Here is a 72,089-nt window from a genome sequence, read left to right on the forward strand (position 1 = left end):
ATTCAGGTCATTTTGAATTTTGATTCTGTCCTCTGGCGTATTAGCTATTCTTCCTAATTTGGTGTCATTTGCAAATTTGATAAGTATGCCCCCAATTCTGTCATCCAAGTAATTGATAAAGATGTTGAATAGCACTGGGCCCAGGACAGAGCCCTGTGGGACCCCACTGATCACTTCTCTCCAGGATGAAAAGGAGCCATTGTTGAGCACCCTTTGGCTTTGGCCGGTCAACCAATTACAAATCCATGTAACAGTTACCTTGTCTAACCCACATTTTACAAGCTTGTTTGCAAGAATGTCATGGGGAACCTTGTCAAAGGCCTTACTGAAATCAAGATATACTATATCCAGATCATTCCCTTAATCTACCAAGTTGATAATTTTATCCAAAAAAAAAAAAGATATTAGATTTGCCTGACATGACTTGTTTCTCTGAAACCAATGTTGACTTTTTGTGATTATGGAATTGCCTTCTAGATGTTCACAGACTCTGTTTAATGATCTGCTCCAGAATCTTTTCTGGTATTGATGTCAGACTAACTGGACAATAATTGTTGGGATCCAACGTTTGCCCTCCTCCAGTCTGCTGGGACTTCTCCTGTTCTCCGGGTTCTCTCAAAGATTATTGCCAATGGCTCTGATGGTACATTTTCCAGTTCCTTTAATACTCTTGAATGTAGTTCATCAGGTCCTGGAGACTTAGATTCATTTAGATTAACCAGATATTCCTGTACTGTCTCTTCAGTTATTCTCTGCTGAAATTCCCCTATTCTGTCCTCTGTTCCATTTTCCTCATTTGAGGACCCTTTGCCTTTTCAGAGAACATTGAGGCAAAGAAGGTGTTGAATAATTCTGCCTTTTCTCTGTCTCCTGTTAGCATTTTGCCATCTTCTCCATGCAGTGGCCCTACCATTTACTTATTCTTCCTTTTGCTGCGGACATATCCAAAAAAAGCCATTTTTATTGTTCTTAACCTCTCTAGCCTCCTTAGTATTAATTAAAAATTTGTTTGTTTAAATAAAATAAGGAACATGTGCCTTTAATTTAAAGTAACTTGGGTGTTCACTGTGCTAGTCTAATTGAAACAGAATGCATTGGAAGACCTTTAATCCTTGAATTTGCTATGAAATCTCATTCATTTCATACACTGAAATCATGCCCCTAGTCCCAAAACACTTCATCTGTCAAATACCATATTAAAAATTATTATATCTTGCACTAACTGAAGGCCAAACTAAATAGCATGTTTCACATGTAGTCAACCCAACAAAATATCTGGTTTAGAAAAGATGGAGATTGGTACTATGGCATGGAGCAGGGATAGATGATTTTATTCTTTTGTCCCTTCCATGGTTCATGTCAGTATTGCCTTCCCACACACTCTTCATTCTCAAAAGAAAGAAATCTCCCTTGGTACTGCCAATAGGGAAAATAGTAGCATGCTGAGAGAAGGGAGGTTCTGATCAAAACTGCAGACTATGTGATGCAGATCACATTTATCTTTGTTCTAAATGTCTCTGAACAGTGCAAAAGATCCAGTACATAATATGGATCTCTTTGGAATTTTTGTGCACAAAAACTAAAAGTAATAGTGAAATTTAAACTTCACATTTCACAGTTTGAAATTTCCATCTATGTTTGTGGAAATGTTTGTCACACGTCATTTGCTGCATCCTTCTCTGCTCAAAAACTTCTGTTGAAAAGTAGCATTCAGCTAGCATGAAGTCACAGCTAGCAAGTAAACATGGCTAAACCACTTAAGCAAGAAGGATATTGCAGGAATAGAAATCAAGCTAACAAGAGTGGATGGATCCAAACTTGTGAGAAAAGAGCAACTAATTTGCTAATGAAGAGGGAATCAACTACATTTATTATTATTATTATTATTATTATTATTATTAACCTTTATTTATGAAGTGCTGTAAATTTACACAGCGCTGTACATACAATCTTTTTAGTTAGACGATTCCCTGCCCTCGGGCTTACAATCTAAAAAGACAAGACACAGAAGGAGAAGGGAGTGGTGGAGGGAAAGGGTAAGAGGTCCAGCAGTTCCTCTCTACCTCCAAGGCTTGGACCAAGGTAGATGGACTGGAGGGAGGGCTTGGCTTCATAATGGATGGTTAACATGCCAAACACCTTCTTCTCATAAGGTTGCTCAAGGAGTATAAGGTCTCTTTAAGCAGGAGTTTGAGTCTTGCAGGTTTGAATGTATTATGTCATGATCACTTTTTCCAACGTTGTGTTTTGCCACACACATGGCCACTGGATGGGAATAATGGGTGTTGTTGGCATATACATCAGGGGAACAGTAGGGGAGGGAAGGCTGACCTATTGAGTGGCAGGTTTCTATCAAAAATACTGGGGTGATATGCATATGCTCCACAGGAATTATTGAATTATTATTGAATATTATCCTTGAAGTGTCATCTGGTCTTAACATTAATTAATTAATTGAATTTATATCCCACCTTTCTCCTGAGGTGAGTTTCAAGGCAGCTTTCAATAATTTCAAGATTAAGCTAAAACATTAATTTACAAAAGTAAAAAAAATAAACAATATTATTTTTAAAAACATAATTACAAGTCAAAACCATTTAAAATAAATTTAAAACATAATTTTCAATAAAGGATTTTAAAATATAGCACATCAGTTTACACGTACACGCTACTGTTCCCTAACTAAAATTCAAAGGTCTGCCTGCATAAAAATGTCTTTCCCTATCTGTGGAAAGAGAGCAGGGAAGGGGCCAGCTGGGCCTCCTGTTGAAGAGAGTTCCAGTGCCTAAGAGTAATCCTAGGCCCTTCCCAAATCAACCTGCAAAGATGCTGGATTGAGAGAAAGCCCTCCCATGAAGATCTTAAAACTTGAACTGGCTTATATAAAGAGATATGTTTTTCAAGTTAGTCTGAACCCAACCTGTGTATTGCTTTAAAGGTCAAAATCAGCACTTTGAATTCTTCCCAGAAATGGACTGATAGCCAAGAGAGTTGTTTGAACAAGGGGGGTGCTCTCACATGATATCTGTAGCCAGTCCTAGTCAACAACTTGGCTGTATCAGTAAGGCTGCACTGGTGTTTCTGAATAGCTTTCAAAAGCAACCCCACATAGAGCACGTTACAGTAGTCGAAATGGAGTATAACCAAGGCATGTGTCATAGCCAAATAGATCTGACATCTCAAGGAATGGTCACAGCTGGCACAAATGCTCTCCTGGCCACAGTCTAGACATCAGCATCCAGGCTCAGATCCAAGTCCAGGACCACACCCAACTTGTGAGCCTGAGATTTTGGGGTGAGCCCCATCCAGCACAAACTGAACCCCTATTCCCGGATCTGCCTTCCAACTGATCAGTAGCATCTCTGTCTTTTCTGGATTAAGTTTCAGTTTGTTCACCTTCATCTAGTCCATAACTAACAGCAGGCACAGCTTCCTTGGAATTGGATGGAAAAGAGATAGGAGTATACTGATGACACTGAACCCCAAAACACCAGATGACCTCTCTCTCCACCCCCAAAGTGCCTCCCCCAAAGGGGAGCATGACTATTAGACTGCTCAAAACTAAGATGGCCAATTACTCTTTGCCAAAACATAACTCTTTTCCCTTTCCTCTAAAAAGAATCAAACTTTCATGGAATTTGCATGTACTCATTTATATGTGCAGATGCAAACTTAGAAATTATTATAAAAAACAGAAGAATGATTTAATTAGATTTAAACATCATAATGAAGACTGTGATGATCATAACCTGTGTCCTAGCACTCTTTGCCCTCCAGATGCAAATTATTAATGGACAGCTGCAAGCTGTTCTCTCTTCTGGTGTCATTTCATCTTTAAACTAGACTCAGACTACACAGTCCTTCAAAGACAAAAAATCTTAAAGTAAGGACTATCTCCAGTCAAGTGGAAAATGGGCCACCACATAGCAATGTGGACTCTCTGCAGAGCCTGTCAGTAACTAGCTGAAAGATGTCCTTGGTTAACAATTTTGCTTTTCCTTCATAGATGTTTTAATATTTCTAACAGTAGGCAATATTTAACAACGTGTTCACAGGGTCTTGAGAAGATCCAAAAGGAAAGCAAACTTTGGAGGAGCTTCATGCACAGAGTAAGAGTTCTTCAACTTCTTAAAGAAAAGGAAACTACACAGAACATATAAGGAACTTATAAAGTACGTTCCATGACACCACCACAAGCAGCCGGTTGAAGAAGGGGAGGAGTGGAAGCTGATCTCATATGACTCTGCACTTATCTGTTGTGTTTAAAAGGCTTTTAGCTTTCTTTCTTTTTTAACCACCAATATGCAAAATAAGTAGAGACTGAAATCAATGTGTCGATATTATAGAATCATAGAATCATAGAATCATAGAATCGTAGAGTTGGAAGAGACCACTAGGGCCATCCAGTCCAACCCCCTGCCATGCAGGAAATCCAAATCAAAGCATCCCTGACAGATGGCCATCCAGCTTCTGTTTAAAGACCTCCAAGGAAGGAGACTCTATCACCTTCCGAGGAAGTGCATTCCACTGCCGAACAGCCCTTACTGTCAGGAAGTTCCTCCTAATGTTCAGGTGGAATCTCTTTTCCTGTAGCTTGCATCCATTGTTCCGGGTCCTGTTCTCTGGAGCAGCAGAAAACAAGCTTGCTCCCTCCTCAATATGACATCCTTTCAAATATTTAAACATATTTGAAAGGCTATCATATCACCTCTTAACCTTCTTTTCTCCAGGCTAAACATCCCCAGCTCCCTGAGTCGTTCCTCATAGGGCATGGTTTCCAGACCCTTCACCATTTTTGTCGCCCTCCTTTGGAAACGCTCCAGTTTCTCAATGTCCTTTCTGAATTGTGGCGCCCAGAACTGGACACAATATTCTAGGTGGGGCCTGACCAAAGCAGAATACAGTGGCACTATTACTTCTCTTGATCTAGACACTATACTTCTATTGATGCAGCCTAAAATAGCATTGGCCTTTTTTAGCTGCCGCATCACACTGTTCACTCATGTTCAACTTGTGGTCTACTTGGACTCCCAGATCCCTTTCACACGTAGTTTCATTCAGCCAGGTGTCACCCATCCTATATCTGTGCATTTTATTTTTCCGCCCTAAGTGCAATACCTTACATTTCTCTGTGTTGAATTTCATTTTGTTAGCTTTGGCCCAGCTTTCTAGTCTATTCAGGTCATTTTGAATCTTGATCCTGTCCTCTGGGGTATTAGCTATTCCCCCTAATTTGGTGTCATCTGCAAATTTGATAAGTATGCTCCCAATTCTGTCATCCAGGTCATTGATAAAGATGTTGAATAGCACTGGGCCCAGGACAGAGCCCTGTGGGACCCCACTGGTCACTTCTCTCCAGGATGAAAAGGAGCCATTGTTGAGCACCCTTTGGGTTCGGCCGGTCAACCAATTACAGATCCATTTAACAGTTCCTTTGTCTAGCCCACATTTTACAAGCTTGTTTGCAAGAATGTCATAGGAAACCTTGTCAAAGGCCTTACTGAAATCAAGATATACTATATCCACAGCATTCCCTTCATCTACCAAGCTGGTAATTTTATCAAAGAAAGAGATTAGATTTGTCTGGCATGACTTGTTTCTCTGAAACCCATGTTGACTTTTTGTGATTATGGCATTGCCTTCTAGATGTTCACAGACTCTCTGTTTAATGATCTGCTCCAGAATCTTTCCTAGAACTGATGTCAGACTAACTGGACGATAATTGTTGGGATCCTCTTTTTTCCCCTTTTTGAAGATGGGGACAACGTTTGCCCTTCGCCAGTCTGCTGGGATCTCTCCTGTTCTCCAGGAGTTTTCAAATATGATTGCCAATGGCTCCGATATTACTTTTGCCAGTTCTTTTAATACCCTTGGATGGAGTTCATCTGGTCCCGGAGACTTAAATTCATTTAGATTAACAAGGTGTTCCTCTACTATCTCTTTACTTATTCTGTGCTGAAATTCCCCTATTCTGTCCTCTGCTCCATTATCCTCAGGTTGAGCACCCTTTGCCTTTTCTGAGAAGACTGAGGCAAAGAAGGTGTTGAGTAATTCTGCCTTTTCTCTATCTCCTGTTAGCATTTTGCCATCTTCTCCACGCAGTGGCCCTACCGTTTCCTTCTTCTTCCTCTTGCTGCGGACATATCCAAAAAAGCCCTTTTTATTGTTCTTAACCTCTCTAGCAAACCTAGTTCATTCTGCGCTTTAGCTTTTCTGACTTTACCCCTACACATGCCTGCTATTTCTTTGAATTCCTTTTTCGTGATTTCCCCCTTTTTCCATTTCTTATACATGTTCCGTTTCAAACTTAGCTTGGTTGAAAGTTCCTTAGTCATCCATCCTGGTTTCTTGAGACACCTCCCATTTTTCTTTCTCACTGGAACTGTTTGAAATTGTGCCTTCAGTATCTCCCTTTTGAGAAAGTCCCATCCGTCCTGAACTCCTTTATCTTTTAGTATTTCTGACCATGGAATCGCCCTCAATACTTCTCTAAGTTTACTGAAATCCGCTCTCCTAAAGTCTAGGATGCGTGACTGACTCTGCCTGGCTTCTCCTTTCCACTGTATTACAAACTCCAGGAGAACATGGTCACTTCCACCTAAGGATCCCACCACTTGCACCCCTTTAACCAAGTCATCCTTGTTGGTTAGGATCAGATCTAAAATAGCTGACCCCCTTGTTGCCTCTTCCACCTTTTGGACCATGAAATTGTCTTCCAGGCAAGTGAGGAATTTGCTAGACCTTGAGGATTTTGCTGAGTTTGACTTCCAGCAAATATCAGGATAGTTGAAATCTCCCATCACTACTACATCTCTCTTTTCTGACTGTGTGGTCATCTGTTCTAGAAAGATATCATCCAATTCCTCAGTCTGACTTGGGGGTCTGTAGTAGACTCCCACCGTAACACCCTTGTTGTTTCCCTCCCCTTTGATTCTTATCCAGATGCTCTCCACCTGGCTTCCATGATTGATGTCCAGGATCTCTTCACTGGTGTAAATATCTCTGACATATAGTGCTATTCCTCCTCCTTTCCTGTTTGGCCTATTTCTCTTAATAAGGTTATACCCCTCTATTTCCACATTCCAACCATGAGACTCATCCCACCAGGTTTCAGTGATGCCTATTATATCATATTTGCTTTGTTGTACTAGGAGTTCGAGTTCATCCTGCTTATTTCCCATGCTCTGTGCATTAGTGTAGAGACATCGCAGACCATGGTTCCCTTTTACTTGCTGCCTGTGCAAGTTTTTTTGCCTCCCACTGTTGGGTCCTTGCACTGTTTGCCTTGTTTCCTCTATGTCCGGCCAGAGAGAGGAGAAGGAGAGGAGCTGCTTGGCAGCCATTTTGAGACCGTGTGCTTGAGACCGTGTGCTCGTTGCTGAAGGGGCGGAGCTTCTGTGAGTCACATTAAATACATTAATGGGGCGGGGAAGGCTTTCCACTAAAAAACTTAATCCAGAACATAACGTATCTTTTCTCCCCAAATCAGGTAGCCAAGGGGGGGGGGGGGGTTCTTGGGATCTGGACCCCCCTTTCCATTAGAAAAATGAATGGTGTGTGCTGCTGCACCGCCGCATCCAAGCCCCATTATAATGGTGGCACTTAGTCTGGACCCCCCCTTCCTAAAATCCTAGCTATGTCCCTGCCCAAATGAAATTCTATATACCGTCGGCCCTCCATATCCACTGATTTTTTTTATCCACAGATTGAAGCATCCACGGCTTGAAAATGTTTAAACTATGTATCAATTCCAATAAGCAAACCTTGATTTTGCCATTTTATATAAGAGACATCATTTCACTGCTCCATTGTATTTAATGGGACTTGAGCATCCACGGATTTGGGTACCAACTGCAGGTCCTGGAACCCACCCCCAGTGGATACCAACGGCCCACTGTAATTTTGAGCCCATTTTCCTGGAAACAACATTGGTGCTATCTTCCTTCACTGTATCCCCTGCCATCCTCAACAGATTTTCACACTGTGGGGGACAGTGACTGCTGTGTCAACAAGGAACACAAAGTGTGACAGGCATCAACAAATAGGACAGATGGAGGAAAGAGCAGGAAGAGGACATCCATGGTACAACATGCAGGCTTGGGAAGGAAGAAGGAGATATGATGGTGGATGGACAGATGAGGAAAGATGTGAGAGGAAGAGGAGGAAGGAAGGAGAGAGGTTATAGATGGAGAGATTACAAGATGAGAGAAGGGGGAGGATTTGAGAAGACAGAGAAAGGAGAAGGGACAGAAGAATGAGTCTATACTATGAGTGTATGCTTAGTGTTGTGAGTACTATCAGTACTCACAACACTAACCATAGGAATGTTCTAGATTATGGTTCCCATTAGTTTAAGATAGCATGCCTTGTGATGATGGGATCATGGGATCCCTTCTACAGCGGAAATTATTCCATAGACAGATCATAGTCCAGCAAAGCCACACTGTTTCTTTACCCACACACTGAAGAGGAAATGAGACTCCTTCCACACTTTGGTAAAATATATTTTATTTCTCCAAAGAAATAGTATGAATCAGAATTTCATCTTCCTAGAAAGCTCTGTGTAAAATTAATTTGTGTTGTACATACCACAAAATATTCAATTTACAGTTTTTGCTTGCCATTTGTTTTCCTTTACAAGTATACTATTCTAAGATGTAATATGTTACAGCAAACACACACACACAAAAAATATTGCTAATACCTGGACATACTGCACTGCTGAATGGAACTCAGCCATAAATTAATGTTATGTGAAAAAAAAGTCTAACCACACTTCTGAGTTATGATTGTGTACATTCTTAGAACTCCAACAAAAATGGTGATGATGTAGTTCAGGCTCATGTCAGCAGTTCAAGTGCCAGACAGTACAGTGGCCATTATGGCTGTAACAATTTTAGGTAAGGCTTTTTTTAAAAAAAAATTAATTGGTTTCATAAGGTTTCCCTTATATGGGCCACGCAAGCAGGATTAGCAGTTTACTTAAAATATTTAACAGTGGGTTAACAGCATACTATTACTTTTACTTCATAAAAACAATTCAGATGGCCTGTAGATACAGTGCCTACTTTGTAAATGTGATTTGTGCAGTTCAGGAAGGCATCTGGATACAATTCTATTCAAAGGAGAAATACACAAGTCCAAGCACAGAGTTCTGAAGTCCAACAGCAAACAGATTTTTAAAAGGGTTTTACAAAGGAAAAGGTTGGGGGGGGATTCATAGGGAAAAAATCAGAAATAGCAAATCAATAGAGATTTTTTAAGGAAATTATGTTGCATGGCACCAGAAAAAAACATGTTCATTGAATAAGTAAAGCAGAGACAAAAGAGTGTCCAAGGATACAGTGAGAAAGAAAAGAGGCTTAATATTAAATGTTGCATATTGCTCTGTAGGAAAATGTATGGGTCAAACTGCTCATATCATAGGTTGTTACTTTCCAAAAAAAGTAGTCGCCCGTCCTAACCTGTGGATCTGAGATCCGCGACCTGGAATATTTGCGGAGGGGTGACCTCCACTATTTTCAGTGGCACGCACACATGGGCCCGTGCACATGGGGGTGTGCCCCATTCAAGCCTATGGGGCTTGAATATGCATGAGCCTCGGTTTTCACTGGGGGAGGGGGGCCTGGAATGAATCCCCTGCAAAAATGGAGGGCCAACTGTAATAGGATATTCACAGGCCCCAAGACTGTCAAACTGGAGGGTGCATTGTTAATAGGAAAGCCTGCAAACATGAACACTCTTTGCTCCCCGTCCAAAACCTCACATGAACACACACAAACACACAAACAAACCTTTAGCTGTCAAGCCCTGGGAGGGGCTACTGCTACTGTTTGTTGCTTATCAGTGTGGAGGGCAGAGGCCATTCACAGGAGAAAGAAGCAGCTGGTCTGGGTTCAAAGGATAAGGAAAAGCAGGGTACCCTCCCTCTATGAATGCACCTTGTTTCTTTCTCCTACTGAGCTGAGACCAGCTATTGCATCTTTGACTGAACTGCCTTCCTCCTCCTTCCCTGCCCCATCAGTAAGCAGCAGCTTCTCCCAGGATTTGACAACTGCCAGTGCAGAAGGAGAGGGGTGCAGTGGCTCAGGGGTTAAGACACTGACTCTGACCATTGCAGGGTCAGCAGTTCGAGGCCCAAGCACCATGTGATAGAGTGAACTCCCATCACTACTTCCAGCTTCTGCCAACCTAGCAGTTCAAAAACCTGTAAAAGCGCAAGCAGCTCAATAGGTACTACTTGGGTGGGAAGGTAACAGTGTTTGATGCGTCATGCTGGCCACATGACCACAGAATCATCTTTGACAGTGCTAGCTTCCTTGTCTGGGTAATGGAGATGAGCATCTCCTCCTACAGTTGGACACAACTTAACAATCACACCAGAGGAGAAAACTTTACCTTTTAGTGCAGAAAAACTACCTGGGTGGAGCATTAGATTCTGCCTTCTTGATGTAGGATCTCAGTCACGCTTTCTCAAAGAGCACACTAAATACATTTGCCTCTCAGGATAAAGCTGGCAATCATACTTAAACACAGTATGGAAAATTAGGTAGAAGAGGAAGAAGAAGAGGAGGAGGAAGAGGAGGAAGAGGAGGAAGAGGAAGAGGAAGAAGAAGAAGAAGAACCACCTGGGTGGAGCATTAGACACTGCCTTCTTGATATAGGATCTCAGTCACAATTTCTCACAGAGCACACCCAGTGCAATTGCCTCTCAGGATAAATTTGGCAATCATACCCAAATATAGCATGGAAAATTATGTAAAAAAAAGAAGAGGAAGAGGAAGAGATATGTCAAATAACCAGCCTAGACAACTTCAAAAAAGCTGTCAAGATGGATCTCTTCCGGCAGGCCTTCCCAGAATAGTTCGATCTAATTTCTGTACTCTCCCTACTTTATGTAACCACTGAATCTGGGTGGAGCATTAGACTCTGCCTTCTCAATGTCAGTCACAGTTTCTTACAGAGCACACCCAGTGCAATTGCCTCTCAGGATAAAGCTGGAAATCATGCCGAAAGAGAGCCTGAAAAATTATGTTGAAGAAGAATGGATACAACAATATACTTAAAGAAAGAAATGAGCTGTTGTAGGACAATGGGGATGAGGGATCTTGAATTGAGAGCTTCATCCAACCAACCAATTATAATTGGCTTCAGTATTTATATAGTTATTCTTCTTTAAAATAACTTTCCAAGCCCTAGACAGGCAACTCAATGTATGTCTATGTTGGAAATACCGCTTTATGAGAATTTGCTGTGAATGTCTAGGGCATGCCCATAGACATGCCTGAGAAATTTCACTACAAAATGATGTGATGTAGTTCTGCTGCTGCACATTCAGCAGTGACCAGACCCAATCAACCATCTCAATCTCATGAAATGGCTACTACACTGGCAGCAATCCAGCATGGCAATTTGTGAAATTCTTTGGTGAGTTTCACACAGGCAGCACAGCTTCACCTCCACTGCCCATCCCAGTGGGTTTCATGAAAGTAGGCCTCTGTGTGTGTGTGTGTGTGTAGACACACACCATTTTATACCATGTGCCAAGCAAAAACCTCTCAGCTCAGCACCAAACGCTAATCCCATTTGCTTTTGACTTAAATGCAAAAATACTCATTGTGAACTTTATGTGTGGAAGAGGCACCATCTAGGCCAACTATGGCAATGTGCCACATACATTGGCTTCTATCATCTAATAGCACACTGACTGTAGGGCTAGTGATCGCTGGAGTCAAAGGCAGCAGAGTGAATCACCCTGCAAGTTCAGACAGCATGGTTTTCATCTAAGAGAACAGTTTGATAATCAAGCTAAAAAAAAAAACAAACCCTAAAAACAAGAGTGTAATATGACTTGTTCCAGTTAGACATTTCACTTTTTTTTTTCAACAGTAAAGAGTTAAAGCTGGACAAAATCAAAATATGCATAGTTCTCAGCCCAGGGAATCTGCATTAAAAAGAAAAGTGATACTACAGACATCCAGACAGTGCAAGTTTTTCACCTTGTAGCTTCTACAACAGGACTGGGCAATAGGTGGGCTTCCCAATATTCTTGAACAGCAAATCCCATTATTCCTCATCCAGAGCTTGGGAAATTACTTTTCAAAATAATTTATTCTTGTTACCTGTTAAGAGTGCTTAAAAAGTAATGGGTTACTATTACAGCATTTTTTTTCAAATGACAAGATCTTGCCTTTGTATATTCCATAATACGTTTCTTTTGTTGTTCTTTTGCTTGTGATTTCTATTATTTCATTCATTGATTTATGGCCATATTAAATAATACACAAGTATTCTACTTGTTGCAATACATAAGAAACAACATCCCATGTTGTTTGTTGTGTCTCTTGTTATTTCTAAAATCCCTGTCACGTTTTAAGAAAATAAAAAACTGATAAGAGAATAGTATGGGGAAATTCCTGTCAAAATACCTCTAAAAATGTCCTTCAATAGTAACTTTTTAAACTCTAAAATTTTACTCATTGCACCAGCAGAGGAACTTTGTTTCCATACATTATGTTAATTTTTAAAATACAATTGTCTTATGCCCTCCCCCAAAGTAACTCATTATCAATAACTATGCTGGTTGTAACAGTATATGGAGAGCTCTTGTAGCACTTTTGAGACTAAATGAAAGAAACAAGTTGGCAGCATGAGCTTTTGTAGATTTGTCTACTTCCTCAGAAGCATTTGGGAAAGTATACTTAAGTCTACGAAAGCTCATGCTGCCAACTTCTTTTTTTCAGTTAGTCTCAGAGGTGCTACAGGAGCTCTCTACATACTCATTCTACAGACTAACACAGCTATATCTATGCTAGTTGTAACTTATTCCTTCCAGCTCTGCCTTACTGTTGGCTGTGCTGGCTATGGCTGATGGGAGCTGCAGTCCAAGAACATCTGTGATCCACACTTGCCCTATAAGGAGCAAGAGAATGCTCTATACACCAAGACCATTGAACCTGGGAAACAGGTAGCAGCAGCAACATGGCTGGAGAATAGCAAATTCTCTCCCTGTACCACAGCCACATAAAAAGACAGCTACTGCAGCTAGACTCCAAGCCTGAATTGTGAAAGAGGACTGACTTACGAAGAGACAGAAGATGCTACCTGAAGGGCCTTGCACAAAAGTATTTCAGCACGTCTAGTACCCGTATCAGAGAGGAAGAAAAAAAGATTGTGCTTTTCTCAATTCTCCCTCATCCACCTCCCTTTCTCTCCACTTTTCTATCCTAAATGTCTCCTGGGATGATAGCTGGAAGCACTTTCCAGTTCAAAGTGAACCAGGCAACCAAAGAAGCTACAGCATAGCAAGAATCAACACTGTGGAATGTTTAAAACAAAACAAAATAAAACACAGCTATGGGCTATAGTGTGGTTAGGCAGCTTAGTGAATTAATTGCTTATGAATTAAAAATAAATTATTATAAAATAGATTTCTGTACATTTTACATATAGACCTATCTACAGATATAGGAGGAAGCAAGCTGAAATGACAGGATTAACTCTGGCACATGCTTCTATATTAGCCATCAATCCCAGCCAAAGTCGTGCCCAGTCATCTGGTAGAACTTCATGTTGAAGGGCCTGTAGAACTCCCTCAGCCGCTGCACCACCTTCTGGTCGATGCTGGGGTGGGTCCGCCCTTTTGTTTTGCCCAGACAGTGAGGCTTGCTGCTGCCTTCTGCCTTTTTCAGGCAAGGGAAACCCTTGGTCTTGTTGAAGTAGAAGTGTTTGTCCGTGATGATTCTCTTGAGGCCCAGAAAGTCCTGGACACGGCCCAACTCACCAGCTGGGTCACTGATCAGTCTCTCCCCACTGACAAAGAGGATTTGCCCAATGGGGAAATACAGGAGCCAGTTTTCCAGATGTTTGGCGTAAATGCCAATCTGGATGGCACTCCAAGAGGTATCAATAAGGCCTGTAGTCCTGTTTTTGAAAGTCAGGCTCTCAAAGGTGGGGATATCAGGCTTCTTGGACAGCGTCTGCGTGTAGTCAGAAATGGCTCTGGTGACCGGATCTCTCACCACCACAATGAGTTTGGTGTCCTTCGACATGGCAGAAATACGGGCAGGTGCTTCCTTCGTGACAAAGTAGCTGGGCGTTTTCTCCATGGTGATCTGCCCATCAAGAGTTCTTGGCATCAACTCTCTGTGAAAAAAGAGAAGGAACAGGAAGACTGGTTAGGAAACAGAAGTGAATTTATTATAATTGTCATTTGCCATTCTTGGTACTGCCTATGCCAGACAATCTGCTCAGCCAAGGAGAAACACAGCATCATTTCCAAACTAATTTATTTCATTTAGATCCCACCTTTCTCCCAATAGCGTGTCTAAGGCAGTTCACAACCTGAAACAAAATAGAGCTGAAATCCAATGATGTAAACTACAAATAACAGTTTTACATATTATCCTATTTTAAAATATCAGGAATTTAAAACAATTTTAAAGCACTAAATGTAACAATGTTTTTTTTTTTTAAAAATAAATAGCGTGATGGAGTCTCCTTTCTTGGAGATCTTTAAACAGAGGCTGGATGGCCATCTGTCAGGAATGCCTTGATTGTGAGTTCCTGCATGGCAGGGGGTTGGACTGAATGACCCTTGTGGTATCTTCCAACTCTATGATTCTATGAATTACATAATTAACTACTATATGATAGTCCTTACATTAAACATTCTTTTGATATTTTTTTTTAAAAAGAGTTATCATGCCAAAAGTCCTGTGTGTTAATGGTAAGATTTGATCCGCTGTCAAGTCTGGAACTTGGTTATGAATGTATTCTATATTTTTATAAAGTTCTCTTTTTCTCCCCTTGCCACTGAACTTTTATTGTAATATTATAACAATAATAGAAATGTAGTCCGTGGGCACATACCAATGGAAACAACAACCAGTCAATAGTCAAGAGCCTGTATAAATAAAGAGGTCATTCCTTGAGCAAGAAAGAGAAGGAGTTCCACAACCTGGAACAAGCCACCAAGATGGCCTTCTTTCAGACAGCACAGTCTTAAGCCATATGGGGCTTTATAGGTCATAACCAGAACCAGCAATGGACCCAGTAGCCAGTGGAGCTATTGCAACAAGCAGGTTACATGTGCATAGTGAACAAAGATGGCACAACACACATATCATTTTGTAACAATATGAACGAAACATGGTAGTGTAACTTGCTAGATTGAGACAGTTGGCTGTCTAATAATTTATGGAAGACCAAATAGGAGCAAGAAAGGCAAACAGTAGTCAGATGTGTTGGTGAGGGTAAAGGGTGGGCAGGCCTAGTTTGTTGTTTCCAATGAAAGTTATTGCGCCAAGCAGGAAATTTGACCTCAGAGAGCAAAAAACTCTTCTGTCTGTATCAGGAAACTGGTTTTCAAATTTCCTACAAAGGCACAGCATTCTCTGTGCAGAATTCTATTTTTCATGTAGAAATGTATTTTCTGTCCAGAATAATCAGGTGTATTTTTGTGTGTGTTCAAAGTAAATCCTGGACTATTTCTATTCTTCATGGCCCAGAACAGAAGTGTTCAACTAGAAATGGAGTTCTGTTCTTAGAACCATCTCAAGCCACAAGAAGCCATCAAAGAGTTTGTCAATATTTCTTTTGTAAGATGCCTTGCATAGGTAAAGCAATGTGCCTAATCTGCAGATGGATTGGCCTGCTTTGCCCATTAACCATTTAAGACATTATTACATCAGCGTTCTAGCTCAAAGGAGCTCTAATGCTCCCTCTAAAGTCCTTTAGCCTCCTCCCTGAAAAAAAAAACCACCTCGAAAGCAGGAAGCTGTAACAGTCATTTAACAACAAGGGTGCACTGAGAAACATCACCTTGCAGACTTCTAATGTGAAAAACAGTTCAAAGACAGATACATTTACAGAGTCAGTTGACAGGTGGCCACATGGTAATCCAATAGCTGAAAGCCTAATGCCTTTTGTGGCAGCTTTTTGTCTGCACAGAGGGATTCTCCACTAATCTGTTGACACTTCTCAATAAAGAAAATTGAGAGAGGGGTTCTTGTTAATGTGGCAGTTGTGGGGAGAGACAAGTAGAAGAAGAAAAGGGAGGTACAGAAGTGTTTTACAGGCTGTTGCTATGTCAAACTTAACAACAACAAACTGGCCAACACCGTTTGAGCTGTGCTCATGAGCTTCTAAAGGCAGGGCCCAGAAGCTAGAATGACAGAAACACCAGATAACAGAGGTAACCTGAGCTTTCTTACAGAAGATCCAAGGTACACAACAGAGACAGGAACAATGCCACCTACAGGCCACAGGTGGTATTTAGGGAGTCCATGAAAGAGTAAAGATATACAGGTGGCCCTCCACACTTGTGGCTTTGCCTTTTGTGGATTTGATTATTCACGGATTTGATTAATATGGTAATATAGTTTCCCTCAGCATGACTCTATTGTCAACTTCTGCCAAAATTCACACTGGAGGACCCAGAGATTCCTAGAGACAATACGTCTTTGGGTATTTGTAGGCCCTCCAGCACAATTTCATTGTCTGGCAGATCTTGACCATAGAATTGCCCTGGAGGACCTAGAGATTCCTTGACAGGTGTTCCCTCAGGTTAAAAAAAGTAAGTTTTTTTATTTGCAGTTTTCCCACTTTTATGGGGGTGTTGTGCCCCTAACCCCAGTGAATGTGGAGGGTCCACCGTATAACTGAGTGTGAAAGTTAGAATCATCCAAGCCACTGTATTCCCCATCTGAGCTTTGCAGAAGGTCCCTTTTTTAAGCAGAATGAAATTTGAAAGGGGTAAAGCAAGAGAAGAGGGGGAAGGATCAGACCTTCAGAGGGGAAATATTGACTGAAATTACTAAAAGTACAATAAAAATGGCCAGGTGTGAAATTGCATTTCTTACTGCTATCATGCTGAGCAGCTTGAGGGGAAAAACAACAATTCTCAATTTTTATATCTGCTCTATTACTGCAGAAGTAGTTTACTGCACTCTTTTCTGTTGCTCAATAAAGCAATCCAGAATCCTAGAAACTTGAAAGTATTACCTTGCTGCTGAGCTACACATCTCAACAGATCAGTGGAACAGACATTAATTGAATGCCAGAGGTGTCACCGATGGGACCAATTGGCCTTTGAAAGAGTTTGGGTGGGAAACAGAAGGGATCCTCAAAATAGTGAATGCCAGAAAACAAAAGCCACATTTTAGCTTATATGTGGTTCTCTTTCCCTTATCATCTGACATTGCAAGCCACCAACAATAAAGAGGTAAGCACATCTGATCTGAGAATATGAAGAGAATCCATAGTTTGAGAGAGCCAAATGACACTATAATAAGAACCTGATTAGCCAGAGAGTTATCTTTAAAAACATTTAGTACATTTTAATACTCTGGTTCTTCAATACAATCTGATTTCTATAAACGTACAATAAATGTCTGGGAGAATCCTCTTGCTCTGGTCCACCAATCTATGTTTACCCTCATAGTTTTTAAAGCTGTAGGAAATTTTGACTCCATTTAACAGGGCAGAAAACAGCTTTATGGAATAGCATCTACCACTACTCAGTGGCTCATCACTTGTCCCTGGCCTTTAATCTTCTTGTTATGCCATGAGACATTCATGTACATCCTCAAGTCTCAAATAACAGTGCTAGAAGATAACAGGTTGTTATTTGTAGAGAAGGTAGCATTCATTTGTCAGATTTGCATTGGTGCGTGAAGCCTTTAGATAAGTGGAAGCTTATTCACAGAAGGGAGGTAGTCCTTGGAGAGAGGTATCAGCTGCTATACTTCTGAGTGCTGAGGCCATTTCCCATTTCATGGGGCACTGTTGGTATCACAATATGTATGCCATGGTAAATATACCAAGTGTCAACTGGAGTCACACAGCCTTGTATTGCCTGGGCATGTGATGGACATATTCTATTTATATCCCACCTTCCTTTAGGAACTGAGATGAATCCATGGGACACCAGGCTGTCTCTCTTCCTGCCACTGGCCAAATCCAGAACAATTTTTAAAAAAACCCCAAAAAACTAAGCTTCTTTGTTTTTAAATTGAATTTGCTGGCTTCTTTGTGCTTTAACTTCCCTTTTATTAAAAAATTGGGGGTTTTTTAACAGTTGGTCTTTTAAAATCCTATTTAAACTATATTGTAAGCCACGTGGATCCTGTTTTGGAAGAAAGGCATGATAATTTGTTAGTGAATCAATTCATTCTGAAAGATTGCTATGCCATGTGCCTCTGGACATGTGCACTGGAAGCCCAGGGTCCTGATAACACAGCACTTCTCATAGTGATTTCCTGGTAACACATAACACAGTGATGTCCAACAGTGTCACCGGAGAGAACGTTGGCACTTTGAGAAACTACTCTGGAGGTATTTTGTACAAAAACTAAATGGTAAACATTCTTGATAACTGAATAATATAGTGACAATAAATAATGCAGAGGGGGGAATGCAATAGGATGTCAACTGCTGGCATGTCCCACTTGTGGGATTCCTAAGGACATTTTGGCCAGCCAGGTGGGAACAGAATGTTAGACCAGGTAGCCACTTGGCCTGATCCAGCAGGGTTCCTATTTTTAAGTTTTCCTTTCAACAAGGCATTTTGTGCTCCACAAAATGTCCTCCCACCAGCAGAAGTATCTCCCGCCGAAGGGGGAACTACTTAGCCACAGCACTGCTTGATTTTATGAGCACCTCCATTTCCTTGGGAGACAGTGTGTGTCTCACTCCCTCTGCTTTGCCATGGCCCTTCTTTAAATCTCTGTGGGGTTCCACTAAAGCAGCCCCCCTTAAAGGAAACAAAGGGGAAAAGGGTGGTGGGAAGGAATGGAAAATAAGCAGCCAGTGACTGGGTAGTGGTTAGATTAAAAGCTCACTGATGTTTATGGAGCAGTTGCATTAGACATTCTCTCATCATTATCAGGGATTCATTTCACATGGCTGGGCCAGAGGGGTAATGGAGTAATCTGTAGCCATTTCCTGCATAGGGTGAGTGTGTGTATGTGTGTTGCTCACATGAAGGAAAGAGAAGGCAAAAGGTTTCTTGGAAATAAGATGACTCAGAACAAGTAGAGCCAATTTGTAGGTTGGGGGTGGAAAAAATCTTGAGTGTCTAACTACGTTTCACACAAAAGGACCTTTTAAAAAGGGCTTATTTTTTCTGTTCTTCATTAATTACTTAATCCGTCCTGTTCCACCATCTCCCAAGACTTTCTGCATATGCCTGATGAACAACTGTAGCCATATTCTAGGTTGGAAACCTGGGAATCTTCACCACCAATCCATATTCTTTCTACTTGACAACATAGAAGTCCACTGGGCCTGAAACAAAGCTTACAGCAGCCTAAGTGACCTCTTTAATCTTTGCAGTTGGCAGAGGGATGGGATGAGGATTCTGGCTCCATCTGACCAAATGGGTTGAGCATTCATTAATCCCTGAAGTTGCATTATTCATCAGTTTCTCTCCATTTAAGAGTTCAAAAAAAAGAAAGAAAGAAAAAACACAGACATCAGCAACTTTTATACTTTGCGTGTACAGGCTATTAAGGAAGTAACCCACAAGTCATTTAAATGAGGAATCTAAATGAAAGCAAATCTGTCCCCATGCTAATGGCCTATGTGAAACCCCTGGTTGCACTGGACTCTGTGGTTCCAACAGTGATGTTTGGGGTGTGCATGACCTCTTGGAATCATGCTCCATTTATGCACACAGATGAGAGCCATTTCTCTCCCTGCAGGGTCAGCCACCTGTGATTGGCACCTGTGATACAGGAGAATGGCAGCACAACTGAAACTTCTCTCCCAGTCTACTGATCCTGTTGTAATTGCACCCGTTCATATAGTACTCCCCAGCCCCCATCCTGCCTCTGCATGGATTGCCAGCACAGACAAGGGCTTTTCGGCAGCAATCATGGGTGAGTGAATACATTTAAATTCAATAAGAGCGCCTTCAAAGAAGTTAAGACTAACACAGAAGCTTTTCAAGTGGCCAAGGAGGAATGTAAAATTAGAAGCAGCTCCAAAAAGCAGAAGAAGTCTGGACATCATGATTAATTAGACCTCATTTCCATGTAGCCAAATTAGTTTAATCGCTCCTGTTATGAATTTAACTCTCTGACAAGTCAAAAAGAACAGGCTTAACAGGCACTAGACTGAGAATGGCAGTTTAAAGCTGGACAAAAAGACAGGCCTCCTTAAGAGAAGGGAGAAAAAAAAAGACATCCTTCGAGGAACCCAAAATAAATCCCTATAGAAGGATTTCTCCACAGGCAAGCATAGCGGATGGGTGTTGCAACTAACCTTCCAAAGCATGCATCATGGTTTTAGGAGATATCTTTCCTGTATAGAATGAGCTTATGTATATGTGCGAGTGATCTTTCAACATAAAGATGATTTCTGGACTGGTAATTCTGAACTTCTTTGTTAGAGAACATAGTCCAGCCTCCTGGAAATGATAAACGTATTGTTACTTCCCCACTGCCATGATATAAAAATACTTATAAAACTCCAATGCTCAATGGAGTATTTTTACATTATAAGGGGAGCTGGGATATCCCAGAGGAACTCTTAGCATCTTAAAAGATTATAATTCCTCAGACCATGGGAGATAGTATGCATCTGAGATGTTCAGGCTGCCAATTTAGAGAGTCAACAACTGCAAAACAGATATGCCTTTAGAGGTATGCACCCTCTTTCCCACTTTGTGAGAACAAACTTTTTTTCTAATGAGAGGCTGACTAACAATTCTTTGGACTCTACTCATTTTTAACAAATCTTCATCCCCTGTAGAAGCCAGGATACCACCAATATACTCAAATATCCAAAGGATTAGAAACAATCTAATCTTTGTCTGTCCAGCACAATCCCAACTGATCAAAGCTACCACAGAAGAGAGATACAAATTTTAAGTTATTCTTAAATGCTGCCCCCTTTGCAGGTCTCATCATGGAAGCAAAAATGATAGGAGTTGCGTTTATCTCCTATTTGGAAGAATTCCACTTCACCAAATGTTCTCTCATCTTAAGTAATTAAGCCTCCACTCTTCAACACCAGCTCTTCAACACCACTGCCAAAATGTTGCCCCAGGGCATCAAGATAACTACTGTACTGTAGAAGTCTTGAGAGCCAGGAAAACCAACATGAGCAAAGTGCTGCTGTGGTGAAACCTTGAGAAACATGTGGGCGACCAAGCAGAGGGAAGGCAGCCATGACTGACCCTCAATAGCTGCTCATTCTTTCAGGCAGGGAATAAACCTTTTCTGAAGGGTTGCAAGAGAAACTGCTTCCAAATCACTGTAGTTTAACTACACAGAAAACTTAAGTAGATCACTATATTGGCTTTTAGATACAGCTCAATAAAGCCACTGTTCTTAATGGAATGACCAACTCCTGGCAGAAACTGAGGTGGACCATAGGACTTAGATAAGCAAAAGGTAACCACAACTATTGCTTTTGCCATTTCTTTGTCAGAGTCAAACTGGGGCAATTAATGTAATGGACAACTTACAACTTATCAAATGATACTGTGTGTTATTTCCATGAGCCAGACAACAGTGTGTGAGGTACAGAGCATAAATTACAGTATGGAAGAAATCAAGACTTGGAAATGCTCATAAGCCCAGCACACCATACATGGCCTGAACACCTCTGTCAACAGACACAGAAGTGTCTGCTTGCTCCACCAGAAGGTTTGGAAGTCAATAGCTTAAAGCAGGGGTAGGCAACCCTTTTGAGCCAGGGGCCGGGTTGCTGTCCCTCAGACAACTGGGGGTCCGAAGCCAAAAAACAAATAATTAAATAATTTTTAAATAATTAAATAAATAAATAAACCGGGACAAATGTAGGACAAAATTTTCAAATGGAGGGCACTTTTTAAAATAAAAAAAGGAGGACACGCAAAAAAAAATTGCTGATTTTTTTTAAAATGTTAAGATAAATGCATGTTTCTGAGGCTTCTATAGACAATTGCCCCACCATGCCACTTGCGTGAGACGCCAAAGGCCCCGGTGGCAATCGGCGGCAGGACCGGGCTGGGGCCGGTCCCAAGGCCTCGCCAGGCCACATCCGGCCCGCAGGCTGCAGGTTGCCTACCCCTGGCTTAAAGGATATACACCTCACTTTGGCAAATCCCATGCACTCATGGTCCTCATACATGGACAGGATTTAGTGTTTCGTATTTCTACATGAAGAAGCTGTGAACTTGCCCAGTTTGTACTGTGGGAAGGGAGCAAACAAACAAGGTATGTGTGGAAAAGCAAATTTCCCATGAGTGGCCTGAACAAAAAAGGCTGGACACAGGAGTTCTTGTTGGAAAGATTGACTTTTCTTTCCTTCTCCAGCAGGAGATTCCCTTTTTCTGGGGCCATGTGGTTCAACTCCTGTGGGCTGCATTCATGCCTGGAGCATACAGGAGTCAGCCCACCTTGGCAACGTTTTCACCCGCACTTCATCACCACTTCACCAGCTCTTCACAATCAATCTCTGTACCCCTTTGCCAAGAATCATCCCAGCCCTTTTCTCAGCCTTGGGATGATAAGAGAGGTAGCTGCTGAACTGTACAAAAGCCTCACTGCTGCAGAGAGGCCACTTGCAACATTGTGTGAGGTTAAAAGGCCAGAACAGGACTGGCTACCTGGTGGCATCCATGTGACAGGCCTGCTAGCAGCTTTTTGTCTATGGCCTGCTCACATGGGAAGCACTAACACTGCTCCGGTGGCAAAGCAGACAAAGGGAAAGTAAGCTTTCAATGTGCAAGAAACTGTTCTATTTATCCAACAGCGTCTTGGTCCACTGGACCAAACACTCAGTGAGCAGCCATGTAAAAGTCTTTTCATTGACTTCCCCCTGTGTAAGAGGCTGGCCACCTTGGGGAAACTGAAAAAGGTCAAACAGGGTAACTTAGAAAAGAGGAGGGCTTCTTGACATGGACATCTACTCTTTAAGGAATATCGAGAGGCTTTATTTTGTTTTATTTGTTTTGTTTGACAAGCCTGGCCTTCAGGAAGACTGCATTTGCAGTATCAGCAGAACTGAAATTTCCATTCCACAGTTTCTCCAAAAGATTGAGTGCTCAACTTCCAGAACATTCTTAAGCAGTTACCCATCTGACCTGGCATATCCTCTCTGCTCTGCTAATTGTAGTAAATTCCAATTTATTTTTTCTGCTCTTCATCAAGACTACCCTCTTATCAGCACCATTTCTAATGAGCAGATATTAAAAGAGTTGATGAAGAAATTATTTTCAACTTGAAATTGCCTTCAGCCTGCTTATGTAAATCTCAAATGAAAAGTTAGGCTTCTCCATGAACTCTCTGCCTATATGAAATACTGGTTACAACACTTCTTCTCCCAGGATACGAATAGTAGTAGTAGTAGTAGTAATAGGTCCTTTGGTAGTAGTAGACCCAAGGTGACTTTCTGTTCATTTCTGGCCAGTGCTGGAAAAATTACTTTGCAGACTACAAAGCTAACATGGCTTTTCATAAATCTGTTGTCAGCCTGCAGACCAGAACAGGAACACAATCTAGCTTGACAATTGTGACTAGGAATACCTAGAATATATGAACTAGATTAGCTTAATAGTTTAGGAGACTGAGGTGTTTCATATGACACAAGTATAGTGCTAGGATTCCATTTTAATTGCCCCAGAAACATCCTATGGGCTCCTGGAATATGTAGTTTGTAGAGCTGTTTGAGAATTTAAAATGCCCTTCCCTAAATGTTAAATCCTGGGATTCCATACGATGTTGCCAGGGCAGTTTAAATGGAATCATGATATTCTAATTGTGTGATGTGAAAGGGCCCTGAGCTACAAATCAGAAAACCTCCCATGTGAACTTTGCCTCTGCCATGAACTCACAAGGTTGCCTTAGAGAAGCTGCACCTTCTTAGTCTCAGATCATTTTTGCCATTCACAAAAGATGGGAATAATAGTACTGACAAGTTTCTTGCAAGGTATGCACTGCAAATTAGATCATTCATATTAAGCACATTGGACACCTGACCTTTCAAAAAGAGCGGCAATAACTGTCAACTTGAAACTCTCCCCCAAGCATCTGACACATATGAAACAGAAGAGCAGACTTTTGCCTTACATCCTCTCCAGCTTTATCTGTCATAGCAGCCTCAATCACAACCCTCTGAGCAAGAAATACAGCAGACAGGATGAGGGGCACCCTCACCTGCAGTGGGAAGAATGAGACATATAGCTGTTGCTTCCTTTATAACATGAACTCATGAAATATTGGAGAGTTTTGTCAAGAGAGGTAAAACGCAAGCAAAGTGGGAGCCAAGTTTGGCCAGGGATGGCCAAACTACTGAGCCGAAGTGTGATGGACCATGCAAGGGGCTGACAGACCAAAGAAAAAGGAGACATTTATTAGTCTGCTCAGTCAGCTTCTCTTCCATCTTAACTTTTAAGAAAGAATGAACAGCTCACACCTGAGAACTTGTAACTCGTTTGTGTTTATCAGCATTTATTTCACCCTATTTCAATTTTCTCTCATTAGAGTTGACCCTCCATATCCATGGATTCTTTATCCATGGATTCAACCATACTCGGCTTGAAAATATTTTAAAAAATGAATAAATTCCAAAAAGCAACCCTTGATTTTGCCATTTTACATAAGGGACACCATTTTACTATGCCACTGTATTTAATGGGACTTGAGCATCCACAGATTTTGGTATCCGTGGGGGAGGGGGGGGGGCTCCTGGAACCAAACCGGAGCAGCTACCAAGGCCCCACTAATTTCTTTTCTGCATCTTGCCATTCAATTTGACACCCTTTTCAGCATGTTTAAACTTAAGATGTCTATCTAAAGAAAGCATTAGCGGGCTAATGGATGTTGTAGAAATTGGGCTTTTGTTGCAGTTGTTTTTGAGCAAGGTAGTGAGGTATGTGACATGAGCTAATGTATATTTATTTGGAAGCTAAGCACACTGTAGATGTGTGTTTAGGTCCTGAGTTAGTAAATCAGCACTTCCTCTGTGGGGTTTGTATTTAGTAACCCAACAGGAGTGCGAGGCCATCATATGAACAAGGTGCAAGACATATCCTCTTAACCACACCTTCTGTCCTTAAGAGGATACAACAACAACATGTCCAAAGTTGAAAAGGTCACTCTTCAAAGCTACCTTCAAGGCAGAAGGTGACCCAGACAATGTGTGCTGCAAAATAATTTGCCTCATGTTGGCATAAAGAGGTCAAGCAAATTAATACACTGTTGATCCTCTCTGCACACTGAGCCTTAAATGCATTTTAATACAAATGGGATTGCCTTCTCCAATCTCCCATTATTGGATTGGTGATTAGTCATAGAGATAGACAGACACTGAATCTGAAATTGAATTAGCCTGGTCATGAACAGAGAACATTAGCTCCAAGCGCTCTTGAAGAGGAATCTAATGCTTACTAAGGAGTTGTGAACAAAAGCAGGGGCCCTTGGAACTGCAGCCTTCACAGGTGAGAGAGAACTGATGTGAAGCTGAAATTAGAGCATAGGATCAAATGTCCTAGTGTGCTGCTCTGTCCAAAGAGAAGACACCCAAGCCAAGAAATTTTCCTGCCTGAAGCTGGTCAGCAAACCAACCTCTCCCCATATTAACCTCCATGGGCTTAATGGGATGTGAATGCTCCACCTACAGGCACCAACAATCTTATTTCAATCTAGTGCTGAGAGCATGGAAGTAATCTTACCTGAGTAAGCAACATACATTCTTAGTGTCACATTTTAACATCAGGCTGCTCCCAGAGTAATCTGGCCCCAAATTTCCCCCCTTCACCTGGGCATTTTGTAACAAGCATCCTATTGTGCCACTCGCCACCACCATGAGCCACTCCGCTCCCTCTGAGGCTGAAAACAAGGCATCCAGCATTGATCAAGGCTGGGTGCCTCACTGTGATCTCAGAGGAAGTGACCTGCACTGGTGGCAGTTGCTGCGGGTGGTACAGTGGATGCTGTGTAAACAAATGCCTGGCATCACTCTGGATTTTCCTGGAAGATCCAGAACAAATGGTGAATCCTTAAAAATCAGATTAAGGCAGAGACTGCCTGGGTTTTGTGAAGAACTGACCTTCCTACATGAAGTCAGTCTGCACTCAAACTGGGCTTTTGGTCATGTCTCCTGGGGATAGTAAAGGAGAGAGCAGGGGAAAACTGATGTAAATGGTCTATGCAGATATACCCTAGGTATGGATAAAGATATTTTGTTGCCCCAAGTGACACAACAAACCAAACCAAGATAGGGTACCCAAAGCAAAATTATTTGGGTACATGTGGAAGAAAATCCCACAACTTTAAAAAGGCTGTTAAGACGGATCTTTTCCGGCAGGCCTTTCCAGAATAGCCAACCCGGCCTCAGGAAACTCCCATAAAGAGATACTGCTGCTCCCATTGATCACTGTTGTATTGATTATTGTTCTGTTGTATTGTTTTGTTGTTTGACTCTTCGGTCAGTTTTACCTTTTTAAGGGGGGGAGGGTACTAGGGATTTGATATGTTGTATATTTTTCACTTGTTAGCCGCCCCAGTTGTTCTCAGAGGGGCGGGATACAAATACATTTTTTTATTATTATTATTATTATTATTATTATTATTGCTACTACCTCTCTACCCATTCATCCAAGAGAGTTTTTTTTAAAAAAACAGCTTGCTATTATTTTATGGCATCCAAAATATATAGCTTGGGGCAACCATCTCATTCTGACTAATGGGAGAACTGGCCCTGAAAGCAAAGACAGCATAATAGAGTTATTAAGAAGGTGCAAATGGAGTAGAGTTTGGTAAAGAATCACAATAGTCTGTGGTTGAGAAATGTGATAACAGTGCTGGGAGGAAGAAGTATTTACCAAGATATGCTGGGTAAACAGATTTTCTCCAGGAAACAACCTACGGAGCACATGAGGAGACCCATCTGATAAAGCATCACTTACTTAAGGACCATTCTGTGAACATTTATGTCCTTGTGGGTTTGGGGAGGTAGAAACAGTGGGGCATGTTTTATTGTATTGCACATTTTACCAGGTTCTGCACCATTGTTTTATAGTACCAATTTTACAAAAAATACCAGGTAAACCTGATGTATTTTACATAGATTACCTTCTGGCTGATCAGCAGCCAGGGGATTACAACCAAGGTGGCAAGTTTTTGTGTTGCTGTAATAGCTTGTAGTTGAAAAATGGTGTCTTAATTTTTAATTTTTACTCTATTGATTTCATCTAGTATTTGTATTTGAAGGGATCTCATTCTATATAGTTATCTGAATCTATAGCCTTAAAGCTGTATTCCTATTGTATTTGTACTATACGGTTTGCATTGTTTTGTTTTGTTTTTTTCTATTGGGCATAGTATAATATTATACTTTTTATATTTTTTTATGTTGGTCATCGACTGTAATAAATTTCATTTCACTGCTTAATGACAAAGCATTGTGATCACCACCACCACCACCACCACAACCAGCAGCAGCAGCAGCAGAAAGCATAATGTGGCAGAAGTAGCCTAGACCAGCAACAACTTCCTCCTCCACCACCCCTAGAATCTTCATAATTATACTTTCCCTTGCTATGAAGGTTGAGAGCCAATAGCTGTGTGTGTGGAGTGTTGTTGCTCTTGACCTTCAAGTCATTTCCAACTTTTCCCTTGTTTATTGTGCAACCCATACCTCTTTCCCTGAACAGAAATTAACGGAGGGTGGGAGAGATTGCATGTAGTGATCTTTTGACAGCTCTCAGTGAACGTATTTGGTCCATGGAGGCCAAGGAAGGTAATCTGAAGACTCAGGCAGATGTATGGGTAAAACCTTCAGGGATGTGAAAAGTGGCACCCGGCTACCATCATGACAGCCTTAGAAGATAACTATTCCATGTGGGATTGGTTTTATTTGCAATTGGGGTGCACTACTTTCAGGAAGCACACAAGCGGCCACTCACTCCTACTGCTGAATATACTGCTGCTATGGTGGCAACAAGAGTGATGCATTTATTGCTAATGTTGTTGTTTTTTTCCAGCACATGCACTAGCACTGAAGGACACATCTTGTTTGAAAGGAGTGTTACTGCTCAGTACATACTTCCACTTAAAAGCAAGGGACCTGGTTCCCAGCCATGCCATATTTGGTCCTGGGCACAGTGGGGTCTCAGGTGGGGGTTGTAAAAATAACTGAGAGGGAAAGTGGTCCAGGTTTTACCCATTCCTGATATAAAACATTTGAAAGCACCCCCTTCCTAGATGCCAGAGCAGTGCACAAATAATATAACACAGATAAAACAGGCCAAATACTTTAAAACATAGTATGATCCCAGTGTAAAATGCATGAGTAAATATTAACCTCAGGAATTAAGAATGCAAAGGAAGGGAAGGATGAGTCTTAGTATCAGCTGATTTGATCATGAGAAAGACATAGAAGTGTGATGGGTTGTGACCTGCCTGACTGTAAGAAAGCTACTATATATCGTCCTTTGCCTGTAGGTATTTTTACAGAGGCGTGGCTGTGGTATACATCAGCATCAACGATAAAGGAAAATATTGGTGTGTCTTTCTGAGAATAACCTAAAGTTTAGCTTGACAGTTACCTCTGAAATGCTAACTATTCTATGTGCAGGACTAGCCATAGTTCCGCACATAGAGTAAGGACAACACAGTGGTATAAAGATGAAGGATTCAGAGTTGCGAGGGACCAAGGAATGTTTTGAGATAAGCCAGGCCTGTACAAAATGAACATGTTCCACCTGTGCCTGAACTGGAATCAGGCTACAGGTAGCTCATACTTTTTAAAAAAGTAACGAAGGAGCTACTGACCTCTAAGGGAAAGGTGCCATGAGCTGCAGAGTGTTTAGTTTTCATTTAATTATCCCTGGGGATTGAGGGAGAATAGGTTTCTGATAACCTAAATGGAGATGTGGTAGAGCTCAGCAATGAATATGGAGTAAGACATGATAGCTGCCCATGGAGGTAAATGCACATGCCAAAGATCTTTGGAGAGACTCACTATGCGTGGGCATTGATATGTTAATGGTAGATGTCTCCTGGCCAAGAGGGAGGAGTTGGAATGCTATTTTTTTTTAAGTAGCATGGAAATGAGTGAAATGGAGAAGGCCTATGGGATATACAGTTAACTCTGTGGGACACAAATCCCTTAAAGAAGGATGGGGGCAAGTATACTGAGGGAGGCAACTATACAGTTACGCTTGCCATATCCCGCCTGGGGGCGGGACTTTCCCAGTTTGGGGCAGGGCTGCACGGTCCCGCCCCGGTTTGGCCCCGCCCCCGGGATTGCCCCTGCTCCCACGCGAGATATGGCAAGGAGGCTTTCCCTTGCCGCTTGGGCCCAGGCCCAGAGGGAAAGCCTCCCTGAAGGGGAGGAGTCCCTCCCCGCCTGGGCTCCACCTCTGCCGAGGGCGGGGCCAGGCCCAGAGGGAAAGCCTCCTTGAAGGGGAGGAGTCCCTCCCCGCCTGGGCCCCTCTCCCGCCGAGGGCGGGGCCCAGGCCCAGAGGGAAAGCCTCCCTGAAGAGGAGTCCCTCCCCGCTTGGGCTCCTCCCCCGCCAAGGGCGGGGCCCAGGCCCAGAGGGAAAGCCTCGGAGGCTCCTATTCAAATGTAGGACACAAAAAAATGTGTCCTACAATTGAACATGTTGTCCTACATTTGTCCCGGTTTGGAGGTCCTGATGAATGGCAACCCTATATACAGTTCATCCTTCAGATCCACGAAGGTTCAGTTCCACACACAAATGCGATAGAACACAGATAATTACACCCCATATTATTGTATGGTGGCGACATGAATACATATGTTTCAGTTTGTCCACATACATGTTGCCACCATTTAATCATATGAGGCGTGACAATCCAAAAATGATCAAATTTGTAGATCTGAAGCCATGGTTCCGAACAAGAAATCACAAAAGGTGAAGCTTCCTGTGGGTGGCAATATCAGGTGTATACATTTATGCATGCTGTGGAAGTAGAAACAATACATTTTTCTCCCTGTGTTGTAACACTGGAAAATAGGTACCATCTTGTGAAGGTGGAATGAAAGGAAGTACCTTGTCACCTAGAGGATAGTCATGAACATGGAATTCACTTGAACAAGGGCTAGTGCTGGCCACCAATGTGAGTCATTTACAAAGGAGATGAAAAAGATACACTTAAGAAAACATTATCAGTGACTACTAATCATGATAGCCATATAGTAACTGTGGTGCTCTATTTTAGGTTTGTTAGTCTTTTAATGGATTTTAATGTTTTTAATGTTTCATATTCTAACTTTATAAATTGCTTAATTGCTTTTTAAAAAACTCTTATATTTATACTTTTATTAAAGGCTGTCTAATTTTTAATTTGCATAGATTTTAAATATTGTCAATCATTTTGAGTCCCATTATTGGGAGAAAGGCAAAATAGAAATGAATAAAATAAATAAATAACTGGGCATATTGGTTGGGACTACTGGGAGTTGACATTCAAAACATCTGGAAGACCAAAGATTAAGAACTACAACCTACACATATAAAAATCTCTTTGAAGTCTGAAAGCAAAGAGGTGAATGCACATTTAAAAAGCTGCCTCGACAAGAAAGATTTGTGTGTGGACAGAGACTCTAGAATTCGAACTAGAGTGGACAGCAAATGCATTGGATTCTCTTTGAGGAGAGAGAATTTTACCTGAAAAAATTGGATTCAGTTCATACTTAAGCAGTCAGATAGTATCATGATATCTTTCAAAGAGAGTGACTGAGGCATGAAGGTGCTCTCTGCTGTAGGTATATATAATTTCTAATTACATAGATAAGTTTTAATGAAAGACTCTGAATTTCCAGCCCAATAATTTGACAGGGACAGAGCAAGGTTATAATTAAGGAAGGATCCCCTCTGGCCACCATTATTAAGAAACTGCCTGTTACATTCAGGATATGTTCAATGCTTCTTCCTGGCTTATCAGAAGCTGCCACTTACAAACTGGCAATTGCTCTTAAGAGCAACAGGAAGAGACTCTAAAATCAAATCACACTTTTCTGCCTATGGTAATCTTAATCCTCCAAGTTCACAGGCTAGCTCCCGTAGAGCAATGTGTAATTTTAAGCATTAGGCAGGCCAATGGAATTGGTGCTGATCATTTATACAGAGGCCTTGGATGCTCCCCAAGCTACTCAGAAACTGTTGCATGGTACTTTGCACATGCACTCAACTGAATGTGAACATCTGCCACCAGATGAAATCTTTCATGTTGGGGTCTGGGGACTGCAGACTCAATGACATGCCAGAATACTTTATAGCACATAGCCACGTCAGATGAAAGTTAGGCAAGATTAGCCTGAGGTGGGACCAATAGCATGATATTTAGCCTCACAACTGGCTGCTCTTTTTAAAAGAGACAGGTATGCTTCACCTATCTCTTCTGCTTTTCATGGCAAGATCTACTACTACAATGGGCAAAATAATTGCTGAGGTCTCAGCTTGGAACAAGAAAGTGGAATTGGGCCCTATGGGTAACTAGAAAATTGCAAGCTAAGAGAGTGGGGTGGAGAGGTTTTCCTTCATCTGAAGAAGCTATGTGCTGATTTGGAATTTTAGTCAAAAATCCCCTACAAAATCACCCTTCAGTTGCATGCGACAGTCTAGTTAAACTTCTTCAGGTGTCCTTGCAGCCCAAATTCAGCACTCAAATGCATGGAGATATACTGAACTTTTTAACGTCTTGGAAAACACACGTATTACATTTCTGACACTCCAAAGGAAAGAATAAAAGATCAATGACTCTCACCTTTGCTGCAGTCAGGGACATTGCCAAGGGAGGGTCCGTGGGATCCGGACCCCCCCTTCCATTGGATTTAATGAATGGTACGTGCTGCTGCACTGCCACGCCCAAGCCCCATTATAATGGTGGCACTTAGTCTGGACCTCCCTTCCCAAAATCTTGGCTACATCCCTGCTGCAAAGACTTCTTTGTGAGGTAGGCAGGCAGTGTTCCCCTACCACAGCCTTGCTAAAATCCTACATTTTCTCTCTTGTTTTCTACAGGCAGCTTTCACTTACATGGGAACATCTCAACTTGGAACCAGAAAATGGAAGTGTTAAACAGGTATTGAGTCAAGGGACTGGCATGAGGAGTCAGCAGTGTTGGGCAGATGCTGGGGCAGGAAGTTATAGTCAGGAAAAGTAATCTTTCTGAACTTCTCCTGCCTGCTGACAATCTACTTGTAAAATACTGTAGCCCATCTGAGGTTTGGATGTGGGGTGGTTGGGACCACTGGAGTGTCCCCTTGTGCAACTAGAGAATAAATGTTAATATCCAAAAAAAAGAATTCATCTACACCTCAGTTCTACCATTTACGTTCCACTACAACATGGCCCTCCAGATATTTTGGCCCTACAGCACCCATCAGTCCTAACCAATGGGGAAGGCAACTGCAATCCTCCAAACACATCTGAATGGCAACATTTGCCCATCCCAGAACACAGTTTCAATTTCAAGACCTCCAAATCACAACAGCTACTTTTATGAAGAAGCAGAAGCAATGAGGACAAAATGGTGACTGCCAGTAACAGAAAGGAAGGCTGACGCATCATCACCAAGCACATTGTTGGTTGATTTTTGGTACTAATATAGTAGAAAAGAGGTAGTGCAAAGCACCCACAGAAATAGCTGGTTATTCACCAGCTTGCTGCAAGTAAACAAACTACCCTTCAGGATTGCAGGATCTCTTGTGCATGCATGCAGTCCTTCCACCCCACACCCACTGGTTACAGGCTTAGTCAGAAAAGTTAGCACTGGCATTTAGCCCCCACATCTTGCATATCTGCAATGGACCAAAGGTTTTTTTCATATTTCCTTTGCACATTCACATACCCCCAGCTTTTGCCACCTGTGACACTGCTGCAGAAGATACAAAAACAGTCAAAGTAGTGAACAAATAAATGAAGTATTTGGGATATCTTGTCCCTTTTTGCTGTGGCACAGAGATTTCATAGCATGCCAATAGCTGAAAAATGTATGCTGCTACAAAAGCATTTGCAAAAGAGCTCTCTGTCTCACCAGTCCTGTAAACTCAGAGGTCACTACAGGCCATCATCATAAATTATGACCTTTCTTGCAGAAAAACAACGAATCCCCTGCCCCTATCCATTTGCATCAAGGCCTGGGATGAAATACTAGCCTACTATCCCACTTTCTCAAAGCTTGATCCTTTTTTCTGACTAGTCTTTACCCTCCTTACTTCCCCTGCCACAGCCAAGAGATCAACCAAACACTATGCAGATGAAGGCTAAGCTCATCAGGCAATGGAAGACCTATAAATGGAAAGAGATCAGAACTGCCTCAAACAGATCTGGGTCAAAAATGTAACAAGCTGGTTTCAGGAGAGAGGATGGTCAATATACCAACAGTTACTCCTGTGGCTTGCTCTGTCCTGTCTCCTGAAGCAACACTTGAAGCACTACCAAGTTTAATCATTAACTGATACATGGACACTTTCTCCACTATGTTCATTGGAGGATGCAATTTATGCAGAAAGGATTTGAGCTTTCCAACTAACTGTTGTTCTTTCTTTCAGCTGCCACCTATTCTGTTACCCTAAATCCCAGGGTCCCAAAAGGATACCCACAATCCATATTTAATAAGGTAATTGTATTAGCTCAGTTACAACAGCAGAGAGGACTTGGGCAACTGAAAGCAGGAATCAAGCCTGTGTATACTGGTTCCGAGAAACAAAACTCCAGAATGCAAGTCCAAAATAGCTTTATTTGCAAATCAAAGAAGATCGCCATTCACCCAAAGTCACTCTCTCTCACACACATCCAAGAACTAGCGATATAAAGGCAGTAGCAGATAATGACTTAAGAGGTTGCAGAGGGCAATATAATACTGATTCCAGATGTGGAGCTTCAATTGGGGGACACTGAAGTGAAATGGCATAGCAGCTGCTTGTGGATAGTGGTCAGCAATGCTGAGGAGTCAAGCAAAATACCGACAGAGTGTCAGAATCTCAAATGAGACCAAATTGGAGATGCCTTGGCTGACATATTTATAGGGCACATGTATCCCAGGGCAGATTTTGGGATTAAAAAGAAGTTTCCAGGAGAGAAGAATGAAAAGCAAACTTGTAAAGGACTTTGTTTTGCTCTAGCCTTGTGGACCCTAGAATTTTTCAGTCAGAACACTGAATACATATTTATTAGAACTATGGAATGGAGAAAGCAGGATTGGAAGGAACACTCTGTATGTCAGGAACACAGCTGTGCTGGTTTATTATCCCCAGATACAGTACTGCCAGAAACACAATTGACTCTTTACTTGCTGGGAGATTTTGTCTTTCAGCAGAGTTAAAAGGAAGTGAAAGGAGAGGGGATTTGGCTTGGGCTCAAGATTGCTTACTTTCTTGACAATACTGTGGAAACCTGGCCTGCGTTTCATCTGCCGTCAATATGTCCAATAAAGTGGTTGATTTCTGAATACATTCATGTAAACCACAATGCCATACAAGTTGCTACACCTCTATAATTTCCTTTCTCCTCCTATTTTAATTTAATGTGTTCTTGTTATCTCAAAGGATAACGGAGTCAGGAGGCTGGATTGAATAAAAAAAGACTAGATTGTACGCCATGGGCAGGTTTACTCTTATCTATTTTATTATTTGTATGTACAGCGCTGTGCAAATCTACAGCACTATATAAATAAAGCATACTACTACTTGCTAATTAGCTTACTTGCTGTTCACCGCTATGATCTTTGGAATAGCGGTATATAAATAAAACAAATTATTATTATTATTACTAGTAGTAGTAATAATAGCCCAAGGCAACAAATTGAAATGTCATTTCCTCTACTACTAATAATAAAACTGCTAGTTTGCTACCATTTAACACTGTCAAAATCTAACATCTGAAGAAAGACCACTTCACCCCTCATAGTGGGCTGACATTTCAGCTGTTCACACATACATTCTCTACATAAACATTCACTATAAGACCAACAAAGGGTAGGAGATTTATTTGCAATGCCTAGCCAGGGACTATTTCCATGAGCAAAGGATTTTAGCTTCAGCATCCACCTAAAACCAAGAAAGAGAGATTCATCACCAAGCACATACTGGAAATCAGATCTTTTTGTTGGCTGTTTGCTTAGATTTCCAATAGGAACTGAAGTTACACTAACAGCATTTCCACCCCCTGCCACTTTCACTGCCTTCTCACTTTCGCAGAACTAAACACAACCCCACGCATCAAATATGCATTTGAATTTGGAGTAGGAGGAGAAGTGCTCAAAGATCAACTTTGCTTTCCGTTTCACAAGCAGTACAAGAAACTAACATTGCTTCCAATGTATACTCTACAATCTAATGTGAAAGGAAACACGGTAAAGTACTGAAATGTAAGCAAATGCACAGTGATTATTTATTTTGATGTTATCATTACTTCATATTTCACTCGAGGTACTTAAAAGGGGTTACTGTCTGAACGGCTGTTTCAAAGGATGCAGCCATTTACTATATGGCTGTTACTTGTACATTTGGGAGTTTGATTATTGTTTTACAAACAGCACACTGGCTACGGGAAGCCAGCTATCTGTAGTATCCAGCCATTATAAAATGCAATTAGCTATTCCTAGGAGTTCTGATCTACTGGAAGCACAGTGTTAAGTAGTTACAAACTCACAGAAGGGCTGAATAGTATAAATGACTAAAATAATTTACCACAAAGCCAAACCACTGGTCAATCAATCACTGACAAGCAGCAGCCCCCTGGTGTCTTTTCTAGCTCTGTCTGGAAACTGAACCTAGGACTTTCTTCATGCAAAACTTTTGCTCTACTATTGTGTTTATTATTGCTGTTTGCAAAGAGGTTACCATTCTAAGTTGAAGTCACATCTTTATAATGAAGGCTGGATGGAGGAAAATTTGTACAAGGAGTTATCACATGTTGGGATGCACCTATTTCAGGCGACATAGAAACAGCTACTGATGAGCAGCCATGTGTAAGCGACTGTGGTAGCAGTTCGAGAACTCGGAGTTTTGAACTCAAAGTCTCCTCAAGCACCCACTTCTGCCCAGAAGAGTAGGTATTAGGTGCTTATCAATTTAACATTATGCTTTACAAATAGTTCATCATTGAACTTTGCCATCCACCTTAAAAGAACTAAATTTTGAATTTGATAGTGATTGATATTAATGCAAGTGTGTGTATGTGTGTGTGTATATTCAAAAACATCCAAAAACAGCTGATTGCTCACATGCATGCTCGCTCTCTCTTGCTATAGCAAGTATATCTATCTAACTATCTATCTATATGAAAAAACAACAGCAGTGTTTTCAGATATTTCTAGATGAAAATATAGCTACTTGCATTTATATAATTCACTAACCAAATGTATACACACACACACACAAATATACATGCATACATATAGTACATGCACACAAATGAATAAATGGCTTTGTAATGAAAATTATGCAGAGATGAATTAAAAATAAACAAATGGTACAGAAGGATACAGTTAGTCACTTACAATATGTAGTTACTAGAGTGATTAACTAAACAAAACTACTTACGGTAAATATTAACCAATCAAAACAAGTTAAATATTATACAAAAAAAATATTGTCCAATGCATCTTGCCACAACATTTAAATAGTTTGGCTAGTCACTCTAACAAATATGACTATTATATAAATAGATGCAATATAACATAACATAAAACATAGCCTAATGGCATAATACCTACAACAAACTGGATTTTGTTTAGAATGGCTGCTCATTTTACTCTAAAGCAAAACTGGAATTGTAAGAATAGGATCTACTTGCACAGACTGTTGTAAGCTGGAAGCTACTTTTTAAAGCAGTTCACACAAATGTGTCAAGAAGATGCTGGTGACTAATTGAGCCAAAAAAAGCCTGATTGTTCAGTTCACATTGGGCTGCTGATCAGACATTTGAGTTCCAAAGCAGACCCCCTGAATTTTTACTGAAAAGCTAGAAGATGGGCAAGCAATTTTAAGTAGTTGCAAACTGCAGTTGCCAATTTTGTGGGTTACCAAAAAAGTTGGTTTTTCCATTTTGTAATGAGGCTATATGTAACATAACACGGCATTTGATGAGCAGCAGTCAACGCCAACTACAACACACTAAGCTCAGAGTCCAGCATTACTCCTTTCAGATACTGCGAAACTGGGCACAGAGCATGGAAACAGAGCACACCAGAGCAACAGAGCTCTTCAATCATTTCAGACACCATGCAGTGACAACAGGTAGCAGCCGATAGCCTTGGTTGCTTTCCAGCCCTGTAATTAGGCTACGGGAATGAATGGGTCCTGGTATTTCTTGTGCTTTGAGGCCACATGGTTAACTATCCAGCAGAGTTCTGGCCTATTTATTATCCCGTGAATTCATTGATCACAGATCCTCTTGACAAAAGGGCATGGACTTGGGAGGAAGGGGGTCTGTCCTCTTTCAGCACTAACTAGCACAGGCCAAGGAACAGTTCTAGGTTCTAATCAAGTCAGGGCTTGAAGCCTCCAGTCCCATGTACAGGCTGTTTGTAAGAGAGGCATTTCATGAAGGTGTGTGTACTTGTGGGTGTGGTGGTATAGAGTCTACACATCATTTCTGACTTCTGACAATCTTCAGGTGAACCTATTACAAGGTTTTCTTAGCAGGATTTATTCACAGGAGTTTGCCTTCCCCTGAGGCTGAGAGAGGGGAACAGTGGGTTTCCTTGCCTGGGTAGAGATTTGAACCTTGGTCTCCCAGAGTCCAAAACTCAAACCACACTGGCTAGCATTCCCAGATACAGCCAGTATTTTCAATGGAAATTGTCCCTTACCCTCAGAGATGCTTATATACACAAATGTGGCATCACCAAAATGTGCCTTTAAAGTACAGTCTCAGGGAGGAAGGGCCTTGTCACCAATTCACTTCCTGCCAAAGGGATCTCTAGATAATTGTGTAACCACTTGCAATAAGATACATCTAGTACCATGGGCAACGCAAAGACATGAAGCAGGTCACCTTTTGTTGAGAGGTGCTTTGAGAATAGAACTTGCAATACACAAGTGTAAGAATTTAGGGTGAAGCCTATACACATTTGCTGAGCATACATTGTCAGAAATGTCACATATAATGTACACACTTCCATGTAATCAATCCAGCAAGTAAAGTATTTCCAAGGGCAGTTATTTCACTTTATTGAACAGGCCAAATAGTAATGACTATTTCCACCTTTTAAGAATTGGACTGTTCAAGAGGGAGAACCAACAAATTATGGGTTTCAGCAGTACACAAAAGGATCAATGGCTGCAATCCCACCAAGAGTAAAAGACATGAAGAAAGTTTTCCTAGTTAGTCGTTATACTGCTCAGCAGCGTTCCATTCCACTGAGTGCCCTGAAGTCCCACCACAATTTAGAACTACAGGCGGATTCACCAGCAAAATATATCAACTCCAGTGCATGCTCAACTTGGGGGGGGGGGGGGAGGAGGAGGGGGGAATCAGTAACTCAACAGGTGAGGCTATGAAATCTGATCAGGAAAGACAAAGCAGTTCCTGTCAGTGGCGTGCTGGGAAGAACGCATCATTTGCACCGTATCAGGAGACGTGCTTGAAACAGTAGTGCACTGAAGTCTCAGCCACATGAATAATCTTTGCCATCTGTTTGAACAACTCAGCGAATGCTCTGGCTGCAATCTGAAGGAACACTGCCACAGAAGCACAAGGGCCTTACTGATGGATCACAAGAGCCCGTCCCTTCCTCTGGGGGCCCATTTTCTTCACAACGCCATGCTGCGACTAAGGCATTGTGATCTGGGGCCTGCTGGAGATAGAAGTGGAAGGCATTTTATGTCCAACAGAGCTGTTGAAAAAGGGAAAGGGAGACCCCATCTTGAATTGTGGTAGGCTCTTGTCTCCAAAGAGAAGTTCATTCATTCAAGAGGCTGTAAGTGTATTCTGAAGTAGAAGTGAAGAGCCCCTGAAACTGATGTAGCATGAAATCAGATACAAAACTTTGATCTACAGTTTGTTTGGGGCAACAGAGTTGAACAAAGTTTGGAATGTTAAGGCAAGGGTTTGTTATTTTACTATATCATTTTCAAAAGGTTCAAGACTCAGGCTGGCATTTTTAGAAGTTTTCTCTCTCACTCCCGAAAATGGCATTATAGAATGCCCCACACTCTTGTTCTCTATATATCTCTTACAGAATTTATCATTTCCAAGCACAATGCTCAAATATGTATTCTGCATATTAATGACCCTCAATCCCTATGCTACTTGGCCATTAAACCCAGAGTAAGTCAGGTTGCTAAGTCTCAAAGTCAGCAACAGCTTGCCATGGCCATGTTTTTTCCAGTCTAGCTCTTGTTAACTCTAGCCCAACACAGTACAGCAGAGATGCTTCATGGCTATCGCTCTCAGACTCCTCAAATCACAGAATGGGCACATAGCACAAAGAGTGGGCCAGCATCACCATTAGGCAAAATGAAGCAGCTGCCTCAAACAGATTTTGGGGGTCATGGAAGGGCAGAAAATTAATTATTGTGATTATATTTACTGCCAGGAAATGGGAGAGGCAAGTGTGAGATTTTTTTGTCTTGGATGTCCCAGTAGTTGAGAGTACTAGAATACTATCCATGGCCTAAATACCCTAAGGCACCAGATCTTGTCTGAGCTCAGAAATTAAGCAGGGTCAGATGGGTTAGTACTTGCATGGGAGTCTGCCAACAAATACCAGGTGCTGTAAGCTATATTGCAGAGGAGGAAACTGGCAAAGCCACCTCTGAGTATTCCTTGTCTAAGAAAACCCTATGAAAATCATAAAGTCACTATAAGTTAGCAGGTGACCTGAAGGCACATACACATACAGATTGCTATCCACTTTAATTTGTGGAGGGGGACATCATTTTCTACTCTGCCTCAGAAAGCAAAATATTTTGGGTTAGTTCCCGCTATCACTAAGAGTCATCAATCCCATAACGTAATTCATTTAGGCTCTGAAACAGAAAAGAGTAATAACAGAACATGGCATTTTCAAAAGTCTCAAGAAAAGAGAACAGTACCTGTCAGAAGTGTGAAAATGGGACTTTCTCTACAAAATGTATTAGACCAGAGGGAATAAGAGCAAGAAAGGGAAGTTGAACAGGTCCATCCAGAGCCTCCTTGCATATACAGTAATAGTATAAGGTGCCTTCATAGGGAATCAGAAGAGGAAGGCAGTTTATATAGAAGAATTTTTACCTCCGACTAAAAAATCTTTAGATTTAAGGGGTAGAATTAACTTAATACATCATGTATTTTATTAGACACAACTTCAGTCACAGCGTCAACAAACCATCTGAAGCAGAAAACAATGGCAAATCTTTCCATTCACACCCAATGAACTGTGGATTAACTTGTGAGTTGTGCAGGCAATTTGTTACAAGTATAATTTGGAAGCAGATGGACAGAATTCCATTTAGTGCAAAAAGGCCTTGAACAGTGAACAAGATAACAAGGATACCTTAGAGAACTTATTGCTATTTGAAAGCTCTCAGACAACAAAGGCTTCTTTGTGTTACTCATAAAAGTTTGGACCGCTCCTTTCTAGGCAATACTATCACAGGCACCCATTTCTATTGGAAGGAAGTTCCAGATTCACAAGTCATATGGAGAGACCCAACAGCCAAATCCTAGGAATCACAGTTATAAACAGTTGTTGATTACTGTGGCAAAGGCATGAATGTGTGCATGCATCCCAACACACATCAACCGAGACCAAGAATTCTTTCCCTGTTAACGGTTTCCCGCTGCAAGACATTGGGCTCACAAGTTTTAGGAAGCCGACCAAGCCTTAAGTGATTTGACCACCTTTCAACATCACTGTCTCCCTAAAATTATAGCACAGTAACACTGCAGGAACAGACAAGATTGAAAGTAACAAGAAAGCTATTTGGAAGGTTTTAGACTATAATGTCTGCATTTAAACTAGATTGTGGAAGTGTTGTTTTCTCCCATCTTATTTTTCTGCATGCCAACGAGGAAAAATATCATGAACTCCATTGCTTGTAAAAGTGCTTAGCTTTAATAGCTGGATCTAGTTTCCTTTCCATCCCGGTGAAACATTGCCATTCAAAACTACTAAATAGAAAGTGTAGGTTAAAGAGTTGTTTCTGTAAGTCGCGAGCTAACAGACTGCTGTTCTGGAGCTGGGTTACAGAAGCTGACAGATTTGCAAGAAAATCCACACTGCCTTCATGCCTACAAGTTGTTCAACAGTGTGCCTTCCCTTTTTGTTAGACTTAAATAAGCAGGGGGGAATCATTATAACTAGTGATGTGAAGAAAATATTCAGGGACACGCATCTGGCATGTTTAAGTATAATCCTCCTAACTTTTTTTTTTAATTTTAATAATTCCAGTGACATTTCTCAGAATCATTCTCGTTTAAGAGATTGCCCTTCCAGAGCTCTGGTTATATTGTGGAAAACAAATATTATTCTAATCTACTGTTTGTTGACTATCCGCCCCACATTATGCATGTGTGTATTCGCCATATCATTCACTTTGACAAGTTTTATCTTACATATTCAGCAGCGTTTATTTGTCTGTTAAGTGGTTTAGGCCAGGTCTGTGCACACGTGGCAGATCTAGGTCACACAACAAAAAGGCATCAAGTTCCCTTTTTTCCTCCCTTGAACATAATCATTCAAATACCAAACTTCAGGTTTATGATACAGTTCAACAGGGCTGTGATACTGTTTCTAACTCATGGACGTGAGCACTGATTATTATTTTTCTAAAGGAAAATTGTTTACAAAAGGTGTTTACAAAAATATCTTCTAACACCAGATTTTCAAAAGGAAAAGGATACATAAGACAGAAAAGGTTCTAAAGCAGATTTTAAACTTAATTTATGAAATTGCATTGCTTCAATGGTTACAAACTGGCTTCAGTTAAAAGTAACCGAGTTGAACTTGGGATCAAGCCTGATTTTGGGGTTGAAAACTCAATGAATGTTTATTTGGGCTTATTCCTAGGTGGTCACAGTAGGATTTACCTCTGAGTAAATATGCATAGCATATAGGCTATAAACACAAAATAACAATGTAATCCTATACATGAAAGCTCAACGGGCCCGTTCTCGAAGCACAGAGTAGGATTGTAGCCTCCGTCTCACTAACACAAAAATGTTTACTCTAAGTAAATCTGTTTTGTGCTGCACTGCAGGAGCTTCATTATAAGATTTGTAAGAGTTCTGCAGGACACTCTTCAGAGATCATGCCATGTTCCTCTGCATTCTGAAGTAACACAAGATGGATTCTCAACAGTACTCTGCCTGTCCCCCGCCCCTTACTCTTGTAATAGGTTTTCTGTAGAGACCCAGACATGTAATTTTGTAATTACTAGTTTCACAGAAGCTAGTAAGTTCCAGGAGGAAAACTCCTTCTATATTTGCTGCACTGGCCTATTAGAAACATTAATTAGAAAGAGACATTTTACTCCAGTGAATCATCACTGAGTGTGGCTGAGCTTGTGCAAACCATCCCATCCCTAAAGCAAAGTATTCCCTTAAAATACTGATTTATTCCACTTACTGTCTCTAGGAATCCCATTTGCAGTTTATTGTTTACCAGTCCTTTACATGGAAAGGGTTGTTGTTGTTGTTGTTGTTGTTGTTGTTGTTGTTGTTGTTATTTCTAGCCCGCCTCTCCCTACTTAACCATTTTACCATCTAATTTAACCAGTTAGTCTATGCAGAACTCAAGATATTTTAACATAATTTCACTAAACAGCTCTTTCGCAACCTAACAGTCACTTTTTAACAATGCTTTATTGCAAATATGATGAAACTTTAACACTTGCTAAAGGCACACTTGCAAGTTTTGAACTGCTTATCTACCTTCTTAGTTTGGGAAAACAGAAGAATCCAGTATAAGCCTGGTATTAACCCAGAGTCACTTAACATTTCTTGTTTAACTTTGTTTAAAGTAACAGCAATTGTGACATTTAGATCACAAGAAAACTCACTTAACATTCAGTGGCTGAAAAGGCTTAAGTAATGTATATGTTCCCAAGCTAGCCCTGATCCTTCGCTCAAAATAAACAATTATTTTATTGTTTAGAATAAAAAGGAGAATTACCTTTCTTTTCCAAGTGATGATGATGATGGAAACTTTACAACTAACATGAACAAAAACCCATAAGCATCTTTTTTTCCACATTTATTCTATTAATACTAGTTGTCTGAGTTGTGATTGCTAAAGGAGATCACACGTGGCTTGTTACTTTTTAGAAGAGGCAATATTTCCCACTGAATAATTTAATAAATATTTAGAATTTCGAAAGTTGTTTGACTATAGACAGCAAACACAATCAGATGTAAAAATTTAAATACAAGTCGGAGCCATGCCAAAACCGATCAACCTCATTTTAAAAATTGATTTTAGGCAAGCCTATGAGCAACAGAATTTTTAACGGAACAAGATTTTTCTTCATGTCTATGGAAGCAGAGAGAGTTATCACATGTCAGAGACCAGGATTCACTGGAACAGATTCCCTCATGCCTTTCTTTCTGAATGAGGCTTTTCCTGAAATGTAATGTCCTAAACTGATGTCCTAATTTTAATCATATTTGTATATAAACAGAATATGCATGAAGATTAAATTTCAAGTTAACCAAAGTAAGCACACAGCTCTAGGTTTTTAAAGGAGAACTTGAAAGAGCCAACTTTTCTCCCATTTCTGCACCCAAAGAAAGCAAGAGTTTTCTCTCGGTGCAGTTTTACCTAAATAGTCGAATTACTTAGATGAACTGAAGCCTGCATCTCAACAAAAGCACAATCCTGCTGTAATCCAAAATATCTGTTCTGAGCAAATTCAGTTTTCAATGGAGAAAGAGATGAGGGTCCTATTGAATGTTATGCATAGAGTTCAAGCGTCGGACTGGTGAGAAAGTAGCAGCCATTTAAAGTGGCAGCACAATTCAGTGCTTCGGTAAGTCTTTAGCAAAAGTCAAACATTAGATATAGCCAGTTATGCAGCAAAGTATTTCAAACACTTGGTAATTTTTTTAAAAGAAAGTTGAGGCTGCTGTCCTGTACATCTACTAGAAGTCCCATGTAACTCCAACAGGACTTTAAAAGGATTTCACTGTGAGGGCCTTTGAACTCTTTTTACCCATGTAGTTGAGGGGAGAGGGCAAAATAGTTAAGAAAGGAAGTTATGGCACTAACTCTCAAAATCCTTTCCCAGGGAAGGAAGGCTAACTGCAGTCGGAATACACATGAATATGTAACCGGTTGCAACTGTTCAAATTAAGCATTTTAAAGCTGAAGCCATTAATCTGACAGCCACCATCTCATGTCAGTTCAGAATTCTCCAAGTTTGCTGTATTTACATATCATGACTGCAGCTTGTGAGTCACAGTCCCTGAATTAATTAAATTTGACAGTTTAGGCTTGTTTAAATGGGACTTAACACCCCGGTCCAAGAAGCTCTTTAAAATTATGCATCAGAGTTTCATCATCAAAATGCAGTACTTCATCTGAAAATAGTTTGTAGAGGGTCTTCGTTTTTTAGACAGTCCGAGTCCAATTTATTTTGGATCGGTTAACTTTTCGAACTGCAATGAAAAACAGTGCTGCAGTCAAAATTGCCAGGCAAGTGAATTCTGGTTAAAATGCTACTGAAAACGACTATGACTACGTGAAGGCACACAACAAAAACATAACGTACCCCTTTGTAACTTATCTTTTATTCACATGAATTTACTCAGGAAGTCATTTCAAACTGCAGTTCATGGCCACAAAATCTCCCTCCCACAAACCAATTCCTAGGAAAATACACCTCAGTTATGTTTATTTTACATGCAGATATATGGACACACTTTTGCCGGCATAATTGGTTACTGATTTCCCTTACAGTAGTTTTCCTTGTTTAAAAAGCAGCAGTTTGGCTTCTTTTGTGGTGCGGATGGGAAGAAACTATCCAGTCAGATCTTGATTGGCTTGGGGAACTTTTATGTTCCTATCAAATAAAATACATTATCAAGGTAAGCACCTGTAGCCACATTTCAGTCTGTTAACTCCTTCGTTTAAGACAACACTCTTCTAGCTGGCATTCACATGGCATCCATTAAATTTGGGCCCTTGATATAAGCCTCTTTTGCTTCCAGAATACTGAAGCTTCTTTTTAAAGTGAAATACTGCTACCAAATTAGCTTCAAAAACAACTCAGCAAAACATTCCTTATACAGAGTAAAGCAACACTATCATGATACACATATAAAACAGGAAAGAACTGTGACAGACAGTAAGGACAAGGGGAATGCCATCTATGCCCATAATCCCAGTATTAAGCTTCATCAAAAATTGCAAAATGGCATCCCTGCAAATCTCATCCCAGTTCTACAGCTCTTCTCCCTAGTCAGCATCTTCCCAAAGCCTGCCAAAACTATGCTCCCACCAACTCCTAGCTAATCCATATCTTTCAGTTCTTCAGAACATGGCATTTTTTTCAGATTGAGTTACTAGCTCTATATATCTTCTGTGTTTAGACAACAGGAAGACACCACTTTTTGAAAGATCTTGCATAAACTGGACTGACACTGCCCATTAAGCTTGTGAAGTTTAGGAAGTCATGTTTAATCAAAAGGCCTTTTGTAAAATGCCATGAGTGTTACCCATGCCACAGCCATGCAAAATGCAGCAACATTCATAGCTAGAGGACCTGTGAAGCAGAGCTTCAGTGGCATTAAAACATTACTTCAAATCATTCCTTTGAAATGTAAATGCAGTGACAAAATAAATGACAGTGTAAATGAATGACAAAAAAAAAATGAGACAGACAAACTCATTTGTCATCTACATCAAATACATGTGTTTAAAATACAGTGAGCCCTTGGTATCTTGTTTGCGGGGGGGGGGGGGTTCCAGATTCCCCCCCCCAACCAAAATCTATGGAGGATAAATACATAAAATGGCAAAATCAAAGTTTGCTTTTTGGAATGTATACATTTTTAAAATGAATGCATGAAAATTACATTTCAAGTTAGCCAAAATAAGCACACAGTTTTCAAAGTGTGGATGGATGCATCTGTGGACAAAGAATCTGTTGATATGGAGGACTGTATTAGTCTGCATTAGTTTCAGAGTTCTGTGAGCTGCATGTCCAAATGTCTGTTTATGCGGCTACAGCCTTCCAGATAGACTACTTATAAAGGTCTATTAGTGCAAAAACTGGAGATGCCAGATGTGTAGCTGCCTGCAGCAGGCTGACCATTTAGGCAGCAGAGAGCAGGAGTTAAATGAGAGGGAGTTTTTAAGAAGCAAGTTCCCACCAGCCCCCATCTTTCTAGACTAGTTGGAAACTTTCCCTAAGTTCACCCTTCCGCAACACAGAAATGGTTCTCATCTTCCTGACAGCTCTGCTCATTAACTACAAGTTGCCGTTTGGGGAGGATCTCTGTAAAACCATCTCCCTTAAATGTGTGTCCTTCATTCAGGGCAACAAGAAATGAGCACCAGCCTTCATGCAACAACCAAATCTTGGAGCAGCCCTGGGATGTGGGAGTTGCAAAAGATCTGAAGAGGAAGGAGCCAAGGAGGCGGCAGGTCTACAAACAGAGGACCCAATCCTGGCCTGGAAGAGGAGAGCGCTGCTTAGTCTGATTGAATTGCAACCCAGGAAGAGCCCCAAAAGAGATAACTTGGCTTTGGTTTATTTTTCTATCATTTAGTTTTGCTTTGACTTCAAGAAGCATCTCAAGTTTTCCTTACAGAGGGAGGGGGGAGAGGAATGGAGCTGTGTGTTATTTTGAAAAACGCAGTTAGTAGATGTCACTAGGCATGACTTTAATGACTGCCACTGCAGGTTGCCACTCGGACGGGTCACCGACAGACGCTTTCATCCTCTCCAGTATTTAATACGCAGCCCTTGAAGATGTTGAAAAGGGCAGCTTTCTCTGCCCACTGAGCCCAGCAGAGACTTGAGCCTGTCTGTTCAACACTTCCACTCTCTGCAAGCTTTCGGGATTGAGAGGAGAATTTGCGTTGCCAGACTGCAAATGTACTTACTATTGAAACCAAATGGTAAAGCCCAAAATACACAAAGCCATGGTTGCTGGTAACCCCCTCCTTTTTGGAACCAATATCTTGTGAGCCGCCTTGGGTCCCTTTCTGGGAGAAAGGTGGCAAAGATATGAAATTAAGAAATAAAATAAGAAATAAGACATCCCTCAGCCTGCCAGCACCAATCCAGGTACGCTAAGCTTTATTATAGTTCTTCCATGTTGCGCACACTGCCACAACCCATCCAAGTGAGGACAGAAGTCAGAGACATGGCGAGGTTGGTCAGGAATATCAGTCTGCAAAGGGAGCTTGTGGCACCTTTGAGACTATCTGGACAAAAGAAGCTGTAGCCTAAGCTCCAGTCAAGGTAACTTCTTCCTTGCAACTTCTTTCTCCCAATTAGTCTCAAAGGTGCTACAAGATCCCTTTGCAGGCTGATCACCCTTGGCAGCCATGGCCAACAGCTTCCCAGGTCTCTTGCGTGTGTGTGTGTGTGTGTGTGTGTGTGTGTGTTAAAAGCACATCTTCCCTCTCAATGGAAGATGTGCCTTTAACACACACACAAGGAGTGCCTTCTCTGCTCAGTTTAGACTACGCATTCAGCAGTAGCCTTGTTGGCCACACAGCAAAGCAACATCACATCCCAAACCCACCAAACTGTGCAACTTTTAACCGACCAAGCCAAATGCCCCAAGGACATGATGAATGATGCAAGCTTTCCAAGCTCCCTTGGCTTCTCTGCCCGATGAAGAGGCCGGCGGAGGAGCTGGGGAAGTTTGCATTGGGTGCCTTTTGGGTGGGCCAGGGAAAGGGTTTGTGACTTTTCAATGTTACTGTCCTCCGTTCAGAGTGCTGGAAGAGCCAGCCCAGTGAATGCAACAGGATGTAGCCCACGTTAGTCTCTAGAATCTGAGAGATCTTAGAGCAGCACCTTTGAGACTAGCTTTGCGACTCCTCAGAGGTGCGACACAGCAACCCCCGAGAGGTTTGCCAAGCCTCCCTCTCCCTCTCCCTCTCCCTCTGCGTCTGACGGAGGAGAGTGTGCCGCCTGACGCTTCCTCCCCTTTCGAAGGGCATCCACCCGGCGCCAAGAGGTCCCCTTCCCCCTCCTTTTCTCCGGCCCTTTGGTGGAGGTCGGGGCTGAGGAGCCCAAGAAAGAAGAGGGCAAGCGAGAAAGAAAAGCCCCCTCGAAACCCACTAAGAAGCCGGGAAGCTGGAGGCTGAAGAGAGCCGTCGGAAGGAAGGAAGGAGGGGGGAGGGGGAGCGGGGTTTGGGAAGGCGCACAACCACAGAGACCCCCCCCCCGCCGGGCCCTCCCGGGGCTTCCACCTGGCCGCCCGAAAGGGGCTGGCGGCGCTTCCACTCTCGCAGGGCTCCATCTTGTGGCTCCGTCTGGGATGCTGAGCCTGGCTGAAGGTCCCGGACGCAAAGGCGCCCTTTCCCCTCCGCTCGGAAGAGAGGCGGCCGCCTCGGGCCCCCTTTGCTCCACGCTCTGGCCCCCGGGGAAGCTCGCTTGCGGCCTCGCCGAACTACAAATCCCAGGCTGCCACAAGACGGAGCCCTGGCAGCGAAAGCGCTTTAGGGCTGCGGTGCAGATCCATCTTCCGAGGGGGGCCTCGAAGCAGTCAGGCCGGACGTGCCCCGGAGGGAGAGCCAGCCTTTTGTCTCAGAGCGCAGCCTTTGCCTTCGGGAGCCCTCTGCGCCAGACTCCAGCATCTGGAGGGCTCCGTCCGGGAAGGGCCTGAGCGGAGCCCTGGAAGAGAGGGGGCCTCGGAGGGGCCTCTTCCTCCTCAGGGCCGCCAGGAGTCGGGCTACATCTGGGCACGACCCTCCCCGACTGCTCCAGGCGGGGTTCCCACGAACAAGCGGCCACGCGTGTCCCCCTCCCCCCCGTCGAGCCTGAACTGGGGCCGCAACCAGCCCCGCTGCCCAGAATGCCAGAGCGGGGGGCCAGGGCTGGGAAAGCAGCCTCCCGCCGGGGAACATGGAGCCAAAGGGAGACCAGCGGATCGGCGGGAGGAGAAGGGCGGCCGAAAGGAGGAACGGGGCGGACGTCGGGTTTAGGCCGAGTCCGGGGAAACGGAGAAGGGCCAGGCGCCGCCAAATGGAGGGCCTTCCAAGGAAAGGGAGGAGGCCACCCCAGGAAAGCGCAAGCCAACGCTAGCGAGGTCAATGCCGGCTTAGCCCTGCTCCCCCTGGAGCCCCCGTCGGACTGCCTCCCGGGCAGAAAGGGGAAAGGTCCTGGGGAAGGAGGGCCAAGCCTGGGCACCCCGCCGAGGGCCCAAGGGAAGGCCAGGGGGAGGGCAGGGCCCTCCAAGGCTTTCCGACCCAGGATTGGAGACCCTCCTACGACGGCCCGATCCTGGGCGGTTCTTGGCAAGGGCTTGTTCAGCGGAGCTCTGCCCTGGCCTTCTTCCCCGGAGGAGGAGGCAGGTGAGAGAGGGGGCTTCTTGCCCAGAGTCGGCCGCGGGGGGCAAGGGGGGAAGACTGGCCCCCGAGTCCGGCTCTCCAGAGTCCTCCGTCTGACCCTCCTCAGAACCCGAGGAGAGCTACGCTTGGCCGAAGCGGCCGCGGGTTCAAGGCGCCTCCTGGTCCTTGGGCCCCTTCCCTCCGCCTCAGACGGGAGGGAGGCAGAGCTAGAGGGGCCCTAAAGGCCACTGCTGGCCCTCCTCCGTCGGCCCCTCGCAGGCCTCCCAGGCCGGGAAGGAGGGACAGGGCAAACAGAGGAAGGAGGAGAAGAGGGGAAAGAGGAGAAGGGGAAAGGGATGGGCAGAGGAAAAGACAGGGGCAAGGGGAAGAAGGGGGGCAGAAGAAGGAGAAGAAGGGAAAGGGAAAGGAAGGGAAAGGAGGAGGAGGGGAAAAAGAAAAAAGGGAGAAAGAAAGAAAGAAGGGGAAAGGGAAAGGGAAGAAGGGGGAGTAGAAGAAGGGGAAGATGGGGCAGGGCCTCCCTCCTTTACCTGTACCAGGGGAGCCCTCTCTCGTAGTTGCGGTCGAAGAAGTGGGGCTCGGCGCCCACCGCCCGGACGTCGGGGTGAACGCGGAGGAACTCGAGGAGGGCGCGGGTGCCTCCCTTCTTGACGCCGATGATGAGGGCCTGCGGGAGGCGCTTGCTCCCGGCGCCGTTGAGGAAGCTGGAGAGGGAGGACGCCGAGGTCCCTGCTGCCCCGGCGGCGGCGGCGGCGGCGGCGCCTCCTCCTCCGTCCTCCTCGTCCTCCTCGTCGTCGATCTCGCCCTCCGGGGCCGGGTTCAAGGGCTGTCCTTTGAGGCCGGGGCCCCGGAGCAGGAGCAGCTTGGCCAGGGCCCGGGAGGAGGAGGAGGAGGAGGCGGCAGGGGAGCCCAGGAGGAGGCTGTCGTCGGAAGCGGCGAAGGCGAAGGCGCAGGAGGCGAGGAGGCAGAGGGCGAGCATGGCGAGGAAGAGGAGGAGGAGGAGGAGGACCCCCAGCCTCCTTGGCCCGGCAGGGAGCAGCGCTGGCGGCGTCGAGGGGGCCCCGGGGGCATCGGGGAGGCGTCCTCGGGGGCGCTGCTGCTGCTGCTGCTGCTGCTGCCGCTGCCGCTGCTGCTGCTGGATCAGGCGGGTCAGGATCAGGAGGAGGGGAAGGCTGCGTGGGCCCAGAGGCGGAGGAGGAGGAGGCCCTGGGGCCGCGGCGGGCCCAGCACCATGGCTCCCGCCTCCGGGGAACGCCGCATCCTCCTCCGCAGCCACCCTCGGCGCCTCTGGCCCTCGGAGCCCAGCAGCAGCAGAGCGCCTTCGCCGGGAAAGAGAGGGCGGGCAGCCAGGAGGAGGAGGAGGAGGAGGAGGCCGGCCTGAGTGGCACCCCCCGGCAGCCTATAAGAGGCGCCCTCCGCATGCTAATGAGGCCCCCCTTTGTTGATCCCGGACAGCCAATGGCGAGGAAGGAGGCCCCCTCCCCTTCCCCGTGGGAAGGGGACTGCAGGGGGCGATTAGCCCCTCTCATTGGCTAATGAGCCGTGAAAGAGCAGCCAGGGCTGAAGGGGGAGGGAGGGAGGGAGGGCCTGGGGCTTGTTCGCTCAGTTCCAAATGGGGGCCAGGGGAGGGCCCAGGGCGGGGGCGGCGGGGTCCATCCCTGGTCCTAGGCTCCGTCCAGCGGAGAGTGAGCAGAGGAGGAGGAGGAGAGGGCACCCCAAATGGAGGGCTTCCAGGGGAAAGGGAGGAGGGGGGCCGAATCAAAGCGGAAAAGCCCCTCCTGGATCAGGGTCAGCCCATGCTTCCTAATGGTGCTCATAAAAAGAGGGCCTTTGGGAATTCCTCCCGGACAGGAGGCTGACATGGAGGAGGTGACTTCAGGGGGCGGGAGGGAAGGGCTCTCCCGGGCAGGTCCTTCTTTTCCAGGACGTGTCCTCCATCCCCACCTTCTTCCCGGGGAGAATTCCAAAAGGCCCTCTATTCGGAACAGGAGGAAGAAGCATGAGTTCATACTGACCGGAGTGTTTGGAGCTTTTCTGGGGTCATGTCCTCCTTTTTATTTAGGAAGTCCTCCATTTGGCGGTGGGGACACCCACAACACACACACCCCGGAGTGGGAGACCAGCAGCAGAGGCTCCCTCTGCGCCAGGAAGGGGCGCTGCAAGCCGGTGCCCAGCCCTCCCAGCCAGCGGGGCCTCCCTGCCTCTCCGGGCCACCCTCCGGAGGACTGAGCGAGACCCCGAAGGGAAAGGAGGGCGGGCAGGTCTAGTGGTTGGAGCTCTGGAGAGTCTAGTCTTCCGATCCCAGCTCGGCCCCCGTCGCCCTCTCAGCCTCAGAGGGGCAAAAAACTCGGATGAATCTGGCCAAGGAAACCTTGCCATGGGTGCACCTTAGGAGTCGGAAACAACTCCAAGGCACACAACAACAACAGCAGCAAAGGGAGAGAGCACTGGTGAAGGGGACCCGGGCTCCTTTTCCGCCCTCCGAGGGCCATAGCCCTTTGCAGGTCTCCATAATTCAAACAGGATGTGGAGAAACTGGAGCCATGTGTCCAAAGGAGGGTGACTAAAATGGTGAAGGGCCTGGAAACCATGCCCTATGAGGAATGACTTAGGGATCTGGGGATGTTTAGCCTGGAGAAAAGAAGGTTAAGAGGTGATATGATAGCCCTGATTAAATATTTGAAAGGATGTCACATTGAGGAGGGAGCAAGCTTGTTTTCTGCTGCTCCAGAGAACAGGACCCGGAACAATGGATGCAAGCTACAGGAAAAGAGATTCCACCTGAACGTTAGGAGGAACTTCTTGACAGTAAGGGCTGTTTGACAGTGGAACACACTTCCTCGGAGTGTGGTGGAGTCTCCTTCCTTGGAGGTCCTTAAACAGAGGCTGGATGGCCATCTGTCAGGGATGCTTTGACTGGGAGTTCCTGCATGGCAGAACGGGGTTGGACTGGGTGGCCTTGGGGTCTCTTCCAGCTCTATGCTTCTCAACCCCCACCACCCCGTCCGCAACAGAGGCCCTCCTTGCCCAGCAGACCATCCCTTTCCAGACTGTGGCAACAGCAGGAGCGACTTTGGTGTAGTCTCACAAGGGGAACCAAGTGCTCCTCCAGCAGGTGAACTGCAACTCCCATCAACATGAGCTGACCGAGGCTGCTGGGACTTGGAAGTCCAACAACATCGGTGTCTCCCCTCCCCCGGGAGTTGATCACATTCGGGGGCTGCGGTGGTTTCTGGGGCTGTTGTCCCCCGGGGAGCTCAACCCACCAAGCGCCGTCGGCAATAAAACCAGAGTCCCTCGATGCTTTTCTGGGAAGCTTTCTGCTGGCGAGGGAAGGAAGGGGCTCCTGGCAGGGACTGTAGGCCTCCTCGGAAGCCTACCCTGGTCGTGGAGGACCCACAGGCCAACAAGACATTTGAACGTAGATAAGGTCTTCGGAAGAATAGGACTGAGCACATAATAAAATACAACGTACTGTAATAAAATTCATATGAAATGAATGTATATTTCTATGTGTGTTTGGAGCTTTGATCAGGTCCGCCCTTTTTCTTGAGTGTCCTCCATTCTGCAGTGCCTTGTCCTCCTTGGTGGTGAGGACTTCTGGTCACCCTGCTTGCAGGGACGTAGCCAAGGGGGGGGGGTTCTTGGGGTCCACCCCCCTTCCATTAGAAAAATGAATGGTGTGTTCTGCTGCGCCGCCGTGCCCAAGCCCCATTATAATGGTGGCACTTAGTCTGGACCCTCCCCCTTCCTAAAATCCTAGCTACGTCCCTGCTGCTTGAGGGCCTGCTCTTCCCTTGGGAGGGAATGGGCCTGTCTTCCTCCCTCCCCCTTTCCCTCCCTCTCTGGCTTGTTTGCTTCCTTCCTTCCTACCTTCCTTGCCGCCTTCCTTCCTTCCTTCCTAAGTGTCCCCGGGAGTTTCTCCCAAGAGCAACATCTCCGCTTCTCAACTCCGCTCCCACGACCCAGATTCCCTCTGACCTCTCCCTTAGCCTCCCATCTGGGCCTAAGAGACTTTTTCCTCACTCCGATGGCCTGGGTAGGATGCAGTGCTGAGGAGGACCGGGCGTCCTCCTTTTCCCGGACATGCCCCCTATTTTGTCCCGGAGGAATTCCAACAGGTCCTCCATTAGGGGCCTGATCAAGAGGCATGAACTGATGTTTGTGTGAGTGTTTGTAGCTGTTCCTTTAGTTCAGGTCCTCCATTGAACTGTGCCTTGTCCTCCTTTTCAGTGCTTCCCTTTTCCCACCCCTGGAGCAAACCTTTCCATCAAGGCTTGGTGCGCCGCGTCGGACACCGGAGGGTTGGAGAGAAGACAGAGGCGGGTTTCAACCCTCTCTCTGGGAAGCCAATGCGATAAACTCCTCTGTGTCTGCGTCCCCTTGCCGTCCATGATTTCCCAGACCCTTGAAGTCCTCCTTCCCTGGCCTTTTCCTCCCGAGGCGCCAAAGGAGTGGGAGGTGATAGATTGAGGGATCCGGCTTGACTCTTCCCAGAGACCTTCCAGTTTCAGAGAGCCAAACAGTTTCCTCTGCCATAGCCTTCCACTGGACAAGGCACTTCCAAATGGTGGGGCATCCAAGAAACCAGGGAGGATATGGCCCCATCAAAAGCTCAGACCACTCATATACAAAGATAAAGCCATGCTTCTTGGCCAGGCTCCAAATGGAGGACCTTTTTGGAACTCCTCCTGGACAGAAGGTGGAAATGTTCAGAGTGAGCAGAGCTCCTCACAGCAAAGGAGGGACAAGGCCCCTCGAAATGGAGGGCATTCAAGAAACAATGATAACCCCCCTCCATAAAAAGCTCAAAATACGCATCTACATATAAAGCCATGCTTCTTAGGACCTTTCGGAATGCCTCCTGGTCGGGCATGTTCAGGGTGAGCAGAGGACCTATCCTCAAAGGAGGGACAAAGCACCCTGAAATGGAGGACATGACTAATAAAAGTTCAAAACTATAGAAATAGAAAATCGTCCTTCTTTTAGCCAGGTTCCAAAATAGAGGTCTTTTTGGAATTCCTCCTGGACAGAAGGTGGAAAGGGACGGGGTGAAACTAACACGGCACCCCAAAAATGTAGGGCATTCAAGAAACAATGGAGGACAGGACCAGATAAAAGCGACAAAAGACTCGTAGTAAACCTGTGCTTCTTATAGACACGCTCAAAATGGAGGACATTTTGGCGTTCCTTTTGCACTGATGATTGCAATGGAGGACACACGTCCTGGAAAAGGAGGACGTCTGGTCACCCCGGAGAGGATGGGAAATATGGATCCGGAAAAGATCCATCACCCTCCCCCCCCCCCCCCAAAAGAAGTTATATTTTCAGGAAGAGATTCGGTTTATAGAAACCATATATATTGGCGCAGCCTCGGATCTGTTCAAAGATGTGAAAACTTGAGTGGAAAATCCGGCAGCGAAACCCTCCCTCCCTCGCAAATCTTATGATCCGCGTTGGGTCCATTTTTGGGAGAAAGGCGGCATAAAAAAAGTGAAATAAATAAATAAAATCTCAAGATCCTGTTGCTAAAGTCTGAGGCTCCATCACTCGGACGGAGAGTTCGGCTAAAGTAACTTCTAGTGTTGAAATTAACGGAGATTTGGATTTGGGATGTGGGGCCACTCCCAAACTGCCATGGGCTCTTTGGGACACGGGGAAAATCTTACTCCTGCTCGGTTTATTGTGTATGCATTGATTGACTGGTTTCATTTGTATGCCGCCTTTCTCCCAGAAGGGACCCAAGGCGGCTCACAGATTTAAAAAAATAAATTCTTTTGTTACATTGCCATAAAACTGGAGGAGGTTGAATGAGGGCGAGGAAGCCTGGGGCCGTTCTCACGTGAAGAGGCTCCACGCGGGAACAGATCGTTTATTTTCTTTTTTCATTCTGGTTTGCGAAGATATGTGCCTCATCGCAAACCATCAAGGCAAAACCTGAAGTCCCTTGAAGTCCAATCGTCTGAAAGAGTCCCGAATCCAAGGGCTATCTGCTGAATCTGGGGTGCTTTTAAGAGCCCTAAGGCTTGTATCCGACTTGTCTGTTGACCGTTTAAAGGTTATTGATTTAATCATTTATTTCATTTTATGTCGCCTTTCCCCCGGATTGGGACCCAAGGCGGCTCATAGACAGATTCCATTGGGGGGGAAACAAGATTTTAAAAAAAAAAAAAGGAATTAAACTAATCATGCTAACATTATAAATTAAAAACAGAGATCGTTGTGCGTGGCTAAAAGTGCTTCCGTTTTGAGGGATTTGCATCCAAGTCCGCCTAAAGCGTTCCTTTAGACTTGAACCGCATCCGCACTGGAGAAACAATCCACTTTTATGGCCGTGGTTCAGTGCTATGGAATTCTGAGGAGTGCAGTTTGCCGCGGCGCCTTCCCAGAATTCCATAGCTTTGAGCCAGAGCAGTTCAAGTGATCAAAACGGATTTATTTCTCCCGTGCGGAGGCAGCCTTTGCGATGCTTATTCTCTTTTTTCATGGTAGAGCCATCCTCCAAACCTAAGAGCCAGCAACATTTCCAAGTTATTCTATTAAAAGTTAGAGATCCGATGTCAGTAGGCATTCCAGGGTAATAAAGATTAAACTCATAACTTCATAATCTAACCAATATAGTATTAATCCATCATTAATCCATTAATAATTCCCATCAACTAAAACGACCCTTTCCTCTTATTAATTCCACTGCGAGGTCTAGCGTTATTTGATTAACTGGAATGAAACGAATGAAACAGCCGGGGGAAAAGGCTCTTTCTCTGCGGAGTTTATAGGAACTCACTCACTACTCCCAGCATAACTTTTTCTGTCAGAAGAGACAGCTGTGAAAGAGAAACCGAGGCGTAAGAAGAAAGGGCTAACTTCTTCGCTATAACTTTTTAAATATTTTGATGAATAAACCATTCATTAAAAAAAACTTGTACAAACTTTTTAAAAAGTTTCGCAGTGAAAAGATGTCACGGAACAAACCAGAGAAGGGCAGTTAAATGTGTTTATTTAACGGGTGGTATCAATAAATGTAACTCAAGGAGTAACTAAAGATAGGCTCCTGTTGTCGGGCCTTATTCTGAAATACGCGGCTTTGGGAATCATCTCCCAAGGAGGCTGTCCTTCTCTTCCCTCGGAGCCCAGGACCTCAAGGAGGCGGCCAGGGCGGGTTTGGCTCCCAGCCCAGATGGCATGATGGAGGACAAGGCACTGCGAAATGGAGGACACCCAAGCAAAATGGAGGACATGACCAAAAGAAAAAATTCAAACACGCCCCAAAAACATCCCTACAAATATCAATCCATGCTGCTTTTTGGCCATGCCTCCAAATGGAGGGCGTTTTGGAATCTCTCCTGGAGAGAAAGGTGAAATGTAGGGCATGTAGGTCCTGGAAAAGGAGGACGGCTGGCCACCCCGAGGGAGGAGGCAGAGCTTTCTGGACCGGACCTCCAGGAACTTCAAGGAGCCTATAGGAATAACCAATAACAAAGAGTCAGAAACAAGGGGAGTGGGTCTCTTGAATCTTCCTCCCTCGCGCCTTTCAGGGTCTCTTCCGACAAGAATGGGCAGATCGCAGAGATCCAAGTAGATCCCTGCAGTGGATCGGCAAGGAGTTCGGAGCCCTAGTTGTTAGAGTAGAATGGAAGGAAACTGCTTTCCTACTGCTATATGATCCTGCTGAAGTCCGAAAGTAAGCGGGGAGAAGCAGGAGGGCTGCGTGGGTCTTGCGTGTCTGTGGGTGAGGGTTGCGCATGGCTTACTCGGCGTGACTCTTGCAAGGCCCCAAGCCCTCTTCCTTGGACTCAGGCCTTGGCAATCCCCCCGGGCTCCCTCTCTGCCGGTGTGTTTGGGAGCCCTCTCCGGTCCGAAGCCTGCCCTCGCTCCATGCCACTGCCTGGGCCTCTCGTGTTGGGCTCCCAGGGGACGAGCGAGGAGCGCCCCTCGGACTTCCCCAGCGGGAGATGAAGGGGCCAAGGGAGGAGGAGAAAGCCCTCGCCCCCCCCCCAGGACGCCTCTCGAGGGCCCTGGCCCCTGGGGGGAGAGAGGAGGAGAGGAAAGAGAAGAGGAGGAGGAGATGGAGAGGAAGAGAAGGGGAAGAGGGGGAGAGGAAGAAGGAGATGGAAAAGAAGGAGAAGAATGAGATGGGGATGGAGAAGAGGAGGAGAAGGGGAAGAGGGGGAGGAGAAAGAGGAGAAGAAGGAGAGGGAGAAGATGTGGAGGAGAACAGCAGCAGGAGGAGGAGGAGGAGAGAGGTGGGGGGCTGTGCGGAGGGCAGGGCGGAGAAGCTGGGGGGCTTCCCTTGGGCTCTTGCTCCCGTGGGAAATCAAAGCATCAAGGATCGCCCCCCGAGATTCCTGGGGCGCTGGGAAAGGAAAGCCCCGTCTTCTCCCGTTTTCTTGGGGAGGGAGGGAGGGTCAACAGTTTCAGGGGCTGGAAACTGTTATGGATCCAGGTCCTGAATGTGGCCAGAGCTTCCCCACTGAAAGGCCAAGGCGATGCTTGCCCTTTGGGAGGCTCGGGAGGAGGGTCAAGGAAAGCAAGGCGAAGCAGGCGCATTCAGGGACTGGAAGGGACCCCTTCTCTCCCGGGAAAGCCATCCTTAGCGTAAGCCCCTTCGGAAGGTGCCCCCAGGATCTCCTTCACGGTCCCATTAGCCCCGATCCTAAAGCCAGGAGCCCATCCTGAAAGTCAGCGATCTCAATGGGATCAATCAAAACTGCGGGACGTATCCCTCTCTTCCCTGCCTGCCCCTTTCCACATCCTTTCTTCTTGCCTTCTTTCTTTCGAAACGAGTCCCTAAAAACCACCACAAAGCTCCCTGCCCCGAAGAGAAGGCATTTATTTATAGGACCTACTCAAACAAAACGACACTCCTTTCCCAAAGAGAAACCATACTTGCCCCACAGAAAATCGTTGGAGGATCATTGCCCAGAGGGAAACACAGGGCAAGTATTCAATGTTTTCCTGATGAGCAAGCATTCTCCAATGAATCTCTGTGGGGCAAGCATGGTTTCTCTAGGGGCAAGGGCTGCCATTTGGTTTAGTAGGTCCCTGCATTTATTTCCCCTTCTTTCCTTCAGGAAATGGTTAAGATTTGTCTTGCATTGGGTAATCCTCCTCATCCTCATCCTCATCAGGCCATGGCACAGAAAGAGCCCTCAAAGACCAGAAGGGAATGCTTGGTCCCAGACCAAACCCTTCTCCTCCTTACTTCTGGCAGCACAGGCCAGATGCTGTGAAATGACAGGGCCCAAAGGAAGATGTGCTGCCTTTTCCTGACCCCATTTCCTGAGTGCCTGGTCAGAGATGGGGGGCAGAGGGACAGAAAAGGAGGGTCCCCTCTGTCAGACAGCGTGGCCTAGTGGCTGGAGGGTTGGACTATGACTCTGGAGACCAGGGTTCAAATCTTGGCTCAGCCCTGGAAACCCACTGGGTGGCCGTGGGCAAGTCACACTCTCTCAGCCTCAAGATGGCCATGGCAAAACCTCTTTGGACAAATCTGGCAAAAAAATAAATAAAAAAGACCCCATGATAAGTCAGAAAAAAACTTCAACCCAACCCCAGCCACAGGGGAAAGGGGATGCTGGTGGCCCTGTCTGTTTGTGGCCCTTCCCTGGCTGGGTTTTTGGGCTCCTCTCCTTTCCAGCAAAACTCACCAACAGGACCCCAGCTGCGAACCTGCTTTGAATAAATCTTGCAAAGAAAAACCCATGTTAGGTTCACCTTTAGGATTGCCACAAGTTGGAAACGACCTGATCTCTCACAGTACACACTACATATATTTGGGATTGGTAGGTTTCCATGGCTGCTCCCAGGCGTTGGAAGTCCCTTCCTCAAGAAGCTAGGCTGGCTCACTCTTGCTGTCTTTTCATAACAGGAAAATAGCTTTTTCTTCCTGCAGGCTTTTGAGAATAATATTTTAAGTGGTTTTACAGTGAGCTCTTGGTATCTGCTAGGGTTTGGTTCCAGGACCTGTCATGGATACCAAAATCTGTGGATACTGAAGTGCCATTACATACACTAGCAGAGTAAAATGGTGCCCCTTGTATAAAATGGCAAAATTGAGGTTTGTCTTTCTTTCTTTCTTTCTTTCTTTCTTTCTTTGACTATTTTCAAGCTGTGGATGTCTGAATCCATGGATGTACAAGGAGGGCTCACTGTAATTTTGTTGATATTGTAATGATATGTTAATCACATTTTTGTATCTTTTTTACTATGTGTGTTTTATTTCTCTCTTTTTTTTCAATTTTGTAAGCCAGTTTGGGAAACAGGTGGGATATAAATAAACTGATGGATGGATGGATGCCAGAAGACCTGGTAAAACAATTTGGGGTGCAATTCCAACCTACTTCTTGTTGTGTGCCTTCAAGTCACTTCTGACTTATGAGACCCTAAGGTGAACCTATCATAGGGTTTTCTTGGCAAAATTTATTCAGAGGAGGTTTGCCATTGCCTTCCTCCTGGGCTGAGAGGATGTGACTTGCCCAGGGTCATCCAGTGGGTTTGTTTGGCTGAGCAAGTAGCATTCTAGCCCTGGTTGCCAGAGTCATAGGTTCAAAACGCATTGCAGAAACAATCTAGTATGAGACTGTTTTAACTCCCCTGGCTCAGTGCTAGGGAATCCTGGATATTGTAGTTGATTGTGGCACCAGAGCTCTCTGACAGAGAAGGCTAGATGTCTCACAAAACTACAGTTACCAGATTTCCCTAGCATTGAGCCAAGGCAGTTAAAGTGGTCTCAAACTGGATTATTTCCGCAGTGTGTTTTGGACCTTAGTCCAGCACTCAAACCACACTGCCTCTCAACCTACTTACCTGGCAGCAATAAGCCCCACTGAAGTCAGTTGGACATTTTTGGACAGAACATGTCTAGGGGTGCACTGCTGTGGCTACAGCCATGGAGGAAGTCAGTCTGACTGAATTTCAGGACCATGTAACAACTGGTTACAGCTTAAAGGTTGCCTGGAAAGTGAATAGTGGAAGAACAGGTCTAAACTCTATGCCAGGGATTAGTAACTGCTGTGGGTCTTGGGGCCAATTTGCTCTTCTTCATCCTCTTTCCGTGACTGCACAGGTTGCAAATCCTACCTCCCCTTGGAAGTAGCCAAAGTCTATTTCTGGTTTTGAACAATGGGCCATTTTTGCATCCTATTTAAAAAGGTTAATCACTGCCCCTGCGGGATTCTAGTCATCTCATTTGGATCCAGAAAAAGTGCATCTTGAGGTCTGCAGGGGGCTGTAAAATAGCATTGAAGACCACACGTGGCCCAAGGCTACGCCATGTTCACTCCTGCATTCGCTCGTGGGACACCATTTTGTTTGGCTCTTGCAGGTATATGAGAGTAGTAATTTACAAACAATACATTTTTTGTAGGAAAGAAAGTGTGGAACATCCCTCCTGAGTGATAATAAATTGGTTGCATTTATTCTTATATACATTCCATTCTTTTAAAGAGCCCAGAAGGGCTGCTAAATACATAATCCTAGTCTGAGTAAATCAAGGGAAAGGGGTGGATATATCTGTTTGCTTAGGCTTAGGTTGATTGAACCCTAGGCCTTGGCTGGTGTTTGAATGTGGGGCTAGTTTCTTTGCTGATGTTGTAAACATTATTTACTCTTGTGCAAGTATCTCTGCCATAGCTTGGCACTGGATTCTTGTTGTACTTTTCCTCCAAAGCAGCACAGTTCAGAGATGCTAATTTTTAATTCTATGAATTACCTTCTTAAGTCCTTTTATGATTACATTGATGCTGCTTGCATTTTACCTCATTCCCATAGTTGTCATTGGATTCATTTAGTCCAGCTTCCCCCAACCTGTATCCATGTTACTGAGAAAGGGTTTGTTGTCCCCACCAACAGTGACACTGTCTCCTTGATATTTGGGGGAATTTATTAGCTCAGCAGGAGGCCTATGACAACTTGGATAACATGAGGGATCTTTTACACATATGTATGCCAGTACTAAAAGCCCTATATGCAGTAGATATGAAAAAAGGGAAGGGATCTAGCAATGTGCTACCACGCTACGGTACAACGACACATAGAAACTGTACAAACTGCATCTCAAAAAGAATCATGCTGTGCCAGCGCTCACTGCTGGATTGTTGGCATACCTGACACCTCCCCCCATGCTGCCTTTGGGGTTTCCATATTTTTGTATTTTCAGCCAGGCATGTTCTTAAGAGGCATTCCTATGGAAAGAGCACATTGACCTGAAGACATGTGAAGGATCCAGGCAATACCAAGATAAAGGTTAAATGGGTTTGATGATCACTCTGTCCTCCCCCACCAGGCTTTTTGCATATCCTCTTGCACTGGAGACAAAGGAGGTTTCATTGCACTAAGGCAAGTAAGCCCATTTCTCCTACTTGCCCTCTGTCATGTCCCCAGACAACTTCTCTATCCACCTGTCTTGGGGTTGTCCTACATTCAATCACTGTTTTGTTAATCTGAAGCTAAATCCATATACTGAAATTATCCTTTTTGAATTTTGTTTTGGCACATTAAGTATCCCTCAAGGCTAGGATATTAGATGTAAATATTACCCCAGTTCTAGCCTCATGTGTACACAGAGGGTCTCTTCCATTCACTGTGTCACCCTAAGATACTGTCTAAGGCCCATTGCAGACCGACGCAAAGCACTGGCCTGGGGCTGAAATTAGGGCTCCGGAAGGCTGGGCGTCCATACGCATCCAGCCCTACTAGTGGCACCTGTGTGCCATAATAATAATAATAATAATAATAATAATAATAATTATTATTATTATTATTATTATTATTTATATCCCGCCTCTCTACAAAAAGCAATCAGGGTGGCTTACAAAGTTAAAATATACAGTCCAAACCCTCAACCCACCCACCCTTAAAATACAATTAAACGGTGTGGAATTAAAAACATAAAAACATACTTAAAAAACAATACAATAACTGTGGTGAAGTCAAAGGTCAGCAGTTAGATTTTCCTTCTGATGGCCGGAGAACTATTCAGGAAAGGCCTGCCGGAAGAGATCTGTCTTTATAGCTTTTTAAAAGCTATTTAGGGTGGTAATATGACGGATCTTGTCTGGGAGGCCATTCCACAATCTGGGAGCAACAGCTGAGAAGGTCCTCTGGGAGGTCGTTGACAGCCTAGTTTTACAAGGCTGTAACAAAATTTTCCCTGAGGATCTAAGTGTCCCCACCCACATGAGGCACACAATGATGACACACGGGCATATGTGCACCCAAACAGCTCTTGCCAGAAGCACTGGCATCATGGCATGCAAGCGCCATTATAGCATTCCTAAAAAGAAGGCACTCCAGGTGGCTTCTTTTTAAGGAGTGCATCAGTGCCACACCGTGTGGTTGGTGTTGCACCAACGAGGGGCAAAGACAGGCAGCATGGAGCCTTTGTCACACTCCACTTTCCATGAAGTCCTCTTTAGGACTGGTAAATATTAACCACCACCCCCTGTATTTTATTACTTATGTTTTAACTGGGTATCTCACTTTGAGAACATTTGTTACATGGTGACTGATATATGTGTTTATATAATAACATATATGGCCTAAATCCAATGGTACACCCCAACCAGAGTAGATCCATTTATTCAATAGAACCTGCCTAAGTGTTGACTTACTAAATCCCCATTGATTCAGTGAGCTTGCTCTAGTTTGGATTAGCAGTTGGATTTAGGACATTGTGTCAGTAAAATGTTTTCACATTTGTAATCCTGACCAGGAAGTTTGACAAACCAGTGGCTAGGTGTTTTACCACAGAACACTACAGCCTTTCTGATTTGTGTGGGTGTGGAATTGATGTACAATATTTTTCAAGCATTTTGGATGAAAGGGAGATTTTTTGGACTTACAGACTTAAGACTTCAACACCTCATAGTCTCAGTGTGGAACATAACATGACACCATCATCTCCCTAAGGATGTTGGCAACATAGGGGCTCGACAGACTGCCCCAAAAGGGCGGGCTGGAGGCACCCATTTTTGCTGCTAAGAGATGCCACAGCAGCCAAACCGCGTGGCCTCCCTCTGCACCAAAAAGAACCTGCTAAAAGCAGGTTCTGTTTGATGTATGCAGCAGATGCCATGAGTGTGCCACTGGCTCACTGTCACACATTGATGGCACAAGTGCAGCGCCGTGACATGCAGATGCTGCGTTTCACTTGTGCCATCATGGCGCCTCCCATGTGGATGGGGCCGCACCATAATGGTGCGGCCGCTGCACACTAGGGCTCGGGACCATGCGGTTGCTCTGCAATCCTGAGCCCTAAAATTGGCCCCAGGCTGCTGCAAACTGCCAGTCTGTACCGGGCCATAGTATCCTAAAGCTCTACCTTGAATGCAGCTTTTTTGTTTTCAGAAACTGAAGAAGGCAGAAGGTGAAATGTTTTGCTAATTTATTAAGTTCTGTTTGTAACACACACACACACACAGGCACAGAAAGACACAAAATACACGATTATTACAGAGTGATTTGTAACTACAAGGTGGCTCAAATTAGTATGATATCTGGAGGAGATGCTGAAAAGAACTAACAAAATGTCTGGAGGTCTGAAGCAGCTCTCCTTCAAGGAAATGTCACATTGTTTGGGACTTTCTAGATTACTGAAAAGGTAAGAGGTAACATAATAAAGGTAAAATCATGGATAATGTTTACTAAGTAGACAGAAGTTCCCATTGTAAAATAAGAACCCAGGGTCCAGTAATGAGAAAGCAGAAAGAAAAGGAAGTCTGAATTAATCATCTGCTTTTTTACTTTTTCTGTTGCTCTTAAAATGTCCACGTTGCTCTGTCCTCCTCCCACCTTCCTCCTTCATCCTGGCTTGCCTCCATTGCTGCAAACTGCATTCAAAGTACAAAAATAGATTCCACTCAATTATACTCAGCAGGAGGGAAGGGGAGAGGGCAGAATCTTGTCCTTCCCAGTAGGCTCATGTTGACTCCTATCCTAGCTCATGTGTTCTTCTTCATTAATAATCAATAACATCTTGACCACACTGTGATGTTGCTTGGACACATGTATTCCAGTGTCTATCTGTTTAAATGTTGCAGCATATGTTATTTTTGACTTTTAAAAAACCCACATGCTTTGTTATTATGTTATTATGCTTACATTTGGAAAACTGATTTTAAAAGTGGTGTAGAAATAATTTAAATAAGAAAAGATTAAAGAAATGATTCCGATATAAAGAGATTGTCTGTCCAAACATTATCAGTTTTAGCAATCAGGAATAAAGTACAGCAGGGCTATATGGCAGAGGAGGATGGCTGTCATTGTAAGCCTCATTTCTGAGTGGACAAAAGCTATTGGTTGGTTTCTTTTTAACCCCTGCTATTTGGTCCTAGGCCACACTCAGTGCAGATACTACATGGAATCTGGTCTATTATCTCTCTTCATTCTCCTTGGATCTCAGCACCATTCTTATTTTTCTCACTACCACAGCCACACACACACACACACACACACACACACACACTATTGCACTATTGTGTTATATGTACTCATAGACAGAACCTTCCCCTTCCAATTCTTCTAAGTGTGATTATAACTAAGGGTGCATCTATACTGTACAAATATTGTAGTTTGGCATCACTTAAACTGCCATGGCTCCATCCTACAAAATCCTGGCATTTGTAGTTTTGTAAGGCACCAGCACTCTTTGGCAGGGGAGGCTAAAGACTTGGTAAGACTACAAATCCCAGGATTCCAAAAGATGCAATTACAGCACTTAAAGTGCACTATTTCTACAGTGTAGATGCACTCAAAGTGTCTCTGACATAATTTACTATCCTAGGGAAATAGGTAGCCCTTGAGATGACCATAGGGGTAAGTCTGGCCCTGGCTAAGAGCTGGTGCAACAATGTCTGGACCTTATCACACTGAGGTTATTCAAGCTAAGATCAGGGGTGAGTGTGAATTGAGTGTTCTGAATTGACATGGCTGTTTTATCACACCTGGTTGCTGTTCCGTTGCCCTTCCGAACTGAGGGGGAATTGAATCCAAGGAAGTCACGTGATGCGGATTCAGGCAAAGCGGAGTGAGTGCACATTGTATTTCCATACCGGTGCATACCATGGGGATTCAACGATTCGAATTGGGACCCTTGTCCATGCTCAGTGGGGGCCTGAAGACATCCTGAACCTTTGCACTTCCGGGGTGAAGAAGGGAGCCTGGCTCCACTTTCACGGGAATGACAGCTGCACCTTTCTTCCTCCCTTCTATTTCCCCTCCACTTTCACGGGAATGACAGCTGCACCTTTCTTCCTCCCTTCTATTCTCCCATCCCTGGCAGCCAAATTCAAAAGGTCCTCGTGTCAGAGCCCCCATCCATTTCATCCACATCTATATCTATCCTCTTGTCATTCCCCTCATCTATTTCAGAAACATATATCTATATCTATCCTCTTGTCACATCATCCCCTGCATCCTCCTATACACCGATCTGCTCCCTTCCTTCACCCTGACACCTAACCCATCATCCCCTGACTGCTCCTGCATCCTCATCTGGCTCCCTCTGCCACCTAACCCATCATCCACTGGCCCCAGCGACCTATCCCATCACCCCCTGACTGCCTCTGCCTCCCGATCCTGGCACCAGTGACCTATCCCATCATTCCCTGGCCGCCTCTGCCTCCCGATCCTGCCCCCAGAGACCTATCCCATCACCCCCTGACTGCCTCTGCCTCCCTATCCTGGCCCCAGCGACCTATCCCATCATCCCCTGACTGCCTCTGCCTCCCGATCCTGCCCCCAGAGACCTATCCCATCACCCCCTGACTGCCTCTGCCTCCCTATCCTGGCCCCAGTGACCTATCCCATCATCCCCTGACTGCCTCTGCCTCCTGATCCTGGCCCCAGCGACCTATCCCATCACCCCCTGACTGCCTCTGCCTCCTGATCCTGGCCCCAGCGACCTATCCCATCACCCCCTGACTGCCTCTGCCTCCTGATCCTGGCCCCAGCGACCTATCCCATCATCCCCTGACTGATGTGTATGTATATATGTGAGTGTGTGTGTGTATATATATATGAAATAGATGAGGAGAATGACAAGAGGATAGATGTAGATATATATAGCTGAAATGTATGTGTGTGTGTGTGTGTGAGAGAGAGAGAGAGAGAGAGAGAGAGAGAGAAAGAGAGAGAGAGAGAGAGGGAGAGGCAGGGAGGGAGGGAGGGAGGGAGGGAGAGAGCGCTGGCTGGCCAGGCCCCTCTGGAGAAGTTGCAGTGGGGACGGAGAGGGAAGCAGAGAGAGAGCTCCAATGGAGTGATGATCGCTCCCAGCCCTGGTTGCCCTGAAGGCGGAAAGAGCCACTGGAAGCAAATGGGGCAAACTGCAGTAGGGCATCATGGGAGATTTGCAACCCGGGGGTCTTGCGATGGTGTTCAGGAGCACAAGCAGACTGGAATTCCACACCAGACCAATCCGCAGTGAGTTCAAACTGACCATCAATGCGAATCCTGTGAATCCACTTATTTAGCGAACTTGCCAAAATGAGGAGCCAACTGGATTCAGTTCGGAAGCCTCGCGGAACCACCACGGAAGGGGGCCCCATTGAAAGCAACCAGGTGTGAAAATACATGAACGTAATGAGGTGAATGTGCATCACTCAATTCGAACTCACCCTAGTTCTGAGCTCTAAAACCCCAGTGTGATAAGGTCCTCTGTTTCCATGTTTCACCTGCCATAGGATGTTTCTTGTGGAGTGAATGACATCCGGTTTTGTCACACCTGTTCAGGCCTCTGTGTAAAGTGATGTGCCAACATTGCATTGAAATAGTTCTCTTCCGTACAACTAAAGAGGGTGGTTCTCAGCACTATCTCAACACTAGCACCTTATAAGAGAGGTCCAGGCTATGAGCCAGCATACTAATGTTTTATTAGTTTTACTGATGGAACACTCTCTTTGTGGAACCTTTTCTGCTTTCTGGGTATAAATCAACCCTAACTCTGTTCCTGAAATGTTGCCATCTTTAACCAAAAAGGAATCATTTTAGTGATGTAACACAACACTTTCCTTTGGGTTTCATTGTATGAATGGGTTTGGGGTGTGTTCTTCCTCTCTCTCATAAACACCCGGTCATTTCCATCTCATCTCCCAAGAAACCGGAAGTGCTTTGGACTCCCCCCCCCCACTGCCCTGACCTTCCCTAAGGGTCGAATATTTCTTTCTGCAAACACCATTTTTTACTGGCTCAAGGCCATTGAGCTTGAATGGCGTGGGAGACAGGGAGAGTTTTGAGTGCTCCAAGGAGAGATGAGTAGGAGTGACATGACAGAACCGAGGAAAGAAAAAATTCTGGCTGGATTGTCAAAGAAAGTTCTTTAGTGAGATGGATGGAGTGTGGACGTTGCCCTGGGGAAAGGGTTCAAATCAAATGGCTGCACTATTTAAAACAGTTCTTGGGAAGGAGAGGACATAGAGGAGAATTGTGCTCGGGTGAAATGTGAAAGACCTTGTAGCAAAAAAGTCCAAATAATATAAAATAAATCGTTTTTCATTTCAATTTGTCTTCTTGCACAAATGCACTCTTTCGAGCTAAAGAGACCGGGTGAATAAAAATGTTTTGTGAATTTTTCATGTAGTTTGATTTAATCAAACCAATGATCTCACCAGTATTCAAAAACCATTTGTTTAAGAGCAAAATCAATGAGATTTCTGCAAAGTAAACTCTCTGAGGAATGCAATGATAAAGCAGCAGTCCCTTATTAGGGAGCCAGAGTGCACATGAGTGCACATAAATGCCTACTCCGGAGAAAGTCCCATTGAATTTAATGGGGCTTACCTGATAGGGGTAAGTGGACACAGTAGGGCAGTTTGAAAATGGAACTTGCCTTCAAGTAAGCAATGTGCAGCATAAATCTACTAGACTGGTAGATTTGCTAATAAGACTTATGTTGCTCTAACTGATGACCTTCATCTAGGCATTGACAGAGGGAGCATGACCCTCTTGGTGCTTCTAGGACCTCTCAGCGGCATTCGATACAAAAATCATGGCATCCTTTTGGAGCACCTGAGAGAGCAAGGAATTGGAGGCACTGCGTTGCAGTGGTTCCATTCCTTCCTCTCAGGCAGGTTCCAGAGGGTGGTGCTCGGGGACAGTTGCTCTTCAAAAACAGAGCTTAATTGAGGTGTCCCTCAAGGCGCCATCCTGTCCCTGTTGCTATTTAACATTTATATGAAGCCGCTGGGAGAAATCATCCATGGATATGGGGCCGGCTGTTATCAGTAAGCTGATGACACCCAAATATATTTCTCCATGACAGATGGCATCTCTCCCCTTAACCAGTGTCTTCAGGCAATAATGGATTGGATGAGGGAAAACAAGCTCAAGCTGAATCCAGATAAAACAGAGGTATTTACGATATGGGCCCCCAAACCAGGTATTGGGCTGCAACCTCCAGTCCTAGAGGGGCTCATGCTCTCTTCGAAGGACTGTGTTCGCAGTCTGGGGGTGCTTCTTGACCTGTCGTTTCAGATGAGGAATCAGGTGAATGCGATGGTCAATAACGCCTGTTATCAGCTTCGGCTGATATGTCAGCTGCGCCCTTTCCTGGAATGGGGTGACCTCAAAACCATAGTACATGCGCTGGTAACCTCAAGACTTGATTTTTGCAATGTGATCTACATAGGGCTACCCTTGTGCCTAGTCTGGAAACTCCAGTTGGTACAGAATATGGCAGCCAGGTTGGTCACAGGAACAACAAGGAGCGACCATATAACACCAATATTGAAGTCATTCCACTGGCTTCCTATTAGTTTCGGGGCACAGTACAAGGTGTTGGTTATCACCTTTAAAGCCCTACATGGCTTGAGCCCAACCTACCTAAGGGAGCGCCTGCTTCCATACAATCCGCCCCATACACTCAGGTCCTCTGGGAGGAATTTACTACAGCCCTTAAAGACCAGATTGGCGGCGACCTCCCAGAGGACATTTTCTGCAGCCGCTCTCAATTTATGGAATGGCCTGCCGGATGAAATCCATCAAATTACCAATCTAGAGAACTTTTAAAAAGTCATTAAAATGGATCTCTTCCAGCAGGCCTTCCCAGAATAAAATACTTGGCCACAAATTAGACTTCCCTACTTATTGAACTCTGCTCATGATTATTGTTTGATTTTAAAATGTTAGTTTTTATACTGTTTAATTTTGTTTTAAAGGTGTGTGGGGGTACTGTGTATACATGGATGTATTTTGGTCTGTTATACACTGCTTTGATTGCTAGGCAAAAAGCGGGATAAAAATAAAAAAAATATTACTTTATTTATTATGTCTGAGTAAGTATAAATAGGATTGTGCTCTAATAGGATCAAGCTGGTGTTCCACAGGCATTATGTGAGAGTTTTTTCACATCTGAAAGCTTTTGGTTTTGCTTAAAACAGCTTGAAGCACTAACATGGGCCATAAAATACATTTGATTTAAAAATTACTCTCTTCTGATTTCTATCCCACATTATAAGTATTCACCCAAAGTACAAGAAAGCGCCTAGCAGCTGGCTCTTAGGAGGCATGTTTGCTGGGAAAGAATAACTGCAGAGTTCAACAGAGCATTTAGGCACACGCACATTGAATTTTGCCTTAAATAACTTACATTTCAAAGTGGTCTGGGAGTTTATTGTCAACTATTTGATTTCCTACTTATTAACCCATCCCTATTTATGTTTTGTCTAGATAACAAAGCTTTGAAAACTTTGTCTTTTGTACCACAACTTCCAGAATCCCTTTTTGCTGGTTGTGGGATTATAGGAGTTGTAGCCCAAAAAAGTAACTGTTCCAGGCTGTGCCGAATACCAATCTAATATATTCACAGTGGCAGAACAGAGCAAAATGAGATGTGCTGTGCTTAGCAATGTTCACCAGTTTCAGCCGTTCCTGGGTTGGGAATTTGTCACTGGTGACAAAATGAACAAGCATTTCATCCCTTCGGTATGAGCAAGTTTAAAGGCTCCACAGCCAGCAACCTCCTGCCTTGCACATTTCCCAGATAATTACAGATTAGAAGAGGCTAATTTTTATTTTTTGCAAAGCTGTCAGAGATCTATGTTTGTTATTATTGTCTCCTAGGTTGCCACTTGCATAAATACATATGTAAAGCCCTTTGATCTGCAGGCATAATGACACAGATTTATCAAATGTTTGCCTTTTCCCCTCTCTCTGTCTTTTTTTAAAAAAGAGCTTGATTTATGGAGCGCAGTCCCTGCTGCCCTTCCTCTCTTGAAATATGAAGTGTTCATGAATAGCTACGGTAATATTTAATATCCTCCCAAGAAGCCTTTACACTTCCTAACAAATGAACTACAACCTAACCAAATGGCTCACATCTGTTTAGCCTCCTCTCCTTTTAACTAAACAAATTAGCATTAGAATACCTGGGGGACAACAAACAAAGTCCCCTTTCTAGATGACAGAACACAGACAATTATTAGCAAGGGGGGAAACGGGACTGAAAAGCTTCTGGCTTGACTTGAGCAGATGTTTTCACATCTCCTGGAGTGCCCCTGAATGAGCCAGACCCAGCGGACACACTGCCACAATCTTTTGAAGTGGGCCAGGGAATCCATTCACAGCTCTCCTCTCAATGGAGGCGCCTTGGCTTCCAGCTCTTGTTTAAAACTTTTTCCCTGCATGGCTAGCATTTCTCTCCTCCAGAGCCAACCAAACACTACTTACCCTGCTCAAAATTTTGAAGACTGCAATCCTACACAGTCTTACCTGAGATGAGTAAGTGCAGTGCAATGAAACCCTGCCATGGATACCCAAATCCGTGGAGGTTGAAGTCTCATTATATGCTCTCTTTCTCTCTCTCTGGCTTTTCTTCACGAACGAAGATTCAGGAAGGACTCATCCTGCGCTTTCTACAAGTGTGTTGATGACTAAAAAGGCTGATCTGAGATAAACAAGTCCGGTTGCAGAAGGTACAGCAGAAAGTCTCCTTGGGTGATGTTTCCGTGATGTGGTTCTTTCTGCGTTGCTGTTTCTCTTCAAGACTTGTTCGGCGTGAGTTTTCGAAAAAGGCTGCAGCATCGTGGATAGTATGTCGCCATGCCTCCCAATGTGAGGCCAGGGCGGACCATTGTTGGTGATCAATTTGGCTGAGCCTGAGATGTTGTTTCAGGGAGTCCTTGTATCTCTTCTTTGGGACGCCCCTCTTACGCTGACCCGTGGTGAGTTCACCGTAGAATACTATTTTTGGGAGGTGATGGTCCTTCATCCTAGAAACGTGTCCTGCCCAGCGCAGCTGCGTCCTCAATAGCATGGCCTCAATGCTGGTGATCCCTGCTTGCTTGAGGACAGCAACATTTGTCACATAGTCAGTCCAGTGTATATTTAGAATTGTGCATAAACAGCGTTGATGAGAAAGCGTTCAAGGAGTCGTAGGTGTTGCCGATAGGTGACCCATGTTTTAGACCCATAGAGGAGAATACAGTACAATGGCTCTATACACACTGATTTTTGTGCTTCGCCTCAAGTGTTTGTTGCTCCAGACTCTTTTGTGAAGCCTTCCGAATGCGCTATATGTCTTTGCTAGTCTGTGATCGATCTCTTTATCAATCGGTGTCTGAGGAGATGATGCTTCCCAGGTAGGTGAACTGCTGAACAGACTTGAGCACAGATTTGTCATATACAAAGGCATAGTAAAACAGTGTCCTTTATATAAAAATGGCAAACTCAAGGTTT

General features: G+C 44.1%; 1 protein-coding gene across 1 annotated transcript; it reads right to left on the reverse strand.

The window, feature by feature from the left end:
• Positions 1 to 8,497: 8,497 nt before the first annotated feature.
• Positions 8,498 to 50,538, reverse strand: LOC149322084 (heparan sulfate glucosamine 3-O-sulfotransferase 3B1-like). Its single transcript, XM_089534240.1, has 2 exons — positions 49,952 to 50,538; positions 8,498 to 14,145 (listed from the first exon to the last, which is right to left on the reverse strand). Exons 1-2 carry the CDS (start codon positions 50,398 to 50,400, stop codon positions 13,527 to 13,529), a joined length of 1,068 nt encoding a protein of 355 aa, XP_089390366.1. The 5' UTR covers positions 50,401 to 50,538; the 3' UTR covers positions 8,498 to 13,526.
• Positions 50,539 to 72,089: the final 21,551 nt, after the last annotated feature.

The sequence above is a fragment of the Sceloporus occidentalis genome, unplaced genomic scaffold, assembly GCF_023333645.1.
Source record: "Sceloporus occidentalis isolate IW3139 unplaced genomic scaffold, rSceOcc1.0.p SCAF_1, whole genome shotgun sequence".
Taxonomy (NCBI): Eukaryota; Metazoa; Chordata; class Lepidosauria; order Squamata; family Phrynosomatidae; genus Sceloporus; species Sceloporus occidentalis.

Bases quoted from the DNA above. Each gene is read 5' to 3' on its own strand.
- LOC149322084 (XM_089534240.1), bottom strand. From the start codon at position 50,400: ATGCTCGCCCTCTGCCTCCTCGCCTCCTGCGCCTTCGCCTTCGCCGCT. The intron at 14,146-49,951 runs GTAAAGGAGGGA...CTTTTTTCACAG, and splicing joins AGAGGGCTCCCCTGGTACAG to AGAGTTGATGCCAAGAACTC.